Consider the following 72,089-nt stretch of genomic DNA (forward strand, 5'->3'; position numbering starts at 1 on the left):
TTTCTAGCTATCTCATACACTCTATGATTGCCATCACAACTTATTAGGAGGTCATTTCCCATAATTTGCCCCCAGCCCTATCCAGCGCACTAAGGCTGTTTGTAACGCAATATACCATTTCCAACAACTTCTACATTTTATCGTTTGTATTTTTTAAGCCAATATAACTGTATTTTCACTGAAACCACTGTTTCATCTGCGGATGGTAGGATAATTTCTAATCCTTTTTTAATTTGGCATTTAAAATTTTCCTGGTAACAGCTAACCTTACTCCCCTCACGTTCGCCAAAATACCTCCAACACCGAAAGCTGGCCTAATATTTGTTGTTGTTTGCACACTCCCTTTTTCTCTTCAACTCCATTTGATATGTTTCCCAGGACGTAGTGGAGACTGCTGGCCGCAGAGGCTGGAAAATATAACTCCGAATTTCCTACAATCTCAGCGCCACTTTCTCCCGCGCTCCCGCCAGGGTCTGGAGCCCTGTTGTTGTCACGTGGACTCGGGGCGACAGGGCCCGGCCGGCCAATGGACGCGCGGCGGCTCCGCACGCCCCGCCTCCCGACTCAGCAGCGCCGGGACTTGGCGCACCACCGCGGGGAGGAGGCGAAAAAGTTTCTTTGCGGGCGAGAGGGACTTCGGTGCGCCGACGCTGTTCGGGCTGCCGAGCAGCCGCAGCCGGCAGTCCTCTCTGGTTTCCCTCTCGCTGCTCCGGGGCATGAAAGGGCTTAGCTGCTGGGCGTAAAAGAAAGGAGTTTGCCGGGCAGCGCAAGAGAAGGGCGCGCGCACGCGGCCCCGAGCGCGGACGGCCACTCTCGGCTGCAAGTTTGGGCCGGACCTCCAGCGCGCGCCGGCTGCGGAGCGCCGGGCAGAGCGAGAGGCCGCAAGAGCGCGATGGGCGCACCAAGGCTTCGCGCGCCGTCAGTGGCACTGGGACTGCTGCTGGGTGCGGTGCTGGGACGCCTGGGCCCGGCCGAGGGCAGCGGTCGCGGAGGCCCGGGGGCAGTGGGGCAGCCTTCCGGGGTCGCCGCCGAGCGCCTGTGTCCCGCTCCCTGCCGCTGCCTCGGGGACCTCCTGGACTGCAGCCGCCAGCGGCTGGTGCGCCTTCCTGAGTCGCTCCCGCCCTGGGTCGCTCGCCTGTAAGTATTCTCCTTGAGGGCGGAGGGGGAGCCGCTCGAGATTCGCGAGGGGCCGGGGCGATTGGCGCGCGGTTGCCTTTTCTGGGGCAGTTGCTCCTGACAGGCCGCAAGCGGCGCTCGGTGGAGATGGAAAAGGAGCCATCGAGGCCTCAGTCGCCCTACACTAGTGCCTAGCGGGCCGCGCGGTGGGCCCTGGGCTTACCCCACCTGACCGCAGGTGGGCGAAGGAAGGGAGCCACTGACAACTCCTAGGAGTAGAGTCAACGTCGTGAGCCCAGAGCCTGCCAAGTGGATTCAAATGCGCGCCCCTGCGAGGGCGGGACAGGAGAGGTGGCGGTCTGCGGGTTGCTAGAGTTCGCAGTTCTCCCAAGGTGTTAAGATCCTGTGGCTCAACTGCAGTTTCTAACTGGTTCAGGCCCCCTTTCCTGTTCCCAACCAGTAATTGAATGAGCTCCTTTCATTTGAGAAGCCTCCTCAACAGAGTCGGTCACTGTCCAAGCTATAGTAGACATCGTTTCGTTGTTCTCTCCCCTGTGCTTAATTTCGCTGTAGGAAATTCCATAAAGCCTCAACCAAATTGTAACACATCCTTGTTCCAGTAGGAAGTTGACGAAACTGATCAGTAGATATGGAAGGAAAGGAACTAGAGTTTTCAAAACGAAGGGTGTGATTTCTGTAGCTTCTCAGCAAACAGTTTAGGAGAGAGGACTGGGCGCTGTTATGCAAGTTTTTGGATGCTAGCTGTGAAGTCTGAAAACCTGAATTCATTGCCAACTGCGTAGAAGAACAAGGAAGAAAATGTAGTTTAGTTGGAAAGGCTGGTTCTTTCCAAATGTCATCTCTTTATTCTCTCCCAGCCCTAGTTTTGTTAAAATTGGTGGACTTGTATAAAATGTAAACAATTACAACTTGTGTTTCTTTAAAAAAATATTAATTATTATCTTGTCTAAAAGAAATTAAAGTGCAGTCCAACCTTAACCCTTCGATTTGGGCCTAGCAGAATTGCAATGGAAATTCTACATTCTTAAAACAATTCTAGACTATCCTAAAATCCTAGTAATAGTAGTATGAAGTTTGGTTCCATAGTTTAAGAAATTGTTTTTAAATCATTGTGATGATCAAAATCTTTATTTGTTAATGAATCATGGAACAGTGCATCAAAAACTGGGGATGTACTGTATGGTGACTAATATAACAAAATAAAAATTATTAAAAAAAATCTTTGTGAATTGTGAGATGGTTGGCCATCAAAAACATATTCTTTGTGTTAATAAACCTTAGTTTAATAAAAAAGTGGAATTAGAGTTTTAGATTTTCTAATCTCTTGTCATGGGATGTCTTGTTTAATAGTTTTTGGTTTTGTTTTTGTTTTATAATTGAGAAGGAGATAAGGGCTTTAACCTGAAGCAGGAAGACTTTCAATTAGTTGTGGCTAATTCTGTTCAATTGGCTCTTGTGGAGGTCATGCTGCCTTATTCATGAAATGTGAATGGCTCTATTGACAACATATGGAACTGAACATTTGAATGACTGGAGGTGAACATGTATGAATAATAGAGAGATGAGAAAAAGAAAATGAATAGCTCTTCCTGGGGTGTGTTTAGAAATGCTTCAATGAGTCACCAAATTTAGCTTATATTAGTAGTTTCTCATTGTCAAGTAGCCAGCATATAATATATATTTTGTGTGTGAATTTGGATGTCTTTAAAAAAAATAACTATTGGTCTTGATTAGAAGTTGAGTTAAACCAAAGGGGTTTTGATACCTGTTTAAACATTGTCTTAAAAGTAGCTGACCTAATTAGGATTTTGTTTTGCAGATAATTTGGTGGCACACTAAAAACAAATTACAGTTTATTTGGTTAGCACAATCTTTAATTACATTTCCGCCAGCAGTAAATTGTCTCAATACAAGTCCACATTCCTTAAATATATGTGAAAATAAGTTCCACTTGTATAAATAAGCACTAGGTCTGTTGTCAGAAGCCCCACTGTGATCACTCATTGGACAGCTCTGTCATTCTTGTACTTGTGTGACTTTTAACCAACTTTGTAGTTGTCACCAAACCATGTGGTCTAAATTCTTTATCGTAAATGTTTCTTTTGTTTGTGCCTAAAGCTCTAGAGGTGTCCTCTCTCCACCTTTGAAAGGAGCAGAAAAACACATGGAATTGGGCTTTAACTTCTCTGTTACTTGGTATTTGGAACAAGAGGCATAAGATAGCTGTTTCTTAAATTTTGCATAATTATAGAAGTGTTTAGGTAGACTGTTTCGGAGTTCAGAAATAAGTAGAAAAATACATATCATTCTTTCCCATACCTTAACTTTTTCTTGGGTAATTAAGATAGTACACATTTGCCTTAGGACTAATTTATGAGAGCACCATTCAGGAAAACTTTATCTTTCGTGTCATTTGTTGAATTTACAAGTTTAAAAAAGTCAATTTCTCTAATATATGTGTGTATGTACTTTTTTCACCTTATTTTGTTGTAATTTATTGCCTTAAGAATCTCACATGTGAAAAATTGAATAGTTTGAGCTGTAAAATAATAATATTGTAGTTCTTTCAAAAAGTGACTTGTACTTTAATGAAAGTGGCTTTAGGAACTATCTGAAGTTTTGCTTACAACTGCCTTTAAAGGCAGACTTGAGTTTACATCTAGAGTTTGTGCTTACAAAGAGTTCTGAACCCAGAGAGGAGTTGCTTGTTGGAATATGTTACTTAGCCGAAGGAGAGAAAAGTTGCTCAATTGCCAGTGAGAGCTTAATGTATTAAAATCTCACTGGAATTTCAGAATTATTTATCTTATCGCATAGAAATGTTTGCATGAGCTGGGTTGAGGGGAAAGTCCGAAAGGTACTTTCTGCTGCTGTGGCTTCTTTAGTGTTCGCCTGTTATAAATCGTCTGGTCGGTACCAGAATTGGGGCTGGGGTGGGGGTCATGGTCCTTATGGTTTTCACAGCTGTTTTTCTATATTTTCCAGACTAAAACTTGAACATAGCAGGCTGATTTATGAGTCACTTTGGATCAGTGTCTTAAAACAGCTACAGCCTGGCTTTTTGTGTTTCAGCTTTCCAGATTTCTGCTGAATTAGCAGCTCTGCAGGCCCCAGTGGGATTGATTAAGAGGCTGTGCTGGATTTGCATTTTAAAATTTGACTTGGAAGTCAGATTTCCAAATGCTAAAAGGAACAAAATGATGGCTGGAATCAAGTGTCGTAAATTAATTATTTTCGTATATATGTATCCACTTGGTAATGTGCAGGAGGAAAGACTTTTTTTCCTATCATGTAGAGTTTGATTTTCAAGCATTTGGCCAGCTGAGTTCTAGGTAAATAAATAGTTAACACCTCCCCACCTTACCACTTTTTTTTCCCCATTAATTAACCTCACTACACAAAGTTTTTTAAAAAGGTTACCTGGGGAAGATGTTCATGAATGGAGCTCTGAAAAAGAAGAATCTGCTTTTCTTACTGAATGTTCTCATGGGTTTAAGAAAATATCGACATTGTACAGCTTGTATTTGTTTTTAATGTGGTCTAGCCATAAAAACAATATAGGGAAGATTTAGGAAAATGTGACATCCTTTAACTGGAAAGTAATCATTTCTGAAACATAAACTGTATTAAATCTAAATTTAGACACATTACAAGTTTCATGGCTTTAAGTATTTAGCAGTAAAAGTCACTTAAGAGGTGATTTTTTTTTTCTCCCACATATAATGCGGTTTTAATAGTACACAAAACTCAGGAATGGAAGTGTGTTGCAATAACTAAAATATTTAAGGTTGCCAGCTCCCGCTTCTGGATGAGAAACGAGTAGTCCCCTGCATGTGCACACTCCTTGGAAGGCAGTTTCTCATTTTAAAGGTCTTTTGTTGGAGATCTCTTCCCATTACTGGTTGGGGGCGGGGGGAGTTAAACACTGTCTTTTCTCATAGGATTGCCCTACAAAATAATCCTTAAAATGAAGTGTGGTTTTCATTTTTTTCTAATTAAAAAGAAAACCACCTGTATTAAATGTAAATGCCAGATTGGTTCTCCTTTTTCCCTCTAAACGTTGGAACAATGGGGGATGCAGTTTTATGCTGGTTCAATGTTCTTTAGTTAAGTGGATCCAAATGAGACTTTCTGTTGATTCAGGCTACCTCCCAGGTGAAGGACTCTTTTCACTGGTTGTTTTTGAAACCCTGTGGGAAATCTGTGACTGTCTGTGGTGCTAAAAGCACACAGGTTTTGTTTGAATCCTAACATGAGTTGTTGGGCTCACGGGTTCCTTGATGAACTCCAGACGGACGTGAGCTGGGCTGTGAGGGAAAGTGCCTGGCTCCAGCGTGGTGAGCGTGCACAGCAGTGGTTGTAATTGCAGGATTTTTATAGTTTAAAGACTGTGCCAGATTTTTTTTCATGTTATAACTCTACCAGAACAAATCTACTCATGTCTGTTACTGTCTGGTAGGTCTTTAAGCAAACATGTTTCAAATAAAACCTTTGCAGATTTTTTTTTAGGTGAAATAGAGAAATCCGGTTTATTCTCAAAATGAACATGCAAAGACAAAGGATTCCTGATTTCTAATTATTAACTTCGTAGACGAGACGTGCACGAAGTTACACTGTATTTCTCTGGGTGTGATTTTTCTGCCTTTCTTTTTTGGTTCATGCTTTGCGCCAATCCAGTTTGGTTATCTAAAATGCTGGTTAGTTAAAAGCTGAAAGAATTCATTTGGTAAGGGTTGGTACACCTCTTTGGGAGGGAGCGTTTTCAGCCGTACTGCTTGTAAGTCTGGTGTTCAGTAGCTGTTCCAGCCATTTCACTTTCAATTCACCACATGGCAGGCACACACTCAGTGTGTCAGCACATAAAGGAATGCAAGCGAATATTTACTGGGCTTTCTTTAATATCGTGGAGTCTTAAATGCCGAAATGATTTCCTAGTCTAGAATGTTGTATATGTAGGAGTTTTGTTTTGCCTTTTTTTTTTTTTAAGTGAAGATGTCTTATGGTAATTGTTACTAAGTTAGGTGAAGTTTCTAAGAAGCACATTTATTTAATGATTGCAAAGAAATCTGATCATAGGTTCCAACATAGCCTACTTTATGGTGGTTTGTGTGGTTTAAATTATACATCATGGATACTGAGATTTGGGGAACTCAGGAAAGCAGAATTGTTGTTTTTGACTGTCTCAACACATACACACACGGTGATACCTTAAATAATTTGGTGCCTAAACCCAGAGAAACAAATATGTGTGAAAAGCAATTTCTATTTTGTTTGCCTGTAATAAGAACACTGATGCTTAATTTTATGATAATAATAAAAAGGTTTCTTTAGAGCGTTGAGTTTCAGCATCCTGCCTAATTAGCCACTTTTCATAGGCCATGACTTCATCATATCAGGCTGGGAGTGAGGAGATGGTAGGGGATGGGGAGGGTGAAGCAAAACAGTTCACAGAAGATCTGTTCACCCTGTGCCAAAAAACATCTCCTAAAACTCTGTGGGCTTAAAACACTTAAACCTGCCAGGCTCCTAAACTAATTTTGTCCTCAGAATTTGTATTTTTGATTTTGGCAATTTGGTTGCCATCCAGTTTGGGGATAGGATGAACCAATTATTTCTGATATTGTCACTTGTGTCGATAGAGGTATTTCATAAATCCATTCTGTCTTGTACATCATTAAGCACTGTTAGTGATTTTTGGAAACTACTCACAACTTGACTTTTGTTTTCTCGTAGGGACTTGAGTCACAACAGATTGTCTTTCATCAAGGCAAATTCCATGAGCCACCTGCACAACCTTCGAGAAGTGTGAGTCTTACTTTCTATTTGACGTTTGAATAAAATATGCTACTTAACCGTAAAGAACATTTGGATTACAATAAATTATTAAAAACTTTTAACTTGGGAGGTATTTTTAAATAACTTTATAAAGTTTTCACCTCTGTGACTTACAGATGATCTAATCAGCCTTTTTTTTTTTTGGCACTTGAAGGAAACTGAACAACAATGAATTGGAGACCATTCCACATCTAGGACCAGTCTCAGCAAATATTACACTTCTGTCCTTGTAAGTGAATGTTAGCAGGATTTTGCATGTCTGTTTGCAGGGACCGTGGATAGCAGTTCCATATGGTCTGGAGTAAAGGTCTTACAAGCAAAATATGAATACTTCCTTCTGTAGATAATGGAGAAGTGTTTTTTAAATTGGTTGACTTGCTTTCCAACCTCTTTTCTTTCCTAGATTTTAAGTAACATTGTAACAACACACTTTCCATGTTGCCCTCATTGCTGAACTGGTATCCCAGATTCAGAGAAGCTGCCTTCACCTCATAGGGACATGTGTTTGATTATGTCCTGCAGACGAGGACTAATTCAGGTTATTACTCAGTGGTTGACATGGTATCTGTGGATGAGGTATTACATAGTTCCTAGTGGAGGTGATCGGAGTTGTTTTGTGAGAGGAAGCGGGAGTTGGTAATAAGGCACTGGAGTGTTCTCTTTTAAGTATGGCACCTGTAGTAGAAAAAAGGTTCAGAAACATCAAATCAAAATATCAGCTTTATACAGTTAAAATCAAATATGTGATTGAAGTTATAAATACCATTGCATGTTGTTTTGCAAAGATGAGTTTTCAAATAAAATTAAAATTGTGCTAAATTTTCTGTTCTTTTAGTAACATGTTTGTAGTCACACTTTGGAGATATTTTGGAATAATTTTGACTTTTGGCACTTAAAGCTAGCATTTAGAATGTTCAGTATTTGATTTCTAAAATTTAAGTAGCTTGCCACCTTAATCTTGAATAATTTAAAAATATATCCTAGCCGTTGAGGTTAAAATGTTTTCCTTCCTTAAACAAGTTAAGAAAAGCCCACCGTTGTTGGTTGCTTCTGGGAAAGGTGTCGTGAGGGTTAAAATTATACAGTAAATTTCAGGAAAGCTGTTCAATTAATTAAAGTGATCACTACCCAATTGCTTACATCTGGTGATTTATAGAGGTTGGTTTTTACTGAGGGCCCAGGTCACCTAAGTCACGAGGGCAGCCGCTGTGTCTGCTTTCCTCTGTTTGAATAAGAACTAAGTGACATTTGATACTGACGTGGTTTTTCCAAAGATCAGAAACAGAAAGGAATGAAAGAAAAAGGAGTTGGTATTTGACAAATAAACACTAAGTTTAAAAAACATTTTTATGCTAGCATTAATACCTGTTTGTCTTTCACATTTGCTTAAGAATTTAGAGTCTAAGTGGAGTACCAGTTTTGGTATCTTAAACAGCTTTAGCTAATTCTCATCTGACCAACGGGGCCTTTCTAAATCCCAGGGAATGCTGCTCCCCCCTGCTGTTCTTGCCCTGTGTACTGGCAGGTTCTGTCAGCATGTTACAGAGAGTCTTGAGTTGAGGGTCATCACGTGCTTCATGGCTGAGAGGGTCCACAGTGGAGCTTTGGAATCTGGGTAGGGTGGAGAAAACAATCTTCTCATTTGGCTTGGTATAGAGTTGAAATCCTAAGAACTTGTAAGGAAATTAGAAACTTCTATTGGAAATAAATAACCTAGTGATTATACACTTCCAAGCTTTCATTTATAATTAGAAAACTGAAATGCAGTCTGGAAAGATGGAAACCTTCACAATTTGAACCGTTCTCCTTATTTTCATTTGTTTCACTTTAGTGAGTGCTAAATAATCTTTACTGACCTTGAATAATCACACTTTTCTTTCTCCTTAATCTGTCGCTTTGCATCTGACCAGGGGTTATTTTGTTCATTTTATGTAATAGGAGCTCCAATTTATTACCTAGATTACGTAGCATCTGCAAAGGGTATTTATGTGATGGGACTGCTAATTCAATATGGGTAGTGAAAAATTGTCTTCATACCTATGAAATATGTTGAAAAATGTATTTCTCTGTCTGTTTTCTTCTGCAAATGTGTTGTTTTCTCCTGTAGGCCTCTTTGGATATTGCAATACACAGTCATTGTTTCTAAAGCACCATTAATTTCTGTCTTGTGTTATATAGGGTGGAGCATTTTTTTGAATATAGAAGCACTTGAACATCAGAGCTAAAAACTGGTACTTATATTTCTGAAATTTCAAAAGAAATTCTTAAACTACATACCATGGCTTAGATTAGAACCTTGCTGTGGCACCACAGTTAAACACCAGGTCTTTCCAAGCAGCTCTCAGGACTATTTGACTTTTATTTGATCAAGGTTTTTTGTTGTTGTTTTTTAACATTTTGTGGAGAAAAACAGATTTTTAGGGTCATTTGCACAAGTTAAATCATTTGAAAATATGTGAAAGGAAAGGAAAATCAGTTGGAGTCTTGAGCAAAAGCTCTGATGTTGGTGTTCTGTCCTGTTGCTGCTCTGCGCAGTGGGGACCCTTCCCAGCTGGAAGCAGAGAAGTCCACTGGTGAGACCTTCCTCTTTTCTCATCCTCAGGAGCAAATGGCACCTCGTGTCCAGAGATGAACATCTGATAATGTCCAGACCCTTTCTGATGATGTCAGGGAAGGCTGGTAAAATACCAGGGTCTTGGAATGGTGGTTGGATGAGCATTGAACTCCCCCATTAACAAAGTTCATCTCTAACCTTTTCAGGGGTCTGTCAGAATGCAAAAGACCTGAATAGATATGTCTTCCTTTGAATCCCACCCAACATGAGCTCAGAAGTCAACTGACACGCTAGAGGCAGGACGTGGTTTGTGGGTTCTGTTTTGTTGTTTTTTTTCCTCTATCTTGTAGCCTTGGCAGGATGCTATATGTTAAGGTAAGAAATGCAATAATGCTTGAAATGAACATATAATAAAACTGTTGACCCGGCATAAGTAAGCTGATTTTACCAGATGTGGTAGTTCCAGCTTCTGTGAGGTGGCATGAGCCACTCAAACATTGGACATTTTTGAAAACTGTGACTTGAGTTAGGACAGGTTTGAATCCACAGGTCGTATAACATTATTGTTGAACAAGAGAGTTCTCATTGGTCGTTTAAGAAAGCTAGTTAGGTCTTAGCCTTGACATTGATGGTTTATATAATATTGCCCGACATGTAAGTACTTGCCTATATGTTAGAATTGAAAAGATTTAGGTCCCTGAATGTCCAAGGAGTACCCAGATTACTTGTTAAAACATGCAGATTTCCTGACCCTATCCCTAGAGATTCTGAATTAATGGGATGGGGTGGGGCCCAGGAATATCCATTTTAACACATCTACCTTACCGGTTCTAATTAGATATTACATAAATATTTCTGGAACTACTGATAGACTCCAGTTTATTATAATCACACAAGCCTTTTCTCATTCCTTATCTGAAAGGTAGAGCGTTTCTCCCACATCCATCATGTTCTTCATAGTCTCTAATTTTTCTGGAAACGGCAACATCATTTTTGCAGAGTGGTTATTATAAATATTGATCACTTTGCTAGTGGAACTCCAAAATGTGTGCTCTCCCAATGGACAGCCAGTGAAGAGATTTAAAGCAGAGTGAGGTGATCGGTTTTGCTGTTTGAAAATATCATTCTGGCTTTAGTGTGGAGGATGTCCTAGCGGTGGCCAAGGGTGGTGTAGAGAGGGCAGATGACCCTGGTGGGGAGGGAACGGCCGCAGTAGCCCAGAAGTGATGAGAGCATTGTGTCGCAGCAGAACAGTGATTAAAGCAAAGCTCAAGTTGGATGGCTTGGAGTTATTTGCTGGCTCTTCCCTTTGCTAGGTTCGAGATCTTGGGCAAGTTACTGTCTTGTTTCCTCATCTACAAAATGAGAATGCTAACAGTGCCCACCTCATGGGGTTGTTGTGAGGATTTGGAGAGAGAATGCAGATGAAACCATCTGGCGTATGCTGAGTGCTCAGTGACCATGAGCTGTGATCATGATGGTGATAATCACGCACTCAAGCGGAATTCATGGACTCAGCAGTGTCAGGCTCTGGTTTGAGGGCTGGGGACGCAGCAGTGAACAAAGCAGACAACTCACTCTTAGAAATTTCCATTCTAGTGAGGAGTTAAAAGAACAATAAGTAACAAATTTTTTTTTAAAAGATTACTTCGATTTCTTGATAAATGTTGTCAAAGAAAAGCGAGGAGGACCAGAAGAGCCCTGGCAGTTGCCCTTTACTGTGGTCCGAGAAGGCTTCTTTCTATTTACCAAATCCTACTATGTGCTGGGTACTGGTCTAAGGTTGAGATTCAGCAGTGAACAGACAAAGTTCCTGCCCTCAGAGCTGCCTTCTCATGGAAGAAGAAAGACAGAAAGTCAAATAAGAGATGTGGTCAGAAGGTGGTGAGTGCGAGGGAGGGAAAAGCAGAGAGGAGGGTTTACAGTTTTAAATGGGGATGCGGGGAGGGGCTTGCTGGGAAAGTGACACTTGAATCAGGGACAGGGGGAGGGAAGGGTTGTGTGCAGCATCCTGGTGGAGAAGGTCATCTCCTTAAGCCTCCCCTACCCTGTCCAGGCCCATCCTGCCTGTATGTCCAACTCTTACCCGGTAATGAAATGATTTTGTTTCTGTTTTTCTCCCATGCTATACTTGGGGGCTGGTGACTGGCTCCTGTTTTCCCCAGCACTTAATGCAAGTGTGTGGCATATAATTGGTGCTGGGTGTAACAATTAAGGAATATTTATGGAAGCCACATGCACTTAGCATTATTCAGGCAGATCTCCTATTAAGTTAGTCTATGCTAGTGGCTAAAAATTTACAGTGGAAACAAAGCACACCTATGTTTTACTTAGCTTATGTTCAACTCTGCGTGCTTGGTAAATAATAATAATAAATTGTTACAACAGCAACAATAATAAGTAAAAGAAAGTAGTAGTTTAAGTAGGGAAGGGATTCAGCTCACCACTCTCACCAGGGAGCACGTGCCCTGCAGTGTGTTTGAGATGGAAGTGTGTGGGGAAATAAAAGCCCCTTTGTATTTGCCTTTTTCAGTTTGAGTATCTCAACCCACCAGGGATGACTTTGGTCTTCAGAGATACAGGTTTTTCATAGACTTCTGTGTGCAGCACACATGTGAAGTACTTCATTGGGTCCTAAACTAAAAATTCAAAATAAAAAACAACAATAACAAAGCACAAAATCAATGTTGTTCCACCACTGAAGGCAAAACTGGCCCTATAGGACTCCGAGAGAGAGAGGGAAGGAGAATGTTTGCATAAGAACACTTTGCTGGTGTTATAAGGGATCTTCAAGGTGTGTTAGTGATAGATGTTTCCCCTTGTGCACTGGCTTCAGAGCCTGATGCAGTGTGGGATGTGGTCCATCACATCACGTGTCCTCCTGTACGGGGGATGCTCTGGGATGAAGGGAAGTATGGGAGTTATGTCCTTGCCTGAGGTCTAATGTGATTTATATGCTACAGAGAACAGTCCTGGGCAGCAGGGAATGTTAGCAGCTTGCGTGGCTTGAACAACATTGTAGAATTCTGAGAAGAGTGGTGACTTTTTTCCCTTCAGTTTTGAAACTCCTGCAAGTTGTCCAATGGCATCTGTCACATGTCTTATTCCAGGGTAGAACTCAGGTCTTACTGAGCTATCAGTCCCCTCAGCGGCCCAGGCCAGAATTTGGCACATGGGAGGTTCTCATTAAATACCTGAGTGGATGAGAGAGAGACCCAAGCTGGAAACAGGGCGTACACATTGTTGTCTTATCTCTCACTAGCGACTTGTCTGCCCTTAGGTAGACTTAATTACCTCTTCTTTGTTTATCTATAAACACAATGTTAGATGTCTGCCCCTCTATCTCGGGTAGTTCCGGTACAGAATCGAAGGGTATAATGCACAGGTGAGGACTCTGCGAAGTGTGAGCTGCAACAGTGGGGTCACAGGAGGAAGGCAGGATTTAGAAAGCTTGTCCTGGCAGCAGTAGATGGGGGAGGGAGAAAGAACTTTGTATTTGGAGCGGGTTATCTGGAAAACTTCTGCTCTCTTCAAATAGTTCAAAGAATTGGTGAACACTCAGTTATAATTAATAACTGAGCAACATTTTTAGCCCAAGGGCTTGTGCACCTATAGGGTGGATTGTAAGCTATTCCGGGCACCCAACAACACCACCTACTATGTGCTAAGTGCTAGGGAAAAAGGAAAAATAGAACTTGGCCTCTGCCCTCAAGGGGCTTTGAATAATGGGTAACGGGAAGATAGACAATAAAGACATGCTCCAAGTGGGGTGATGCCCTGGATGATGGGGAGATGCCTGGGGCTGTGCCAGCGCAGAAGACAGCTGCAGGTTCAGTGTGAGCAGAGGGCGCGGGTGCGTGAGATCCAGAGAAGGAAGGGGCATGACGGTAAGTTGGTAGCCATGCACTTAGGTGTGTTAAAGGTTTGTGGGACAAAATGATGATTTTGTTAAGCAGGGGAATGAAAGGACTACATTTCATTGAAGCACAGAATCGTCTTCCATCCTCGTTTTCAAGTAGTCATTAAACCATGTTCATTTTCAAGATCAAATGCCATGAAGACAAATAAATAATGTGCTTTTTTTAATTAACAATTATGACTTGCCAAATACCTGCTATCCGTCCATCCTTAGAACTATCCCGAGCTCTGAGCCTTGGTTTATATGAGGGCCACATCTTTCTTTTTCCCCACAAAAGGAAATTGACCATAGGGTTGGTGTCATATAAGCGTTGGCTTATGTATGAGGAAAAGGGTGGAGTTGAGCAAGTGATTAGAAATCAGATCTGCAGTATTCTGTTATCTATGTATTGACCCCAGCACCATACTCGGTGGGAACTTCGTCCATAAGCAAGCATTTTTCATTGAGCATCTAAAAAATCAGCCTAATAAAAAAAATCATCTTGGGAGACAGTGATTTAAGAGACTTGCTTGGTTGTATGGCACAGAGTTTATTTAAATAATTCATCAAATGCACTTAGTGATTTTTAAAGCATATCGATATTTTAATAGTTCACAGCTCAGAGATAGAGCTTCACGTAGGGAAGGCAAGTGTTACATAGGTTTTCAAGTGATGATGTAGCTAAGTAATTTTGTAACTATGTGGTAGAGTTCAAATAGTTGTTTATTTGTTTTAAACCAAACCTATGTAAGTCAGCATTTGAAAGGAGGTTACCAGTATGTCATATTAATTAGGGAAGTGGGGAGAAGCTTCAATCCAAATTAGAATTTAAGTTTCTGGGGAATCAGGGAGCTTTGTTCTGACTAAGTGGACATACAGCCCCTCCCCATCTTTACCCATTTGTGGGTGTAGATGAGCCCATAGAATTGGACCCCCTTAACTGAAAATTCATCCCCAAATGTATGCTCTGCTGATGTGGATGAATGGACTAGTGTCTTTGTATTTAGAGGACATTGCATCAGAGGGCTGCAGCCTTCACCCGTATAAACAAACCAGACGTTATTGTGTTTAACGGAAATAAGCTCATAAAGCTCAAGTCTTAGAAAATAAACACATTACATCGTAATATGATAAGTTGTGTTCTTTTATTGGATTTTAAAGTGTTTATATGTGATTTGCGCATAAAAGAGTTTACACAAAGATGTATTCTTTACCCTCTACGTTTATCTTCACAATTAATCATAAACTAGTCCCCACAATACAAATTTGCTAGGTGTTCAAATTCTCAATTTAGATTTGAAACATAAATTTGTGATCCTGTCATGGTTCTTTAAACCCTTGAGGAATTTCCCACTGCTCTTAGGTCAAGAGCAGAATCCGTCACAAGACCTACAATGCTCTGACTGATCTGAATCCTCTTTTCCCATTGGGCCTCCTCTAGACTCATTTCTCACTTGTAGCAATGTGCCAGCTTGTTCTGTCGGGTCCTGTTCCAGACTTTTCTCTCTGCCTGCAGTACCCACCCTTACCCAGCGTTTGCTAGCCAGACTTAGATTCACCTGACACATTTTCCTATCGCCCTTACTTACAGTGTCCACATTATTATCATATACGCGGTGACATTGGTCAGTTGTATATTTGGGATTCTTTAATGCCCATTTCCCCCACCAGAATGAAACTTCCTAAAAGCTGACAGCATGTGTGTTTTCATCCCCATTGTAACCCTGGCATGTAGCTCAGTGTCTGGCACCTGGAGGCAGTGCGTGATGAATGACTAAATGGATGACTAAATGGATAGCTCAGACCCAATTAATATTGTATATAGTTAATTGTAGAAAAAACTATTCAGTTAACCTTTCTGTTCATGCCTCTCTGTATACACTTAAAATCGTTTTCATTACTAAAACTTGCTTTTTCCAAGGTAACAACATTCTTAGAGGTGACATGGTGAACCAGCAGACAACTTTGTTCAGGGGTGGTTCTCGGAGCCCATAAAATTGACCCCCAGTCCCTTGAACTGGACCTTCCAGCACAGCTTGCCACAAAATCTCCGTATTACCAGTGTTTGTTCTGAACCTGCACCATTTTCTCATCTCTCCCCTCGACGTCATGCTAGCCATTTTGATTGCCCCTTTGAAGTCTCGAGTGCAACTTCTGCCAGGGACGTTTCTGTGCTGAGCAGGGCTCGTGCTGCCAAAACAATAAAGTTACAGCCAGTTGCTTTTCATGATAGGGGTGGCAAGAGTCAACATGTCTCTCTCCTGGCCTAGTTCCTTTTCCTCCTTCTCATCCTCATTTGAGTATCTCTGCCATCTTCCTCAGATGAGAGGCTCGGGGCTCTGGTTGGGTAGAGAGACCAAAACAATGAAACAGGCTGCTATCTAACCAGTACCACCACTTCTCTCCTTGGCTGAAAGTTGCTTAAGTACTAAAGTCAAAACATGAAAGAAAAGGCAATTATAAGTATAAGCACTTCCTTTCTCAAATCACCTGCTTGACGGTCTCCCTTCCTCCCTGTGAAGCTGGCAGATAGAGCAGTCTCTAGAACAAGGTTGAAGGCAAAACGAAATACCAAGGTCCTCCTCCTGCTGCCAGTACCCTACAGCACAGGATCAACGTGGTGTACATTCTTGGACTGTCAGTTATACTGTGCGTGAGCAATTTTAAATGTTTTTATTCCAAAACAAATGCTGGAATAGAATCAAAACGAACATTTCTTTTTTAGAAGTAAAAAATAAAATGCTTTTTGAAGTTAATCACTAATTGCCATGTAATCCTGCACAAGGCACTGGCCTAGGAATAGAGGCAGTACTCTTTGGAGATGAATGGATGTTTACAGAATCAGGAAATGTTCTCAATTGTATAAATCCCTCTTTCTCTTATTCTCCTCCTTCTGTCTTTTTTGCCTTCACTTCCTCACCATCATCCCCATTTAAGTATCAACTAAAGGATGAGAGGAATTAGAAATGGTTTGGTCAAAATTGGTCAAAACCAATTTTTTTGTTGTTGGTTTTGAGTGTCTGCATGCAATTCTGGTAACTTAGAATGGGAAGAGACATTTCTCCCTATGGAGAGATCTCTGGAAAGAAGAGGTTATCCAGCCTCCCTTTGAGCACTTGCAGGGACAAAAGCTTGCTTCTTGGTGACAAACCATTCCACTGTGAATAGTTCTAATTACTAGGACTTTTTGTCAAGCCATACTCGTCTGTTACCTTTACCTGTTGTCTTAGTTCTGTGTGTTGGGGAGAACAACTTTGTTCTATTTTCTGCAAATTAATACCTATAAGTCTTAAAATACGAGGTTTTCTTAAAGCTTTCGCTTTTTCCTGGCTCAAATCCCAAATTGCCCTTTCCTGTGTGATACATGGTCTAGGCCAGTGCTATGCAGGGGCACTTTCCGCGGTGGTGGAAAGGTTCTGTATCTGTGCTGTTCTCTGTGGTAGCTGCTAGACACGTGGATATTGAACACTTGAAATGTGGCTAGTGTACTGAAGAATTCTGTTTTTAATTTTATTTCATTTAATTTAAGTAGCTACACATGGCCAGTGGCTATTGTCCTGAGCAGTGCAGGTCTAGACTCTTAAAAGTCCTCCCATATACACTTCATCCAGCATGACACTGGGAAATACGGTACCCAAACAAGATTTGCTAAGTGAAATAAGTCAGAGAAAGACAAAGCCCTTATGATTTCACTCATATGTGGAATTTAAGAAACAGAACAGATGAACGGGGCAAAGGGAAGGAAAAATAAGATAAAAACAGAGGGAGGCAAGCCATAAAAGACTTAATGATAAAGAACAAACCTGGGGGTTGCTGGAGGGAAGGTGGGTGGGGGGATGGGGTAACTGGGTGATGGGTATTAAGGAGGGTACGTGATGTGATGAGCACTGGGTGTTCACCTGACGAATCACTAAATTCTACTTCTGAAACTAATAGTTGGCTTACGTATGATGGATTAGTTAACTAAATTGAATTTAAATTTAAAAAAATATGGTGGGACCATGCCTGTTCACCAGAATTCTGGACATTAATGAAGCTTATAATTATGTTAACCTTTAAGGACCGTGTTGTATTAGAGGCTCCTACTGAATTGTGGTCACCCAAGCTCCCCAGGTCTGTTGTCATTTTCATAAAAATTGCTTTCACATAAGCCTTTTGAAAATGATTGTTAAATGATTAAAATACTGCCTTATCCCAACTTAATTTCTCTGGTTGCTTCTAGACCATCATTTTAGTACATTGAGAGGTTTGGGATCCTGATTCATCTAATAGGTGAGCTCGCTAGACATGTAGATCTGCGACATTTGTCCTCGATTATTCCCACCTCTCTCCTTGCTCATACAAATGCTGACATCACAAGGGCCACAGTCAGACCCAGTCGCAGCCACTAGGAGCTTCCTTTTTTTTTTTTTTTTTAATTTTAATTCCAGCATAGTTAACACAATGTTATATTAGTTTCAGGTGTACAGTTTAGTGATTCAGCAGTTCCATATTACCCAATGCACATGAAGATAAGTGTGATCTTCATCCCCATCACCTATTTACCCACCTTCCATCCCCTCCCCTCTGGTAACCATCAGTTTGTTCTCTGTATTTAAGAGTCTGTTTCTTGGTTTGTCTTTCTTTTTTTCCTTTGCTCATTTGTTGTTTCTTAAATTCCACATGTGAGTGAAATCATATGGTATTTGTCTTTCTCTTATTTCCCTTAGCATTATACACTCTAGCTCCATCCACGTCATTGCAAATGGCAAAATTTCATTCTTTTTTATGGCTGAGTAATCTTCCACTGTGTGTGTGTGTGTGTGTGTGTGTGTGTGTGTGTGTGTGTGTGTGTGTGTGTATGGCCATAGCCATCTCTTTATCCATCTATCGATGGACACTTGGGCTGCTTCCATAATTTGGCTATTGTAAATAATGGTGCAATAAACATAAGGGTGCATATATCCCTTTGAATTAGTGTTTTCATATTCTTTAGGTAAATGTCCAGTAGTACAATTAATTACTGGATTGTAGGGTAGTTCTATTTTTAACTTTTTGAGGTTCCTCAAAAAGAGTATGGAGGTTCCATACTCTTTCCCACAGTGGTTGCACCAGTCTGCATTCCCACCTACAGTGCCAAAGGGTTCCTTTTTCTCCGTGTCCTTGCCAGCACTTGTTTCTTATGTTTCTGGTTTTAGCCATTCTGACTGGTGTGAGAAGATACCTTTTTGTAGTTTTGATTTGCATTTCCCTGATGATGAGTGATGGTGAGCATCTTTTCATATATCTGTTGGCCATCTGGGTGTCTTCTTTGGAGAAATATCTGTTTGTGCCTTCTGCCCATTTTTTAGTTGGATCATTGGTTTTTGGATGTTGAGTTATATAAGTTGTTAGTATATTTTGGATACGAACCCTTTATCAGATATATTGTTTGCAAATACCTTCTCCCATTCGGTAGGTTGTCTTTTAGTTGTGCTGATTGTTTCCTCCCCTATGCAGAAGCCTTTTATTTTTGATGTAGTCCCAATAGTTTATTTTTGCTGCTGCTTCCCTTGCCTCAGGAGACATCTAGAAGATGTTGCTATGGTCGGTGTCAGAGAAATTACTGCCTGTGTTCTCTTTCAGGATTTTTATGGTTTCAGGTCTCACATTTACATCTTTAATCCATTTTGAATTTATTTTTGTGTGTGGTATAAGAAAGTGGTCTGGTTTCATTTTTTTTTTTTTTTAAGATTTTTATTTATTTGACAGAGAGAGACAGCCAGCGAGAGAGGGAACACAGCAGGGGGAGTGGGAGAGGAAGAAGCAGGCTCCCAGTGGAGGAGCCTGATGTGGGGCTCGATCCCAGAACGCCAGGATCACGCCCTCAGCCAAAGGCAGACGCTTAACGACTGCGCCACCCAGGCGCCCCCGGTTTCATTCTTTTACATGTTATCTGTCCAGTTTTCCCAGCACCACTTGTTGAAGAGACTGTCTTTTTCCTGTTGCTTATACTTACTTCCTTTGTTGAAGATTAATTGACTATATAATTGGGGTTTATTTCTGGGCTTTCTGTTCTTTTTTGGTTTGGGGCCAGTACCATACTGTTTTGATGACTATAGCTTTGTAGTGTATCTTGAACTCTGGGATTGTGATACCTCTAGTTTTGTTTTCCTTTTTTAATACTGCTTTGGCTATTCAGGGTCTTTGTGGTTCCATACAAATTTTAGGATTGTTTGCTCTAGTTCTGTGAAAAATGCCGTTGGTATTTTGATAGAGATAATATTAAACCTGTAGATTATTTTCAGTAGTATAGATATTTTAGCAATATTTGTTTTTCCAATCCATGAGCACAGAATGTCTTTCCCTGTCTTTGTGTTGTCTTCAGTTTCTTTCATCAGTGTTTTATAGTTTTCAGAGTATAGTTCTTTTACCTCTTCGGTTAATTTATTCCTAGGCATTTTATTATTTCTGGTGCAATTGTAAATGGGATTGTCTTCTTAATTTCTCTTTTTGCTGCTTCATTATTAGTGTATAGTGATGCATCAGATTTCTGTACATTGATTTTGTATCCTAGCAAGTTCCTTTAAAGGTTCGTGTCAGTCTGCCGATAAAGATAAGGGACGAGCTCGCTTGCCTGGACGATCATCATCACCACGTTATCTATGTCTTACTCACAAGAACAATTTAAATACTTGGTTAAATGTGATGTTCTTAGTCCATTCGTCTGTGAACCATATCAGAAAACAAAATAACATTAATTTAACCTGATGTGTTCATACAGAATTAATCTTCTGTATGAGAACTGTTTATTAATTTGAGGTTCAGAATAATGATGTTGTGTTTTCTGGCTTGTACTATCATCTTAAATGAAAATCCTTTATCTAGACTAATTTTTCATTAAAATATACAGAGCTAAGTTGGGTGAATTTTTGGGTAAAAAATTACAGTAGCTCTTTTGAGAGGAGGTTTTGTGGTTTATTTTGCTTTTTATAGAGAAAAGCCATTTTTATTCATTGATTGGATTTCTGTTGAAGACTTCCTATTAAGCATAGTGGACTGAAAGTATTCATTTCACTCTGCTCTTTCTTAAAACCCCCTTAAAATGAAAGTAAGGTCTAAAAAGCACACAGACAGGAACAAAGATAAAATAGGAAAGAAGACAGTCCAAATAAGAGATGTCATAAAAATTTTGCAAGCAAATGGACAAATTGTAACTGACTTAAAAGAAAGAAAATGGAGTGGTTCCCAAAAGCAGTAGATTGTTTTTTATGCAGAACCATTCTGAGTTCAGAAATTCAAAGCTTATATAAGGGTAGGGGTGCAGAGTAGGACTGAAAATGGGGGAAAGGTTAAAACTCTTTTATAAGAAGCATGAGACCTCCAAGTTTCTCCTCCATACTTATCCTCCAAAACTCAAAGCCTAATAACTGACATCGACAGAAGACTAGAAGTTACCCTCTGAAGAGTTGAAACAGTAAGTCTCTAGAATTTGGGACACAACCCCAGATGGCTGGGCAAGGAAGGGCTGGGGATTGAAGGTAGCATATTCTGCAATCAGGGAAATTAAATCTTATCTGAACACTGAGGATGACACTCCCTTGCCCCAGCTTATTTACCTATGAGCCCTCCCAGATATTAGCAATCATGTTTATACCCACCAGACTAGTGATTGGAAGATTGGAACCATAAAACATGTGGAGATCCCATCATGAAATAGGTCCCCTCTCTGCCACCTGTGGTGGAATTCACCAGTCAACAACTCTCTTCACACAGCCCTCAGTAAGCTTTTGAGTGCTTTTTATTGAACATGAATGGTTAGCCCAGTGATCGCCAGACTTTTGTAGGTTTCAAATAAGATCAGTGTCTACGGGGTGCTTGGGTGGTTCAATCTGTTAAGTGTCTGACTCTTGATTTCAGCTCAGGTCATGATCTCAGGGTGGTGAGATCAAGCCCCACATCGGGTTCCACCCTGGGTGTGGAGCCTGCTTAAGATTTTCTCTCTCCCTCTGCCCCCCTCCCCGCCCCTCTTCTCCCTCTCCCTAAAATTAAATAAATAAATAAATAAATAATATCAGTCTCTGAAATAAATAGGAAAAGAGAACCAGAGACAGTGGAAGGAAAAGGGAACCTCAGAACAACCTGATATATGCAGAAAGAAAAGAGATGTGATATCCAAAAACAAGTAAAGAATGGTAAATCATTAGTAATAATGATAAGGAATATTGAGAAAATAAGGACTAACTCTTAGAAGTTAAAAATGTAACAGACGCTTTAAAAGGTAATAGAAGTGTTGGAAGAAAGTTGAAAACTTTCTCCAAAAGAAGAACCAAAAGACAAAGGGATGGAAAATGGGAGAGGAAAAAATGAGAAAGTACAAAGATCAGGCAGAAGACTAACACCTATCTAATGGGAATTCCGCAGAGGCATCTGTGGAAATAGAAGGGAGGAAATGATCAGACATCTAAAAAAGTATCCCAGAACTGAGAAACACACGTTTCTAGGTCGAAAGACCCTACTGAGTGCCAGCAATTGAAATAAGACCTACACTGGAGACATTACGGGGCAGTTTCAGAATACCAGGAATAAAGAGAAGCTCTGAGAGGAGGAAAAAAAGCTAAAACATGACACAGGCCACCTGTAGGGGTTGACAGTGGTTCTCCTTGTGTGCTGCCAGCAACATCTGCATCACCTGGGAACTTGGTAGGAATGCAGATTCTCAGGTTCCATCTAACCTGCTGGAAGAGAAGCCCCCGCCCCCCCAGCTCCGATGCCTGCCCACCTTTGAGAAACATGGGGATAGAGAATCAGAATGGCCTCTGGCTCCTCAGTCAGTACTTCCATGAGTGCTGTGGATAGAGTAAAACACTGTCTTCAAAATCCCAAGGGAGAATGACTTCTAAATTCTGTACACGCTCAAACTGTCAACACTATAAAGACATTTCCAAACATGGGGGCTGAAGGAAGCACTTCTGCTCATGGTTTCTTGGAAAGCTAGCAGAGGATATGCTCCAGGAAAATGAGGGAGGAAACCAAGGATGAAGATGGGCAGCCAGGCAGTGGGACTCCCAACAGAGGTGAAGTCCCCCCAGAGTGAGGCCGGGTTCTGCAAGAGGCTCTGTTTTCTACATAATGGTTGCCTAAAGCCTTTGTAGTGAATCTGGTCTTCTGCAGGGCTTGTCATCCAAATCCAGAATCACCGCTCCTTAGGCATGCCTAAGATCATTCCATTCCACGTCCTCCTGCTTCACAGGTGAGAAAATCAAGGTCCAAAAAGTCTAGTAAATCAAAATACAACCAAGAAGAGAATCAAAATCCCCTTGCTAGGGAACTGTGATTGGAATTGCTACTTCAACAAAATCCTACTTTTAACAGGTTGGTTCATGTCTGGAGTGGCAGCGTTACTGTTTTCAGCTGGTAGCTGTAGTGGCCATACCATTTGCTGGCGCACATATGCATCTTGAACCATACTTCAGATAAATCCTTACCAGCCAGTCTAAAGCTTAATCTAGAATTTCTGGATCAGGCACTGGTTACTTATGGTCTCAGGCCCACTCACTGAATCCCGAGTTCTGGGAGACCAAAGAGGAATTACTGACAAGCAAATCACAAGCTGGGGGGAAATGCAAACTCACAGCTGAACTGTTAAAATGGTTTGGCATATGAAGACCCGTATAGAAAGCCTCTGCCTCAAAGAGAGGCAGGGAAGACTTCTAAAGTTTACCAAATTAGTGTTAATTTTTATTGTACATGATTAAATTATTTCAGATTAAAATACTTGTTCAGTAAGTATCTTTGGCATCTTAAATTTTAAGGGATTCACCCTTAAATTTCTGTTTACATAAAAAACTAAATTGAATTCACACTTGGGGATCCAAAAGGGTTGTTTTCTATGTGGTGAAAATGGGTTTTTGACCCTATCTCTTTTTTTCATTTTTAGCATGTATTATAATTGGCACATAAATAAGGCCCTGATCGTTGTAGGATGTCTGTATTAAAATATTATGGCTATCTTTATTCATGTTCTTGATCCAAAAGGCAACTATATTTTATGTTGACCTGGCTTTTAGAAAAGTTTTAAGAACGGACTCTTTCCTCCTTACAGTGGCCCATCTGCCGCTTAGTATCATTAGTTCTTAATCAAGAATATTTCTCCTTGAAAAAGTTCCCTCAGTTGGCTTTATTCTTTGATGCCACAGTGCCAGTGGACCAGTCTGAACATGTGTTCTTTTAATGAAACTTCTTAATTATCTTTTTAGAAAAAAGATGAGCAGAGACAGTTTATTTTTATCTGCATGGGAGAGGTTCTTTTGCTTGCCAAGTCTCTCTGTTAAAAGAAGTCTAATATTATGGGGTGTTAGTTATTCCAACCAAGGTGGTTTTCAAGGAGCATTTTGTTGGGGGACGAGGGTTATTGTTGGAAATGTAAGTGATCTTTAATGTATTTGCAAAATGTAGTGTTTTCTTTAACAACTTGTAATTCTTTTATAAATGGGTGCTAAAGTGGTTGCTTGCAAGTTATGTAGAGAAATCAGTATTTCCTTGGGGCCAGGCCAACTGTCCCAGTCAATACAGTTAATAATGCTCTCTCTGTGGTTGTGCAGAATGACCACAGCTTCAGCTGTTTGTTAGCTACACTAACTGAATTGGGCTCAAGGGGTGTGGTTAGAGTGATGCATTCTAAGACGAGTGGGCATTGCAACATAAAAAAGGAAGCATCACTGTGCACACCTTCTCTAAAAGGTCAATGCCACACGCACATAACCTTCTCTTACATAGCCAAGATTGCGCATCTTTCTTCACACATCACAGTGGCAAAGCCACAAGCTGCCTGTTATCATCTGTAATAGGTAGGAGACAGTTGAAACTATTGACAGATATTTCTTATTCATGAAGAAGCTGCGGTTTAATTGGTCAGGAATTCCAGGGTGAAAAAAACCTGATATTCTAGTTCCTCACAAAGAATATTCCACTCTCCTTTTAGACGCTGGATATAAACTGACACCATTCATATCCACTTAAACGTCCATGAAATTCTTTTGAGACTCTTACGCTTTGTGGAGACAGTGGTGAGTCAGAGAGTGAAACCAATCATCAGGCTACCAAGTGATCATGTCACTAACCTCATAACTTTTATTTCACTGTTAAAATTTAGTCTGGGTTTACATTCAGTGCAGGTGTTCAGAGGATCAGAACAAATGAGCACAGTCTTAAAAATGGAAATAACGTCTTTGTCCGTTTTCCTAGTAACGACAGACATTAAAATGGTCAGTAGCATCTCACACGTGAGCCAGCTGGGATCCCAGTCTGCAGCCCATGCTCTAGACGGCCTTCCATGTCAGCAGCACACACAGAGTGGTAATGGAGAGTGGATAGGAACTCTACCAGTGCTGAACTAGGTTCCAGTGTCCAGAGGCTGCAGAGCTGGAACCAGAGCCTGTATGTCAGGCGAGGAGAACAGCACAGCCTGTGCTCTGGGGAGCCCGATGCAGAGTAGTGCTTCACCCCCAAAGTGGATCGCTAGGCAGAGGTCATTGTTATCCCGACATACTGTCATTGGTCCTCTGCACCTCCTGGTGCCCCTGCACCTGGTCGTGCCTGTCTCCCACCGGTGTTTCTACCCAGTGTTGCCAGAGCAAGCTTTCTAAAATGCGTGTCTGATGTCATCACCCCATATCTGAAATCCTCTGCCCTCCTCCCCCAGCTGATCTTGAGATAAAGGCCCAATGCCTGCGTGGTTTACAGGGTCCCACTTGACCTACACTCTTCTCCTCCCAGCTACCTCACTCTTGGACTTCATCTCTCCCCAGTCTTCACCCATGGACTCTCTACTCCACCCTTCAAGGCTTTCTTTCATTTCCTCAAAGGGAAGCCTTGCCTTACTCACACTTGCTTCTGCTTGGAACACTAGCCTGTCTCCCTGCCGTGGGAAGTTTTGCTGACCCCTCCCACCATTTTTAGGGGGCTGTCCTTCTGCTGCCATCTCATCACAGCGGTTATCACTCTGGTGACCACTTCCATCTGTCTGCCTCTTCTCCCTGCTAGAATGGACGTTCTGGGAGGTCATGGACCGTATCCGTCTTGTTGCTTATTAGGTCTTCAGCACTCTCGGAGCAAATATCACCATAAGAAAAGGGTAGGCTATGTTTGGCTCTGCATTTTAAAGGTATTTGGCAAAGTGGGTTGAAAGGGGAAATTAGCAAAAAAGTGAAACAGATATGGTTGGGCCTGAGAAGCCAAGGCTGAATGAACCACCTGGGATTCCTGTTTTACCTGTGGCCTCTTGGATGCCTAAGGGAACCATCTGTGCTCCGACAGACCAAGCCCCCAGGTCTCTGTGTGTCCTCAAGGGACTAATTATACTTGACCTCAGCAATGATTTGACCATGGAACACCTCGTACTGTCAAACACAGATGACCAAAATGTTCACTGTCCTTTTGAGGTGGATTTGCACAAGGTTGCAATGCCTTCCAATACTACACTACTTACATATTTTGATTTTTGAACAATGGAAAGTTGGGACTTCCATCTTTTCCATGGAAAAAGGTATTCACACTGTTTGTTTGTTGTTTGTTTTGTTAAAGCATTGCACATCCTGCCAAAAATATTAACTAACTGCAGTGCTTTCAGTGTGTTCATCAGTTTTGGCATTCATCCATATTTGGAGAAAAATTAAAGCTGGAGTTGAATTGAGTCTTTGTCTTTTAGAAGTGGCTATTTGTGACCAGCTCTATTAGAATTATGTTTATTTTGAGGGTTTTAGGTGATTAAAAAGATTTTTCAATCTAGTTTTTAATGGAGTTGTCTCCTTTTTTAAAAACTCTCGCATGATATAGAGCAAGTTTGTTTTGTTTAAACTGGTACCTATCAGGTGGTTATTTGTCAGTTGGTCTGAGGGCTAATATGAAACTGGTATTTGGATTTAATTCGGTTCCATTAGAACAGAGGTAAAATTCTGTGATACAGGGGCTATTATCCTGGCAGTTGTAAGGGATTTTTGTGCGAGGAAGCAGGGCTGACAAAGAGGGCACTGTGCGTGCTCCGTCTGTAACTGAGCACTTTCACACTGCAATTTAGGAAGTGTGCAGTTCAGGAAATTGCTGGCTTTGGCTGGAGCGTACTTTAACTGCAAGGAAAATTTTATTCGTCACTCAAGTAATTGGCAGTTTTAATACCTTGTTCATAATTACTTAATAAACAAACGAACATATAAACCAAAGATTGTATGGCCTGTTATCTAACTCGTAGCCTTATTTGACCAATGTGATAGACACCTGTGGGTCTCCCTCTCCCTCCCACAAAAAAACAGTTTGTTCCATTTATTGCAAAAATCTATAGCTGAGCATTTTCTTTGTCTTGTGAAATGTTAAGTGTAGCTCTACTACCCTCAGACAGCCTGGGGGCCAAAACCAGATGCGGAGTTGATGGGAGGTAGTGACTAGGGACAGGGGAGGGCGATGGAGAGAGGGAAGCATTTCAGGGTTACTCTGCTGTTTGTGGGAGGACATCCTGGTAATGCAAACATTTGGGTTATGTGTTTAAGAGTACATTTTTGTCCCCTAAAGTGTGGTTTTGTTTAACCCACACACCCTGACCCTAAGGCCCTGTGGCTTGTCTCTTGGACTAAATCCATCTCCGGGATCTAGAAATTGACTAATTGTCTCGCTTGCATTACCCTGTACCTCACAACTAGATCAAGGAGTTTATACACTGGCAAATCCAGATGTGGGAAATGGTCAAAATCAGAGGTCATGGCTGACTTGACTCTAAACAAAATCTGTAAGACTTTATGGGAGACCAAGGGCTTGATATTTGTTACTTGTAAATAGGACTGTTAACCCTTTTTTTTTTTTTTTAACCTTACTGTAATCACAGACAAATTCAGCTCTTAACATATACATCACCTATGCCTGTTACCTTATATAGGATTACTTCAGAACGTAGAGTTAGATTCCCGGATGACCTGGATCAAAACACATGACAGTCCTTAAAAGTAACATATGGAGGATTTTAACAATATTTTGAGAAGTTTTGTTAGTTCGTTGTTATTTTAATAGAAAAGGTCCAACCTGTTTTCTCCCCTTATTGTTCCCTCTTGTGGGGAAATCGCACCTGACACGGGCACGTATTTGGGAAGTTGGTCTTCTAGTCTGGTGGATGGCAAACACATGCACACCCCTGGGTTGTCTTTCTGGGTGCAGGCAAGACTGGGGAGACCCTGTTTCCAGGGCCTCTTAGTGTTAGCATGGTGATGGCTCCGTGAGGCAGTGTTGATTCCCACATCAGTTTGAACCCAGAAGTTCAGTATTTCTGCAAGGGTGAGAAGTTGTGGCCCTTTCTGGGGGTGCATCTCCACATAAGAACTTAATTGCCAAAATATATTTGACACTGTGTTCTATGAAACTAGCCTTTGGTGATTGCTTTGAGACCAATATGGCCTCGTAGGTTAAAAGCTCTAGTTTCCTAATTTTACAATTATCTATAATATCTATACTAGAGAAACATTACTATGATTAAGTGGCAAAATATATGAACAATGCTTAGCCTCAGCTTGATGTTTGAGATGTTCTCAATGTTCTTAGGTTTCATACACAGTCCAGGACAGAGGGGTAGAGACCTATCCCCCTACTTCAGAGGAGCTCAGAGTATGGCAGAGAAGACCAGCAGTGTGAAAGTGCTGTGTCAGAATGCAGCATAGGATTTTGGGAAAAATACACATGAGGTACTGTTAACTCAGGGACCTTCTGACATGGTGAGAGGCCTGTGTGTTACAATATTGCAAAAGAGCTTAATAAACTCTCAGAGCACTATAGGAATATATTATTGGTAGAAAGATACACACACGAGATGTGTTTCCCACGTTTTCTCAGTAGATGAGGCTTCCCGATAGACTATGTATAAAAGCAGCAGCATGTGACAAAGCACATATAGAGCTCTGCCTGCAGCCTTCAGATTGTGTCATTGTTCCGTGGATTATAAAGAGATCTTTTTTGTAAGTGGACTCTCTTTCCGCCCTGGCCTTCCTACCTGGACATGTTTCCCCGCCAAATGATGGTCTAGAAAGTCCAGGCTCCCTGATCTACTGTGACAAATAAGATGGCTTGCCGTCAGTTTGATTCCTGTTTTCTAGCAAGATTGTCATTTAATGTGGAGTTTCCCCTTGAAAGCTGTTGTACTGATGACCTTTTAAGAGATTTGACTTGGCCTCTATTTTGTTTTGTTTTTCATTTGTGGTCTAGTGTCGGGCTCATCAATGGAACTTTCAATGATGAAATGTTCTGTATGTGCACTGACCCATGTGACAGCCACCTGGCACGTGTGGGTATTGAGGATCTGAAATGTGGTTACTGCGATTAAGGAACTGAATTTTTAACAGTTAATTTTAATTTAAAGTGCTAAATATGCTACCATATTGGTCATCGTGGTCTGGTGTTTAAGACCGTTAATGTCAAACTTTATTAACCTAATTAACTAGAGATTACTTAGACTGGTGTGCTTTTATGTAATATCTTTATAATATTCAAAGCCCTGGAGCACATTTATTCATTTCAAAGACTATGGCAATACCTTGAAACTTGCTATTTCTTAAAGAGAAAGAGAGCTCTCTAGCTTGGCTTAAAAAAAAAAAATCCCAATCTGATGAGTATTTTAAGTTCATTAGTACCTGTCGTGTGGGTATCTAGAAATAGATTAGGAGTTAAGAAAAGGAATAGGGAACGAACACAGTTGCCTGGAATGCCAACTCAGCGTTAGTCATTTTATATACCATTTAATAAAATGATAAGGAAGAAGGACTGGTAACAACAACAACAACAAATCAGACAGTTTTTAAGTGCTTAACACTTGGATAACCACAGCTATTTAACACACCCACATTTATATAGGAATGTTTTCCATACATTCTAATATTATGATTTACTATTTAAGGTGAAATTAAAGTGACATAAGAATTGCTGTTTAACTTTTAGAAGTACAGCTTAGAGCAACCATTTGTCCGTATTTCTGAAGAACAATTTAGGAATAGAAGATACTTCTCGCCTTTCAGATTGTTGTACTATTAACCCTGCCTTCTTTGCTCTCCTTAAATTCTAGAGCTGGAAACAGAATTGTTGAAATACTGCCTGAATATCTGAAACTATTTCAGTCCCTCGAAACTTTGGACCTGAGCAGCAATAATATATCAGAGCTTAAAACTCCCCTTCCACCCCTACAACTCAAATATCTGTAAGTCAATCTTCTTTAACAAAAATATTCACCGATGATGAAAATACCATGTCATAATAATAAAAAAATCAACTTTAAGGTGTAACAAAATCTGCCTTTTTTTTTTTTAACTGCTGGTGTATCCGCAGTATAACTTTCTTATTGATGTGTAATTTGCTATAAACCCAAATAACCAGTCTTTATTTTGTTGTTGCACTTTTGGATTACAAAGAATTAGACGTCCTTTGTTGGAAAAACTGTGTGGAGTTGAAAGTACTTCTTTAAAAAATTAAATCACTCTTTGTTTCATCAATAAATGAATTTTATAAAAAGCGGACAAGCATCTGTAACAAATTTTTATACCCTTCAAATATTCTGATCACTCTTTCCTTAGCAGTATGTGTGAATCGTAGTCAGTGTTGGTCCACAAGACCTAAAGACTTAATTTTTAGGTGTCTGTTGATAGAAATGATGGTTATAGGTTCTCTGGAGATTATAATAGAGAGAATGTATGTGCTTTAACTTTCCAAAGAGCCAAAAAGAGGAGCTCATCTTCAAACTTTTAACAGGTATCTCAACAGCAACCGAGTCACTTCAGTGGAACCTGGGTATTTTGACAATCTGGCCAACACACTCCTGGTGTTGAAGCTGAACAGGAACCGAATCTCAGCTGTCCCACCCAAGATGTTTAAACTGCCCCAGCTGCAACACCTGTAAGAAAGATGTTCTTTTAGTGCTTCTTTACCTCTAAACCCTTGGTGTCTGTTGCCTAAAATCCACAACGTGACCGAAGGAGTTTTGAAGCAAGGATGTGGCTCTCTTCCCACTGAGAACTGGAGTGGCCAAATTTCTGAATCGGAAAGAGCCTTCACAGTCCCCTAGTGCAAACTCCCGCCTGACAGGGCAGGTCGGACTGTTACTGAAGGAATGAACAGTGTCATCATGAACAGTCTCCACACAAAGGCATCATTGTGGCACTGGCGAAATCATGGTGACGCCCAGCAGCTGTGGTTTATGAAAATAATACCGACAACTCCAGGAGGTTCTGATGGCTGAAGTGGCTGCAGAGAGCTGTCTCGTTAATAGTGCTGGAATGACCTGTGAACAGGCTCCTCCAGTACAGTGGTTTTCAACCTTGGCTGTACATTATAGGCACTGGGGAGCTTTTAAAAATCCCAGTATCCAGGCCACACCCTAGACCAATTATATTGGAACCTCTGGGGGTAAGATCCAGGCTTCGGTAATTTTTAAAACTCTCCAGGTGATTGCAGTGTGCAACCAAGGTTGAAAATGACTGCCTTAAAGAGAAAGCATTGAACAGAAGAATAATCATGAGAGAGTAACCAGCTTTTGTAAGCAGAATAAGCTTGGCAGCCCTGCCCCTGAATAGACTCATGTTTTAACATAATATTCAGTATACTCACTCTGGGTAATTTAAAAACAAATGCACTGAGTAGGGGCGCCTGGGTGGCACAGCGGTTAAGCGTCTGCTTTCGGCTCAGGGCGTGATCCCGGCGTTCTGGGATCGAGCCCCACATCAGGCTCCTCTGCTATGAGCCTGCTTCTTCCTCTCCCACTCCCCCTGCTTGTGTTCCCTTTCTCGCTGGCTGTCTCTATCTCTGTCGAATAAATAAATAAAATCTTTAAAAAATAAAAATAAAAAAATAAAAACAAATACACTGAGTAGATAAGCATTTTAGAAATGAAAGTGTAGTCTAGTTTCAGTATTTCATTTTTCCAAAAATACATCACACATTTCAGGAAAATCCACTCCCTGCTAATAAATCAGAATTCTTCTCAATAAAAATGTTTAGAAATTTAAGACATTCTATGTAATTTAACACTGGTTGGTTTAACTATATTGTGGTAATGTCACATTTTATTACTACCTCCAGAATTTTGTCATATAAGCTGTTTAACTGTTATGTCCAATGCAGTGAACTGAACCGAAACAAGATTAAAAACGTAGATGGGCTCACGTTCCAAGGGCTCGGTGCTCTGAAGTCTCTGAAAATGCAAAGAAATGGAGTAACAAAACTTATGGATGGAGCATTTTGGGGGCTGAGCAACATGGAAATCTTGTAAGTGTGTCTTACCACAATTCCTGCTTAGGTAGTATGATCATGGAGTGCTCAGTGAGCACACAGTAGCTTTATTTGAAATCCTGTGTTAAAATCTCATAATTTACAGTCGTATAATTTAATACTACATTTTGTTTCAGGTAACATGACTGAGAATTTATAAACCCATGGTATTTTTTGCTGATGTCTTTATATAACAAAAGCTAAACATCTTGTAACAATAGGAATATGTAATAGGTTGTAATCATGTGTCTCCTTTGAAGAGACTAGATAATGAACTTTTGATCCTGCTTTTGATTCTTACTGTAAATGTAGGCAGCTGGACCATAACAACCTAACAGAGATTACCAAAGGCTGGCTTTATGGCTTGCTGATGCTGCAGGAACTTCATCTCAGCCAAAATGCCATCAACAGGATCAGCCCTGATGCCTGGGAGTTCTGCCAGAAACTCAGTGAGCTGTGAGTTGCCTTTTATTCTCCTCAGGTTTGAGAGCAGGGATCATGCCAGAGCATGAGCTTCTTACCACTGATCTGTGAAATTTTCATAACAAAGTTTCCAAGGTGACAGCTTTTTTCACATGCAACCTAGTCATATTTTTGTTGTGATAAGTTGAAGCCAACTGTGCTGTTTGAGTTCTAGGGCACACGGGCTAAATCAGTGATGGTTATTTTCAAATAAAGAGAATTTTTTTTAATTGCTAGGATTAGCAATAATGTTTACCTGAGTATTATTAAAAAGGCAGAGTGTTAAAATAAGGATTATTGTGGTTACATATATTGCTTGTTGTTTGAAAACAAATCATTGTGTTGAATTGGAAAATAAAGGCTATTATTTGTTTGGTTTTGTTTGGTTTGGTTTTGTTTTTACAGGGACCTAACTTTCAATCACTTATCGAGGTTGGATGATTCGAGCTTCCTGGGCCTAAGCTTACTAAATACACTGCACATTGGGAATAACAAAGTCAGCTACATTGCTGATTGTGCCTTCCGGGGGCTTTCCAGTTTAAAGACTTTGTAAGTTACACACTCTGCTCTCTGTGCATGAACCTAATTGGTTCCTAAATGTGCCCACTTTTCTCCAAACAGATTTCCTTTCTTGTGAAGGAACTATGTACAGCCTCAGAAGTAGTGTCTTAATCTTTCCCAGATCAGTTTGATTAAAATCAGTCCATTTCATCCATATGTGTTTCTTGGAGGGATTAAAAAGGACAATGATCAGATAGGTTTGGTGATTACACTTAGCCTTCTCAGGATCTCCAGGAAGTTGGTAACTGCTCAAAAGGGAAACGTTTTAAATCCATTGATTTTTCTTTATAAAAATGCAGGTTGGCAATTACCCAGAACAAAAAGATATACAAAGGACAGCAAAGGAAGATGCCTGTTTATCACGACAGTTATATCCAGACTTGATCTCTATCCTAAGAGGAAGAAGAGAGAGTTGAATTAGTTGACCTTTGAAAAAATCTTTGAAATGTTCATTTTAATGTCGTGCAATGGGCTTTTGGGTTTTGCACTGTCAGAGACTTTTGCTCTGTTCGCTCTTTGAAGCATTACATAATTGCAAGACATGCTGTGTGCTTTGGCCAACTCCTACTTGTGTGCTTGGAGCAGTGGTGTTAAAGTTTAATGTATTTTTCAGACTGTCCAGGTCTTTCAGAATTTAGTCATCTCGATAGAGGAATTAATAGGACAGAATCAACCATCCTGATTTTGGGCAAAAACTTAGTGTTGGGAGACAGAAAGAGTTTTCTATTGTTTTGAAAGGGGTGGAGATGATGTGGGGGATTATGAGGAATTTATTACTAATTACATGCCACCTGGGTGGTGATCTCAGCTTTCTGAGTATCTCTCTAAGGAGAACGCTTGTATCTTTTGTTAAGTACCTGGTACTAGTTTCAGTAACGTTTCTTCTTATAATTAGGGATCTGAAGAACAATGAGATTTCCTGGACTATTGAAGACATGAACGGTGCTTTCTCTGGGCTTGACAAACTGAGACGGCTGTGAGTAGGATTTTCTTCATGGTTGCCTCCCTGTCTGACCCATACCCCTTGAAGTCCATTCTGCAGGTTGAGATTTGAGAGAATTTAGAACTAGAGGCTGAATCTGGTTGCTTCCCTTGGTCATCTCCCCAAATGAGTGTTGTGATACAAGATGGGTATTAATTAGTTTTTCTTCCTTGGTATGGTGGTTTTATTCAACACTTTGGTGAGTTGTGACTTATTTTAATATCTAGACAAGAATTATAAATTCTTTTGAGTGCTTAGAATCTTGGGATTATCATAGTGTAAAAGGACACTTCCTAATTTCACCATTTTGAAACTTTCAGTGTTGCATTCAGCTTGCAGGAACCTTTAAGTGACGTGATCCAGTGTCCACTGATAAGACTGCAGTGGGTTCCAAGCAGTACAGGCGAAAAACATGCTTCTTTTCAGCCTTCAAGTGGCCTTGTAGATGGCCAGATCCTGTCTTTTTAGTTTTCAAGTTGAGTTCCATATAGCCCTAAATTTCCGTGGATGATGAAAGTATCCATGGGGAGGGAGGGTAAGAAGATCTCCACTATTATCTGTTTCGCTAATTATAGTTCTGAGACCATTTACCTGGAAGGAAGTTTCTACCTCTTCCTAAGAAGACTTTGAAAATCACAGCTTTAATTTAACTGCCAGAGTAACTTACTGAATACCTATATTTGCCAGGTTCTCTGTTGAATGCTTTGAGACCGTGCTGAACTATATTACTGAAATAGATGGCATGAGTACATTTGTACAGGATATATCGTTTAATTGAAGAAAATAGAATTATTCACAATGATTTTTTTCTACAATGATTTTTAAAGCTTTTTTTTTTTTTTTTTTAAGATTTTATTTATTTATTTGACAGAGACAGCGAGAGAGGGAACACAGGCAGGGGGAGTGGGAGAGGGAGAAGCAGGCTCTCCTCTGAGCAGGGAGCCCAATGTGGGGCTCAATCCCAGGACCTTGGGATCATGACCCGAGCCGAAGGCAGATGCTTAACGACTGAGCCACCCAGGCACCCCTAAAAGAGATTCTTTTCATGAGAATTCCACCCCCAAATGGCTTTATTCCAATGTAACTTTTTTTTTTTCTCCCCTCAGAATACTCCAGGGAAACCGGATTCGATCTATTACCAAAAAAGCCTTTACCGGTTTGGACGCATTAGAACATCTGTGAGTGACTGGAATTTAGTTACCCTAAAGGAGTCTAAGATGCTTGTCTATTTATGTGTCATGAAAGATAAACTAGAATGTAATTTTGTTGGCATTCTTTCTGTATCATAAAGTATATGTACATATTTACATATCTGCTTATCCTGTTTATCTACGTATCTATATATGGAAGTATATAGTTATACATTTTCCTTTGCATTTGAGGACATCACTATACATTATTGGGTTTTCTTTGAGTTATTTTTCTTAAGTAGTGATATATTTAATTTTCAAAAACCTACCATTTATTGTGCACTTACTATACATCAGGCATTATGCCAGGTATTTATATATAGTCTCATTTAATCCTCACAAGAAAATTATTCAGTAGCTCCTGTTACCTTTATTTTTAAGTAAAGAAGTAGAGGTTCTGAGTATCCATTGATTCCATTGAACAGTTAATGCAACAGTTATGGTGATTTGCATTTTAAAGATTAAAAAAGCAGTTCCCTGTGGTCCTTAGGAGTGACGTTAGGAGGGTAGTGACACTACTTTGAGACTTTTATTAGTTTGTCATTGCTGTTGTTTAATTATAAAACATACAACCTGTTTTTCCACCATTGTTCTTTCTCTTCTTCGGTTTTGCTACCAGTCCATCAGCTCACAGTTGCCCAAGGCAGGACTCACCCAGGGCTGCCTCTACTGTCCTCGTCCCTGTGTCTCACTAGCTCTTATCTTCACAGTCTCTGCGCCAACCCCTCTTAGTAACTGCTGGCACACATTTTTAAAATGACGTTTAGGGGTGCAGATATTTCCAGCCACTAGGAGGGCAAGCTAGCTAGTCTTGATAGCAGTCAAAACCTGCATGAGCACTGACTCAACTAGCTTCTTAGAACCATGGGAATATTTGCACTTGTACAGCAAAAGTACCAAGTGACCTAAAATATCTCTACTCTATTAGGGAATGTTTTTAGCCAAAAGTTTTAATATCTATCAACTTGGACAAAAGAAGTTCAGAACACATTTGGGCAAACCCCTGTTTGCACTGTGTGTTGAGAGAGACGATTTCGCCGTTATCTGTAGCCACCTTGTTGTCTTGTGACTCACTTATTAGTTTGAGGGAGGTTTGGATTGCTAGCCACACTGACAGAAGCAGTTCAGGCTGGAGCAGGATGATTCCGCAAAGCAGAATTTGGAAGGGCGGACCAGTGTTGCTGGACTTCTTGAAACAAATTATTTTCAAAGGGAAACTAGCCAAAGGGTTTGTCATCTGACCCATTCCATTTCTGGGAAAGTGGAATTAGTGGATCAGTGGAGTATTAACCTCTGCTTCAGTTTTCGAAAGCTTCTTGACTCTCCCAGCCTCTCTCTCTGCCCATGTTTGGTACCTTCACTCTGTCCTCTGTTGCCCCTCATCTCATTCAAAATCGTTTTTGTATACTCTGACCCCATAAAGAAAAACAGTAGTAGTCATTGTGGAGAGTGCTTTAATTCAAACTGCTTGTAAGCACTAGTTAAAAATAAAGCCAGCCTAGAATATTCTCTGGTTTTATAAATGTCCCATCCAAAGTGTGTTTTAGCAAGTACGTCTTGTCTGAACGCCTTATTGTCTCTACGAGTGAGTTGTGTGTGGCAGAATGGCTACTGACCAAGAGCATAGGTTCTGAAATGGAAAATAATTGAGTTCACATCTTATCTGCCCCCTCTCATGCTGAACAAGGTAGTAAAACCATCTTCTTTTGGGTTGCTGTGAGGAATAAATGTAATACTAAGTAAATGTAAATCATTTAACCCAGTGCATGTCATAGAAAGTATTTTATACATGACGGGTTTTTTAAAAAACATAACTATGAGAAATTTTCTTGTGTGTTTAAAAGTTACTATTGGTGGGGCACCTGGGTAGCACAGTCGTTAAGCGTCTGCCTTCGGCTCAGGGCGTGATCCCGGCGTTCCAGGATCGAGTCCCACATCGGGCTCCTCCGCTGGGAGCCTGCTTCTTCCTCTCCCGCTCCCCCTGCTTGTGTTCCCTCTCTCGCTGGCTGTCTCTCTGTTGAATAAATAAATAAAATCTTTAAAAAAAAAAAAAAGTTACTATTGGTTACGAATTTGAATATTGAGAAACACAATAAAATAATACAGCAGAATAAACCATAAGACTACAATAAAAAAAAAATACAGCAGAGCAGCTTAGGTCCTCATGAGCCAAATAACCTGGACATGATGATATGAAGCAATCTTTTCTACTATAACAGACTCTGCCTCTGATACAAATATTCATGTTCTTTGATCCAAGCTTCCTAATGGGTTTTCTGGAGTTGCCCGGTTGGTGCGTTTCAGCACATGGAGTAGTTTTGTGCATGGGGTAGGCAGTTTGGGCCCAGCTTTTGCCTGAGGCATGTAGTGACCATAATTCGCTCTAATGTATTTGATTTTGTTTTTTTCAGAGACCTGAGTGACAACGCAATCATGTCATTACAAGGCAATGCATTTTCACAAATGAAGAAACTTCAGCAATTGTAAGCTTTCTTTTTCTTTCCAAGAGTTTCAAATGAAACATGGTATCAGGGGAGCTGTCAGGGGCATGTCAGCCTAGATCACGTGTCTATAAAAAGTAGCTAGTGCGTTCTTAGCATTCCTTAATTTTTATACCAGAAAGCAAAGGGAGTTGGCAGTTTGTTCCCTTTGTTGAGAAGAGGAGTTTCTTTTGTTTCTGTTATGAATTTGCGATTTAAAATTGTGGGACCTAATGTAGTGCACGTCCTGATCGGTTCATGGTAGCAGGTCTTCAGGAGTGAGGTGTTTGCGATGTATCAGCACTTCTCCCTCAGGTCAATAAGAACAACATGGTGCTAATACATTTCATACATTTTAAGATGAACCAGAGAATATTTATTGCATGGGGGGTGTGTATTTGGTTTCCACATTCACTGCTTTGTTAATATTTACTTGAGTTACTTTACTTGTAGAATCTGCATTTCATATAAAACAAATTGAACGTAATTACTCTCCTCAGGCATTTAAATACATCAAGCCTTTTGTGCGATTGCCAACTAAAATGGCTCCCACAGTGGGTGGCGGAAAACAACTTTCAGAGCTTTGTAAATGCCAGTTGCGCCCATCCTCAGCTGCTAAAAGGACGAAGTATTTTTGCTGTTAGCCCAGATGGCTTTGTGTGTGGTGAGTGTGACTGTTGCCTCTGCCTTCATTCTTCTTTTTTTTCCTCCAACGAATGGTCTTAAATAAGCTTATGTTGTCTTAATGAAGCTTTTATTTCTGTTGAGGTAAAGGAAAATGGATCTATAGTGTGCTGATGATTTTAATGGTACAGATGAGAAAGAGTTTCCTTAAATGTCTTTGTTTGGACATCAGGGGGGTTTGGTGGAACGAAGATGTTGGATCTTGGGAGAACTGATGGGCAGTCACAGCGCTCCCTCTTCCCTCAATCTCAGTGTCTGCGTCTGCGAAGTGGGAAGTCTGCTGACTGCCCTTCCCAGTTCCGGGCTTGTGGAAAGGCAGAGCTAACCCCGCTATCAGTGCTGCGGTTTGGGGTACAAAGGGAAAATTATCAGCTCGTGATTTACAGGCTGCTAAAAATTTTGCTCCTGCTGGTTAAAGCATTACAAGTAATAGAAACTGAATTTATTATCAGTCAGCATAAGTTCCATTGTTTTAGTGTCTGAGAATCTCAGTGCTAGAAATCTCACACCTCACATAGCTAGTCAGCAGATGTGGATCAAAACCCCAGGTTCTCCTCTCCCTGGTGCAGGCTGCTGTCTACTACACTACAGTGCTGTTTACTATTCACTGCCGCGGAGACCTTTGTAAAAATAAATGCGCATATAGAACACAAAATCAAAGTTTGCTTAAATTTTAGCATGTGTGTTAAGATATTACAGAACCTAATTTTACATTGGCCTTTAAAAATTTATTTGAAACTGCTTTGCCTACGATTGTTTAGTCAAGTACAAGAAAAATATATTTTTTTAGGTTGCAGCATTAAACTGTGCCAATGGTTTCTGGAAATAAAACGTCTGATGTAGCTTTTGGGTCTAAATAAGCTTTTGGCATTCATCTGCAAGGGCCTGAGCCATGCCTTTCCCATGGTGCTTATTTCGCAGTTCTCTAGTCCCAAGATAAGAACTCTCTATTATTTGGAGAGGATACCATATATATATGGCATCCTTAAACTTTTCTTTCAGTCCCTCCATTGCAAATCTGAACATTGGTTTATCAGACGAGAATTTTAGAATAATCATACAGAAGAAGAAACCATTTTAATGACAACATGGTATTGGAAGTGAGAAGCATTGGAGTTCCCAGAGCATTCCCAAAGCCTATTGGTTCACGTGCATACACACACACACACACACACACACACACACACACACACGCATACGCTTGCAGACATGCAGGTGTCCTTTTTCCAGAGCACCCAGACAATACATTTTGGTAGATATAAGCTGTTTCCTTCTGGGTTTAGACCATTTCCAAGAAACTGCAGTTCGAAAAAGGTAACTTTTCCAAAAAGTAACAGAGAGCTAAAAATAACTGTTAGGAATGAAAGAGTTGCCCAGCTCCAGTTATCATGTAGCTCTGACGGTGGAGCACAGTGTCCTGACTGATTGTCCACCCTCAACCCCAGGCTGAAACCAGGGTCTCACAGGGAGTTGGAGAGATGGTTTTTCTTTTGCTACAGGATTATTTATTTCAACTCTGTTTAAAAATTACTGCTCTTTAATACGGGTTCTGTTTTTGGTAAATGGGGTGTTAATTGTTGTCTTTAGTGATATTGATTTCTTAATTTTGCTGCTGCTTGTTTGTGGATAACATGGGAAAAATTGCAGTTCCTACTAGTAGCATTTAAAGATGATCCATGAGCCTAGAAGTTTCTTACCTGATTTCTTCTTGTATTTATATTAAAAAAAAAAAAAGCATAAAGGGCCTAGGATAAACTATATTCCAAAATTATAGTCTCCCCTCAGTTAATGATTAATAAATAGGTGTCAGTCTCTATTTGAAGTGAACACATTAGTTTATAAACACTCTCCCAGGCCATCATTTCAACATGAGGACTGTTAGTTCATCTGTGAAACATACACAAAGGGTAAAACCCAAGCCCTCACTTGTTTTGAGTTTCTTGCTATTAAAAACTGAGTAGCGTTTGGACTCTCAAGCCTTAAAATTGTTCTGTTTCCTCCTCTCCATCTTGAACAGATGATTTTCCTAAACCCCAGATCACTGTTCAGCCAGAAACGCAGTCGGCAATAAAAGGTTCCAATTTGAGTTTTATCTGCTCGGCTGCCAGCAGCAGTGACTCCCCAATGACTTTTGCTTGGAAAAAAGACAATGAGCTACTGCACGATGCCGAAATGGAAAACTACGCGCACCTGCGGGCCCAAGGTGGCGAGGTGATGGAGTACACAACCATCCTCCGGCTCCGCAATGTGGAGTTCAGCAGCGAAGGGAAATACCAGTGTGTCATCTCCAATCACTTCGGCTCCTCCTACTCTGTCAAAGCCAAGCTTACAGTAAACAGTATGTGATCTAACTTTTCCATTTGCATTTAAAGACACCTTTTAGATTGGGTTTGCTCTCTTTCTCTTATTCCTAACCCTGTGTTCTGTTCATAGTCCCCACCTCACCCTTCCTTTCTCTACCTCTCATTCCACAAAACTAAGATTCATGGTATCTACGTGAGCAGTGAGCAATTATTGCATTGAGGACCCTATCATGGTGGGTAGCACAGAGAGGAACCATACAAGGGCTGTGCTCTTTGGGAGTTCACAATAAATTAGTCTGATGTGAGAGGCCATGAACTATAGCTTTACAGCACCCCACCTTTCATTCAGAGAGCTGGGTTTGAATCCTGCCTCCTGCTTACAGCTGTGTGACTCTTATTAAGTTACTTAACCTTCCTGTGCCTCCATTTCCACATCTTTCTATTAGGAACAATAGTACCTACCTTACAGAGATATGATAATTAGATAAAATAATTGGTGTAAAAGACTTAGTCTGGAATACAATGAATGCTCACCAAATGCAGTAAGTATTAGCTGCTTTTAATAAAAATATATAATTGTTTGTTTTGTGTGACCCGAATGTATTTTTTTACGACAGGAACCTTACCACTGTATTATTTAATCATTTGTACCTTCCATGGCAGAAGATTTTTGTACATGATTCATTAATGCATTCATTCTACAAAAGCTTGCTAAGGCCTGACGCATAGAACAATTTTGAGTTTAAAACTGTAGGACAAAACACATATCTAAAGTCATAGAATGTCAGAGCCAGGAGGGACTTAAAAAAAAAAAAAGATAATGATGAAGTGAGTGGTCAGGGTACAAAGAGATTAATTGATTTGCCCAAGATCTCACAGATAATTACTGAGGAAACTAAAAAGTAACTGGAAAATAGGAGAAAGACCTTCAGTCTGTGCAGGAGGTGACCTGTGTCTCGGCCTGACTTCATCATTTCTGTACCTGTGTGTAACCTTGAGGGGATCTCTTCGTCTCAACTTCAGATTCCTTGTCTTACAATCAGAAATAACCCCAGCCTGACTATGGCAGGGGCATTTGTAAGTATATATTTAAAAAAAAAAAAAAACTCAGAATGAAAACGAGCCTCTAAAACTCCATAGCGCTAAAGCCCGCATGCTTTATCTGATTTCAGTGCTTCCTTCCTTCACCAAGACCCCCATGGACCTTACCATCCGCGCCGGGGCCATGGCACGCTTGGAGTGCGCTGCCCTGGGACATCCAGCCCCGCAGATAGCCTGGCAGAAGGATGGGGGCACAGACTTCCCTGCCGCGAGGGAGAGACGCATGCATGTTATGCCTGAGGACGACGTGTTCTTTATCGTGGATGTGAAGATAGAGGACATCGGCGTTTACAGCTGCACGGCTCAGAACAGCGCAGGAAGCATTTCTGCAAATGCAACTCTGACTGTCCTAGGTAACTGGCTGTTGTCAGATTCTGTGATAGAAAGTAAAGGTACTAGCTCACCCAAAGGCCCTAAGTGTCAGAAGTTGTAGGGGTGACGCTGCCCTTCCCTGGAGAGAGAGAACGGATGGCTTCTCAGCAGCTTTGAAGCCGGGAGTGCATTACATCTTAAGGTCTGCGGCCAGTGAGATGAATCTGCTTCGTCTGTTCTGAGAGGCAGGGAAAAGTAAATGCTTTGTCACCTCCCTTTTTGCATAGGGATCACCTTCCTCTGCTCTGCTCTTCCCATCGCACAGGCTCTATCAGGAGTCTTCACACTATAAAGCACATACAAGAAAACAAAACATGTGAGCAGATTGGGAAAAATCTACTCTCTTTTCTCGGCCTACCCTACCATTCTGGAAATCAGAGTTTGTCTTTTATCTTTTGCCTGAATAGGACCTTTAAAAGAAAAAAATAGTGAACCTGTTAATCATACATGTATCTTTGAAAGAGTTGAGCAGAGTAACCTATGAACACCAAATAATAAAAGTACTTTCAGAATTTATGTACAGGTTTGGACATCTAGCACTAGAAAGTTTCCCTTTAAAAATTTAAACATTCTTTTTTCATCCATCAGCATACCCCCATGCTTGAAATTACTTTTATACATATTCAATTTCTAAAAAACGTCTGGAATGTTTTGCATTGCCCCTCTTCCACCACTCCCAATCTTGTCAAGAGTGAGAGAGATTGAGGTTTAAAAATTAGTAAACATAATCCTTAACAGGTGTTCTAATAAATGACAGGCAACTAATGAAATGAAATTCTGAATGTTGTATACGTGTTTAGGCTCTTAAAGAAGTTGTGGAAGAATATGATGGTAGGTTCCAATTTTAGTAGATTCAAGTGGTAGGTCTTACAGTATGCAAAACCTAATTTCATTTAGGAGATTCAAAACATAACTTGTCATTTCAGAAACACCATCATTTTTGCGGCCCCTGTTGGACCGAACCGTAACCAAGGGAGAAACCGCGGTCCTGCAGTGCATTGCTGGAGGCAGCCCTCCTCCCAGATTGAACTGGACCAAGGATGACAGCCCCTTGGTGGTCACCGAAAGGCACTTTTTTGCAGCAGGCAATCAGCTGCTGATCATTGTGGACTCTGATGTCAATGATGCCGGGAAATACACGTGTGAAATGTCCAACACCCTCGGCACTGAGAGAGGCAACGTGCGCCTCAGCGTGATCCCCACTCCCACCTGTGACTCCCCTCAGATGACCGCCTCGTCATTAGATGATGACGGATGGGCCACCGTGGGTGTCGTGATCATAGCAGTGGTTTGCTGTGTGGTGGGCACGTCGCTCGTGTGGGTGGTCATCATATACCACACAAGGCGGAGGAACGAAGATTGCAGCATTACCAACACAGGTGTGTAAACAGAAGCTTGGCACGGAGTGCCGTCGTCCTGTGTGTTTGTGGTCCTGTGGTGATTTTCCTCCAGAATACGTGTCTCATAGCCCGAGGCCAAGTCAGAAGGGTGACTCATTTGTTTCAAGCTGCAGGAATATATGGTTAGCTAGAAATAACACCCCAGCCCAAAATAAAGCTGATGGTTAAAGATTAACCCTTTTTGTTAAAACCTCATCAGAATATGCTGTTGGCTGTGAGATACAGTCTCGCTCCTTCACACAGAGGTGATGGAGAACAGGAGCAGTCCTTCACTTACGCGGTTTACGCTCTGACGTAGTTCTCTCTCTCGTCACGTGTGTGCCCGTGTGCATATGCGTGTGCAGGCGTCTGGGGGGATTCTGTTACTAGTGGGAGCAGGCTGTGACTTGCCTACTAGGTGCAAACTCCTATATTGATACATGTTAAGTGGGAAATATGGCAGAATTCAAGTTTAATTCAAAAGCTTAGATACTGCCCCACGAAAATTCCCAAGGCTTTATCTTTTGAAACATCTGTTTTTGAGATTGGGGAGGGGCATCCTATAGAAGATAAAATAGAGGATTGATTTGGGCTTCCCAGAGCGGCAGAGCCCTCATCTTCCTTACCTGAAGACGAGACAGTCAACGTGGGTTTTCAGGGGTAGATGTACTTGATTTGTACGGAAACCACACAGTATATACAGTTCATCGGGGAAGGCTGTGGGGTACGTATGGTCGTTCTTGGTTAACAGAATGCTGTTGTTGGATTATAGATGAGACCAACTTGCCGGCAGATATCCCTAGTTATCTGTCATCTCAGGGAACCTTAGCCGACAGACAGGATGGGTACATCTCCTCAGAAAGTGGAAGCCACCACCAGTTCGTCACGTCTTCAGGAGGCGGGTTTTTCTTACCCCAACATGACAGCAATGGTAAGTGTTTAAAATGAACACAGGCTGTCGTTGTTTTGAAATAATCTAGTGGAAGGCTCAAATACAGGATCAATTTTCACAAGCAATCGATACATTCATATATTGAGGAACTGGCCCAAGATCACTGGCAAAGCTGAAATTAAATACTATTATGCCTTTTTCTTACATACCAGAAAAATCTTTGTTTCTGATAATAAGAGAAGACAAGTAGGAGAATTAAAGTTTAATTTCTCCATGCAATGTGATACTTTCTTTACGTTACAAATGTTCTTTGGCCCTGAATGTTCTCCTTTCTTAAATGACATTAACTGGTTTCATATATGGTCTAAAAAGTCAAACGATTTAAAATTCTATTAGAGAAATCAAATTCGAACTCGTGCTTTAAGAACTGCATGGTTTTAAGAATAATCATGGAGGCACCATAATACACGCATACAGGCTTGGTTCAAGACCCACTTCTGACACTTACTCCCTGTGTATCCTTGGGCAGTTACATAGCACTTCCTTCTTAGGTTGTTGTGAAATTAAATACAATGATGTTGGAAAACTGCATGGTGCTTGGCACATAGTAAGGGCTCCAAAAGAAGAAACTATTGGCATTCTTTTCAAACATTTTACCATCTTTTCCCACAAACATTTACTGACTATCTGCTCTTGGTGGACCCCGTAGTTGAGAGAGAACAGTATTTGTTTTCAGTCTCTTAGTGTAGGCAGTGGTGAGATGAAAATTGCAACAAATAGTCACAAAGTGCTTGGCAAGGCAGTGACGGAGGGGATAGAGAGAGAAGATTTGCACGTACAGGTGGGTGTTCTGGTTAGACTCATTTGGGTGCAACCTTGTTCAAAGGTAGCAGGGTTTACTGAAAAGACATTTAGGCAAGTTTAAAACGACAGAACTGGAACATGATAATGTTGTGCGTCTTTTATGCTGGGGCTGGCAATCATGTGCTGTGAGCAGCTCTGGGGGCTACAGCCCTAGTGATCACGTGTTGCACAGTCTTTTCTGAGACTGACCAGTTCCTGCTTCCCAAGCACATGGCCCGTCACGGCATCTCTCCGCTGCAGTACGTCTCTTGTCCTTCAACTGCGGTGGCCACTCCTAACTGGCATGTCATTTCTGGGTTGTTTGGCTCAGATACTCACAATAGCGGTTTTTGTTTTTTGGTTTGGTTTGGTTTGGTTTGTCTGAGCTCATTTTTGAGCTGAGCGTTCAGAGCTGATGTGTTAAATACCACCTCTGGTCCTGCTCATCTGACTTTCTGGAGGAAGGGGCAGTGCTGATGGCATTGTGTGTTCCGGACCATGGCTGCTTTGGCTGCAGTGTGCATCTACAGATCAGTTTCTCTTGGAAGCCACTGGGGGCCGCGCCCAGGGGAACACATCCAGTACGATGGTTCATCAAGTCCTCTCTCTGTAAGATGGCACAGATTTAGTCAGTTACTGTTCCGTAGGCCTCGGTAAATGTTTTAAAACCCTACGATAAATTTCTCCAGTTTTTTCTTTTATATGCTTTTCTATCCAAAATTTTTATTTATATGTATAGAAAATCCCCAAAGTGGAGAGAATGTTGAAGGGTACTTAAATCAAATTCATTCAGTGACTGAGGTGTCTGTTTTAAAGGGACATGCCATATTGACAATAGTAGTGAAGCCGACGTGGAAGTTGCCACGGATCCATTCCTTTGTCCCTTTTTGGGGTCCTCAGGCCCTGTGTATTTGAAGGGGAATGTGTACGGCTCAGATCCATTTGAAGCCTATCATACAGGTATGTGGTTTTCTTACCTGAGTTCTGTTCTGTTCCTTGGAGAGACCTTCGGAAGCGCTAACTCTGTCTCTTTCTGATATTATCCCCAAATTTGAAAGGTTGTGGTCCTGACCTGAGAACAGCCTTAATGGACCACTGTGAGCCCAGTTACATAAAGAAGAAGGAGTGCTACCCATGCCCTTATCCTTCAGAAGAATCTTGTGAACAGAGTGTCAGTGACATAGGATGGCCTTCACATGTGAGGAAATTAATCAACTCTACTTACTCTCAAAATGAAGGACCTGGAATGAAAAGTTTGTGTCTAAACAAGTCCTCTTTAGATTTTAGCCCAAGTCCAGAGCCAGCACCAGTTACTTCAAGTAATTCTTACATGGGTAAGTTTATTAAATTATTAGACACTTTGACTCAGGACACCTATTCCAAGTTACATATGGGAAAGCAATGAGTCTCAAATGCCAAATTTGTGAAAAATGTTTTGTTTTTGTTTTTGTTTTTAATGTTGTCAGGACATGCTGTGAGTTAGTATGTGTGTTCCTAAAGGCAAAGTCAGACATGGGGGATTTTACTTGATTATGTGTTTAATCCGTAACTAAGCCTTAGGAGCTTTCTGGTTAACTCTGTGTGTGGCATCATCTAGGAGACAAGTTTGGGGAGTGACTTAGGAGCTCCATTTGTCAGCCATGTGGAAAAAGTGGTTTTGGGCCACAGCAGCTTTTGGGGTGGAGTTGTATGCGCTGAATGATTGTGGTTTGGGATGTCTGATGGGTCACCCTTTGACCACAGTCAAAGAAAGGGTGGACAGCGTCCCCCTGGCAACAACTGCTTGTCAGCCAAGCTGGACTGCTTGGTGGAGGAGACCGCCAGAGCCTTAAGGCATAAGTTGGTGGTGGTAGACACTGGCTAGCGCCAAGACTCATTTGTGAATTTTTTTGTCTAGTGCGTGGGGACAGTGGATGGAAGAACTGAGATCATCTTTTCACTGAATGGAGATATGGGAAAATGAACCACAAATTGTCTTGTTTTAAAAAAAAAAAAAAAAAGAATTTTAAAATATTTTACCCAGCTTTTAGGAAATTTTATGTTTTATGTTTATTCCTTTTTTAAAAAAATGAAAATATCTTTTGTATGACTGTGACAAGAATTTGACTCAGTTAAATATTATTTTGCCAGTAAAGAAGAAAAGGCAAGGCATAAGGATTATTTTGAAAGAAACTTTCCATATCCAGGCATAATTTACTTGTAACCAATAATCCAGATCTGCTTCATAGAGAATTGTGGACTGTCAAGAACTGAAGCCAGGATTTGGAAGAAATTATATTAGGGAACTTCATTGCCCAATGATTAATATTACTGTAGGTGAGGAAATGTGATCAAGAATGGACATACGTATTCATTCCCCAGCGCCATTCTGTAAGTTCTCTCTCCGTAACACAGATGCACATATATCTGATACCATAAACGACTTGTAGAAAACACTTGTGCTTACGGACTAAGATGCTCCTTCATTTGAAATGTGTTTTGATTTAAATGCGAGCCAAAGGACCCATATGCTCAAGGGGTTTCTTTCTTTCAGGAACATTTGGAAAGCCTCTGAAGAGAGCTCATCTGGATGCGTTTTCAAGCTTTGGACCGCCAGTAGATTGTCAGCCAAGAGCCTTTCACCTGAAAGCTCGTTCTTCCCCAGACTTGGACTCTGAGTCAGAGGAATATGGGAAAGAAAGGACAGATTTTCAGCAAGAAAATCACACGTGTACTTATAAACAGACCTTAGAAAACCACAGGACTCCACATTTTCAGTCTTATGACTTGGACACATAGACCGAATGGGAGCAAAGAAGAGCTCGAACATACTACCTCAAGTGGACTTTTATTTAAAAGAGAGAATCCTATGTTTTTAAGTGGAGTTATGAATTTTAAAAGGATAAAATGTCTTATTTATACAGATGGACCAAAATTACAAAACGTTATAAAAAATTTTATACTGGGAGTAACTTTCATATAAGAATACCTTTTTAAACTATTTTAACTTTGTTTTATGCAAAAAAAAAATCTTATGTAAATTAATGGTATGAATCCATGACTATTTTATGTATTTTTATAATGCCAGATTTCTTTTTATTGAAAATGAGTACTAAAGCATTTTAAATAATACCTGTCTTGTACCCTTTTTGAATAGAGTTCACTTAATTTTATTTTGCACATTGCATTTAATAAAATGTGTCATTTTGATCCCAAGCCCCATCTATATGATTACAGTTTTTATTGTTTTCAACATATTTTAGGCTTAATAATTTTACATTATCATGTCTCAAATGGATGGAAATTATACTCAGCACATTAAAATATGAGCGAAAAATGACCATTCTGCCTATCACACAGGGTTGAGGTAATACGGACTCAAATCAGATTAGTGTATGTGAAAGCACATTGTAAATGAAAAAGAGCGCCAAAGATTTGGGGTATATTAATTTATCCCTAACTTTACAAATGAAAAAGATTTGTCGGTATAGTCTGGTATAATGCAGTACAGCCACCATTGCTTAAGTCTCTGTACAAGCCATGTTTCTTTAATTATAATAATGCCTTATGTGGTCTAATGCCTTTTGCTTTTCCAAATAGTTTCACATTTACCATCCCTTTAATTACAACAAGAGCGTGGTTTGTTGCACATTTCTATAGTTAAAATGGCTATAATATAGGTGGATTTTCATCCACTGTTCCAGGTGATGATGGGATGTTGATGGAATTCTTGGATATTCTTACTGATTTCCTGCTGGATGAGCAGTTCTAATAGAAAAGGTACTTTTAAACTGTTCTGCAATATTCTTTAAGAATTAAAATATGTTTCTAATTTGGTCATCCTGTTCTACGAGTTAAAAACTAAGCATCAAATCTGTTATTTAAAGTATTTGTTTTAGACAGTATTTAGATGAAAATGGCATTACTTGACTGGCAAATATACAGAAAATGAATTATAGTCATTTTTAAAATTAGGCGACATTGTTCCAAGTAATTGACATAAACTTAAGTTTAATAATTCAAATGATTTTTTTAAAGCAAATTCTTCTCAACATCTGTAGTTTAAAGAAATATCGTCTTGGCCAAGAGACATTAAACATGCGTGGGAAGAGTTAACACCACACATTAAGCTTTAAAATCTAACCTGATGAAGGTGTGTGAATATACGCCCTTGTCAGTTCTTTGAACTAAAGTGAAAGCAGATATTAGAAAAGCAGGTTCCTCTCAGAGGATATGCTGGGGGTGACGTTTTCCTGCTTTGTGAGTGTACAGCTTTGTTGTTTGTGGGCCAGAAACCTGGACCCCAGATTGCAATAAGACTTTCCTCTTTTCGTTTGGACACCAGAGTCCAGGGAGTTGATCTTCCCTGGACCACCGGGGACTAAGTGCAGAGAAGTGATTTTGTATGCTTTGGCTTTATCATCTTGCCAGATTTTCAAACTCTTACTGTTAATTTGTCTTCATTCTTGCCAGATGTGATGCAAGCATTGATAGGGTTCTAGCCAATGATTATGAACCTCTTTTAAAGGATTTAATTTTTCCAGACTTAGCCACAAAGGTTTAGATCACTAACACTTGAAATTCAAAAATTAGATTCACTCTACATTAATACAACTTTCCCCTTTCACTCTGTGTGCTGAAACCTATGGATTACATATAATTTTAGGTGTATGGAGAAACAGGAGGAGCTCAATTTTTCGTGGACATCTGCAGGAAAAGAATATATAGAGAGAGGGACTCCATATTAAAATGTATCTACTAGGTATTAAAATATCCTAAAATAATACAGACCTCAGAAAAAAGTAGTTACATATCAAATCATTTGGCTTATTTATGAGAAGAAATGCTTAAAATTTTCAGTTTAATCTTTCTTTGCTTTCCGACAAAGACCAATTCATGTACAATGTATCTTAATAGATATTCGCCCAACTTTGGCGCTGTTTTTTCTTCATTACCAATGCTAATGAAAACATCGTTACTATGCATAATCTTGTCTGTTTTTCAAGATATTGGGAGATGAATATTCCTTAACTGTGGCAGGCAACATTTTACAAAATCTCTGGAACATTTACAAACTTATTTTCACAGTCTTACGGAAAGAAAACAGAAGTTATTTCTCAGAATAAACCCAATGGTACTATTTTTAAAAACTTGATTCAAAAAAGGAAAGTGATTTGATATTTGTACACACCTGAGGGGTTTTGATCCTTTTGATTGAATGTGATAGGAAGTAATTCATAACCAGTATTACAATAGGTGTGCTACGGTGGTATTTTTCAAAGAGAATGAGAACCAAATGTTACCGCAGAGCGGCCGTTCTGTGCCTCCCACTTTTGGAATCTGCAGTGGTTGGACTCGTGTAGTAGGATAATTTAGAACTCACTATTTTTTTAAGACAGCATTCTATTAACACATTGAATAACTCAGTGTCCTGCCAAAAAAACTATTAGAGTCTTCAAAGAGGGGTACAGTTTCTTCGTGAATTGAATAATTTCAATATTCTAGAAATATCCAGTTACCAGAACTTATCTTTTCCATGAGGCATTTCTTAAACTAATGTATTAAAGAAAGGCCTGAAGAATCTCAGATTTGTCCAAAAATGGCACAGAGGTACTTCACTTGGGATTTTCTTTTAAGAGAGAAGAGGGTTTACCAACATATATTTACTGAGTTATCCCAATATTTGGGACCATTTGTTTTTGGGTTTGTTTTTGGTTTTTTTTGAGAAATCTGATAGTGATAGGTGTCTTTTAATAAAGATGTTTGATTTTACTTGAGATGTTATCAAGATAAAAAAATATTAAGTCTACATTATTGATTGAAATGTGTACAATTTCTCAGATTCTCACTACCGTAAAAATTGCAAGTTAATTTCTTATTCCTACTGTATTTAGTGTCAAGGGTCTGAATTCTATATCCTCCCATATGATGATTGATATCCATGAACACAGAAATTATAACCAGTATTCACATGTAGCTTTTTATTAGAATTAGATTTTTTTAATTAAAGAATTTTTGAGAATGCCTTTAAAGGAATAAGGCAAAGCAATTCACAACTGTTACAATTTCACTCTTGGATTGCTATAATTTTCTCATATTATTGGGTTTCATGGTTGATTTTGGCTTTTAACAAGTTTAACTTTTTTTTTTTAAGATTTTATTTATTTATGTGACAGAGAGCCAGCGAGAGAGGGAACACAGCAGGGAGTGGGAGAGGAAGAAGCAGGCTCCCACCGGAGGAGCCCGATGTGGGACTCGATCCCGGAACGCCGGGATCACGCCCTGAGCCGAAGGCAGACGCTTAATGACCGCACTACCCAGGCGCCCCAACAAGTTTAACTTTTTTTAAGTCCTGTTTGAACATAACACCTAATGCTTTCATGAGATTGTTGCCGTTGTTTTGGTAGTTTGGTACTTTGATGCTTCTGCATATGGTTTTGTTTTGATCTATCTACAGCTCAGAGTTGAAATTTGATAGCACACTATCAGTTGTCAAACATTTCATACATACTTAGTTGTATGTTTTGAATAGGTGACGTAGAAACGAGTAAAATGATCCTTGTCCTAATTATCAGTGGGACAGGAAGCAGGTTCATAAATATTTATACTACACTGTGTTAAGTGCAACAGCTTAGTAGGGCCCCTGAAACGGACACTAATTTTGTCTCTAATTCTGATTGAACTACCTGAAAGTTTTACATGCATTTCACTCTGCATGTCCTAGAACACGTTGATTATCTGGGTTTTTCCATCTGTATCCTAGAACAATTGCAGTTCTGGTACTCCCTTCCATCTTTAATTATCAGTAATCACCACTCCTGTGGATTTGGCACCTGAATGTCCTCAAGATTGTTTATGCCCCCCTTCTTAGCTGATTGCCACTGCCAAGTTCAGACCCTTATCTGTCTCTTGCATCAGTGTCTTCTTGTCCTTTGCCTCTCTTACCCAGTTCATTGTTTCACAGAATTATTTTTCTAAAATAGATATGAATGTGTCACTTTCCTGTCTAAAAACTATTGATGGCTTAACTTTAAATCCCAGTTATGGTGTATAAGACCTTTCACTCATTGATCCAGCCCACCCTTCAAGCCATACCCCCCCAACTTTTCACAGTACAGTACAGTACAGTACTCCTGACCAACCCCTATGCACCTTTGTGGCTTTGTGTTGATCTTTGTGCAGCTCAAAGTTGAAATTTGGCAACAGCACACTTGTGCGTATTTTCTCATTTTTGTTTCAGCAAACATTTCTTTGAGTATGTACTGTAGTAGGTCCTATCTTAGATGTTTGGGCTATTAACAAATATTAAAATAAATATTCTTCCCCAAAGAAACTCCTAGATACATGATGAAATTATCGCCCTGAACTGTTTTTCATTGTTAGAATCGAGAACCTCTTTCAAAAGCAAACCTTCCTTTTTGCCCCACACATAGCAATGATTTCCCATAGAACTTTATATGAACTGTCATGAGAAAATCAGAGAGAAGCTGTTAGTTACAAAGCTAGCTGTGATGTCATTTATGAGAAATACTAAGAACAGTTAACCGGTATGTCAATAGGACATCTAGGAAGAACTAGAGGAAATCAAAAGATCTGTATTTTTTTTAAACAATCACCAGATGATGTGGTCTAACATTCAGTAGGATTATGAATTCCTGTTCAGTTTACTAAAAGTAAACAGATGGCCAGGTGCGTCAACAAATCTTTTTTTTTTTTTTTTTTTTTTGGTTGAAACTGCATGTATGGCCGCCCAGCTACTACGTATTACTCAGTCACCTTGCATTTAGGTGTGTCTGTAGCCATGTGACTTCTTCCCTCAGTGGAATGTGAACAGAGGTGTAAAGTGCCACTTTCAAGCCGGGTCCACAAAACCTTTACACACACCCTTCCATGGCCTTTTCCTGCAGCCATGATTGGAAAGCCATAGCCCAGAACTATTCTTGCTTGACCTCACCTGTAGAAGAGACTGGGTCTCTGAATGGCTATATGGAATCTGGTCTCCCCACCAACCCAGAGTATTTGCTTTGAAGGCTAACTTAATGTAAGTGAGGAAAAAGTGTTTATTGCACTCGAACATTGTATTTTGAGTGTACTTACAACAGTTTGTCCTGCCCCATTTTGAAGTAGTAATTTGAATGTGAAGAACTTCCCAATGTTCTTATTGACTTTGTTCTTCATTAATTTATAAAGCTCCCTTTTAAAAATGAACAGCTTGGCTTCAATGAGCAGCCCTAACACAGTTGCCAGAACATTGGTTCCGCTGTTATGGCAGGTCACTAAGCCTTTGACCCCACCAGCGTTTACTGATACCTTCTTGCAGTTGTACATCCTGCAGCTGTTATAATGTCCTAGTTCCATCTCAACTGTGGATACAGTTTTAAAGGAGGCTTATTGGGTATACTTGGTCATCTGGATTTTTGCAACTGTGTTTCAAGTTGTCTTAGCTCCTAACAATACATGAGAACCAGCAATGTGATAGGCTCTTGGGATATCAAAAATGAATAAGACATGGCCTGGATCAGTGAAAAATTCTTCTCTTGAGGAAGTCATACCCTGATAAAACGATGATTTTCTTAGGGTAAAATTCACAATGAAAGTAGATATTCACATAATCAATTAGTCGATGTGATTTGCCTTTCTCAGGACACAACTGGTTATAAGCTGATCACTACCAGAAAATAAAGGCTATTGCCCACATAGCATAGTTCCTTTGAGTGGCCTGATAGTTTACATATCATATTACATGGATGCTAATATCCAAAAAGCTCTATGCTAATAATAACAACTGTATAGAAAAAAAGCCATTAAATCTACACAAAATCTCATTGACAGTTAGAATTTAATTGATAATGTTTAAATTTTAGAGCTATGCATTTATAACTTTAAAAACTTTACTATTGACATTTTTTTAATCTGAAAACTATACTCCTAGCTTTCCCATTTTTTTTCTGGCTGAAGCATACTGATTATTGAAACAATCATTTTCAGACATTAGACATTGGGAATCACAAAAGCAACGATCCCTAAGAAAATAAAAATTGATGAGGTGAACCCTATAATACCAGACTATGGCTCAGGAAGAGGGGGCCAAATGGTGCCCAGCCATCTATCTGAGTCAAGGAGACAGAGCTGGGAGGCAAGATACTACATAAGAGAGGACTACACAGAGAATTCCAGAGATCTGCGGAGGGTCCCCTTTGAGTCTTTAGTTGAATACCCATTAGCACATACATGTGAGGCAACTACCCAAGGCCAGGAAAAGAAGAACCATTCAAAAGGATTAGAAGGAACAGTTCCTGAAGTTCCTACAGGGCCAGTAGTTGGTCCTACTAACCAGAGTGGAAAACCTCATAATTTCGTGGGCATCAGGAAGAGTCCTCAGGACATTGCCTCAGTAATGGGGCAAAATTAGCCCTAAAGACTGCTCTGGTCCCACCTAAAAGGATCAAGGCTCAAAAGGATCAAGCTACTTCCAAAACAAAACTCAAGAATATTTACAGAAATACCAAAATACCCAGCACTCAATAATTTCAAATTCATAATATTTGATATAGAATTTTAAAATTACTGGGTGTGTAAAGAAGCAGAAAAAATATGGCTTGTAACAAGGGAGGGGGGACTCCATGGTTAAAATCATACCTAGAAATGACATAGATAATAGAACTAGTGGACAAGATGCTTAAAAACTTATAACTATATTCCATATATAAAGAACATTTTATCTTATTATATTATCAATGAATACAATGGAATGAGGGTTTGGTTCTCGTAGGAGAGTCAGAGAAGATTTAACAAAGGAGGGAATATTTGAGCTAAGTTTAAAGAGATAAGAAGGGGCAAAAGAGGGAAAGGAAATTTTAGGCCCTGGAAATAGTAACCGTTATCCAAGAATGGTGAAGGCATGGGGTTGTTCAGGGACCAGTGAGTGGCCGCCGGTGAAAGAAAATGTAATTTTTGTGGGGACTAATGAGATGTAGCTGGAGAGACAAGTTGCCATCCCTCCATCTTAATCTCTTTGCCCTCAGTCTATCAATATGGTTATATGAGTCCTATAAATCAATATTTATCTTCCCTCAGCATTACCTCTAGATTATCATTCTCTCCTATTTTTCTTAAACTTCTCAAAAGCATAATTCCACTTCAATCTAAGAGAGAGGAATTTGCTCAAATTCAATTGAAATTGCTTTTGCCAAGATCACCGTCAGAGATCACCAGTACTCCAAACTTCCAAATTTCCTCATGTGTTTAGGTCCTCACTTGATGGACCTAATACACTGTTGCATAATCCCTACTTTCTGAATCTCTACATTCTCTTATTCTACTCTTGTCCTGCCAATCATTTTTTCTTGGTCTCCTCCATGGATGCTTCTTCCACGCCCCACTCCTTAAAAAGCAGTGCTGCTCAGAGATTAAGCTGATTGGAGTGTCCAATGTTTATCTATTCTACACCGATTAATTTTCTATTTGTTCTGTGTATCTTTTCCAGCCCTGTCATTTTCCAATTTTCTGTGTGATTTTAAAAGTACAATTTCACTTATCTGAGGTATCCAAAGTAATCAAATTCATAGAAACAGAAAGTCGAATGATCATTACCAGGGCTAGGGGGAAGGGGAGCTCTGCTCTAGTAAGTAGCGTTGCAGATTGACAAGATGAAAAAGTTCTGGAGATCTGTTCCTTAACAATGTGAGTACACTTAGCACTATTGAACTGTGCACTTAAAAATGGTTGAGGCTAAATTTTGTTGTCTTTTTTGCCACAATAAAAAAAAAATGTCTTTTATAATCAGAACATACTTGAAATTTTTCCCCAACATGATCTTTAGTTTCCAATAAAGGAGTTCAACTGTTACTATGTGAGGTTGCTAATATATTCGGAATTTTTTTCCCATTATCTTTTGTTCTGTTTCCTATGCTTTCTTCATTTTCCCCCTTTCCTGACTTCTATTAGATTGCTGAAATTTTTCTTGTTCACTTTTCTTTTCCCTTGCTAATTTCAACCTATCGTTTGTACTTTCATTCTTTGGGAATTTACTATTAAAATTTTAACATGCATTTCTGTCTCTCTCTTTTTTTTTTCTAACAAGAGGTAAAGCTTCTCTGTCCTTCTCTTAATGACTTTAACACATTTTTCCTACACACTGAGTTCCTACCACTTCCTACCACCTCCACTATCGTCAATGATGTTTCTAGAATTGTCTTTCACCTGGCTTATAGATTGCCCAACATAATTTTACCATTCCTTCAATCATTTTTGTTTTAATATTTGATTTCATTAATTTTGATGCATTTTTCTTATCAATGAACTCTATCCCTTAAGAGTTCTTTTAACTTGTTGAAAGGTACATTTTCATGGCCTTTATGAGTCTAGAAATGTCTTCATCTCATCCTCTCTCTTGAATGGTGGTTTCGCTTGGTATAAAGTGTTAAATTGATGGAAGTTCTCTCTTGGCATTTCAGAGATAGTACTCCATTGCCTTCCAGTATCACTTGTTGAAATCAGCTCTCAGTATAATTGTCATTCTTTTGCTGTTAATCCATCTTTTCTCTCATAACTTTCTAGACTTTTTACTTTATCTTTCATGCTTTTCAATTTCACTGTGATGGGTGTAGATGTGGGTTTGTTTTTATTTACCCTACCTGAAACTAAGGATGCACTTTTATTATGAAAACTCATATCCAAAAGTCTGGAAAATTATTTTCTAGAAAACTGCTTATCTGCCTTTCTGTTTGTTTTTGAATTCTCAAATTCTTTAAGAGGTAATTCGGAACCTCAAATTATCTTCTACATTTTTCATTTACTCTCCTGTGTTCATTCTAGGCAGACGGTCAGTAGTGTCTGAATTCTCTAATTCTTTGACTACATTCTAGAAGGTCCTCTTTTTTTAAAGTCAAAGACTCTATATATACGTGATTCCTGGTTGCGTCTGTTTTTAACCACTTCTTGAGTTATATCCACTAGTTGGCATTTTTACAATTTTTCTTCCCTGGGTCTTACTTTTTTTGTGTGTCTCTGAGAATCTTAAACAAAAGTATTTTAAAATCCCATATAGATTGGTCCATTATTTTTATTTTTTGGAAGACTGACACAGTCTCCCACTTGTCAATATTATTGACTGTCTCTTTTAGTGTTAGTTTTAGCTGTGTGCTTTAGAATTTTCGTCTACAGGTTTATAATTTTCCTTTGCTCCCTTTAGGACCACTTTTTTCTCTATAGTGTTTTTTATGATTGCCTTGGGGGCACTGATAGACCCCTAGTCTGGAAGCAGTTCTTACAGTAGAAGCTATGGGTGATATGCGGCACTTAGCAAATTCAGGCATGGGAGCTGGCAGTCAGCTTGATTCAAGCCCAGTCTATCTCCTTCAAGTGCTGCAAGTATATAGATTGAAAAACACCTTCGCCTTGGTCAGTAGTCCCTACTTTTTCCATTGTACTTACAGGTAGAGAGCCCTGCCCCAGTGTCCAATTTCATGCAGTGAGCCTGGCTTCATTCCCTTTCATACCTGAGAACCTTTTGGCTCTTAGTCAAATTTCTGGTTCAATCTGCCAGTTTTCTGACTTAGAGCTTAATAGAACAAAAACTAATGATGTACTATATATTGGCTAATCGAATTTAAATTAAAAAAAAAAACTGTGACTTTAGCCTCTGGTATTGTTGTGGGCTGTGTGTGTGTATCTTATAAACATACACCCATAGATTCATACATAGATGTTTATATTTGCTAGGTGAAGATTGAAACAAGAAATCAAAATGCCATCCTAACCAAAAAGAGGTCTCCTAATTGAAGTTAGAGGTATCATGGAGAAACTGTGGAAGACACCAAAGTTCTAACTTTTGTGAATAGATAGATTGTAGCACTATTAACTGAGCTATGGAACATGGCAATTTTGGTAGAATGCAATGAATTTTATTTTATACAATTTGAGGACCTTATTAGAAAACTACATGGAAATCACAACAGGCTGTTAGAAAGAGAGTAGAAAGGTCAGGAGAGTGAAAAGTGCTCCTGATGAAGAGATGGGAATGCTTAGCATGGACATTAGTCTAAGTCCTCAGGGTAATGAGATGAAGAGTTTGTAGCAGGAGTAAATAAAAGAGCCAAAAGTATAGGGGACAAATAGGGAACGTGGGATTAGTGCTGAAGCCTCAAAAGAGTTTTCAGAAGGGCAAAAGAAAAACAAAGAACAGAAATGAAATTTAAACTGTAGTAATTGCCTAATATTCATTCATTCGGCAAACATGCATTGAGCACTCTTTTATATGTCGAGCATTGTTCCACTAGCAGGGAATACAAGGACACACTAAATAAAAGTGGCTGCCCTCCCTGAATGTACTGTGGAGGACACCAGTAAGCAAAATAAATGAGTACAATACATGGTAGGGTACACAGTGGCAAATGCTAAAAAGAAAAATAAAGCAAGGAAATGTGCTTAGCAGTAAGACAAAATTCAGGATCATTTGAGCTAAGTGTTTGAAAATAAGTGAGGGATTCAGCACTGCTGATATCTGGGGGCAGAGCACTCTGCATGGGGTGGAAAAAGTGCAAAAGCAAAGGCGTCCAAGCAGGAGCACACAACCAGAAGGGGGTGGCCAAGGGCGAAAAGAGTAGGAGAGAACGCCAGAGAGGTCCCACATGTCAGATGTGAGGCCTTAAAAGTCATTGCAAAGACTTTGGCCTTTTCCCAGTGCAGCAGGCATAGACTTTGAAGGGTTTTCACCAGAGGAAAAACTTCTATGTTAACAGGTTCACCCAGTGTCTGTGGTGATAATAGATAAAGAGGGCAAGAGATTAATTATTTGACTGTTTTAATAATCCAAGCAAGATATCCTTTGGACTAGAGTTCCAGATATGAAGGTAGGGAGGATTATATCGTGGATGTATTTTGAATTTAGAGTCAACAGGATTTGCTGATGTGATCGATGTGGGATACGAGAAAAAGTAAAGTCAAGAATGACCATAAGTTTGGTCTGAGCACCCAAGGAATGGAGTTGTCCCATCTCAGATGGGGAAGACTGCAGGAAGGTCAGGTTAGGAGAGCATGTCAGCTCGGTTTCGGAGCTGCATCAATTCTGAATGACATAAAAGCAGTAATGTCAAGCTGGCAGATAGATATACGAGTCTGGGAAGAATTTATAAATTCAGGAGTCATTAGCATAGAGAGAGTTTTTAAAGTGCCCACTTCAGCATTCTGGGACACAGATTCTGTTACTATGTATATCAACCTGATTTTGAGTACCTATCTTACTGGTTCCATGATGTCTCTCGTACTTGGCTTCTGGAATCCCACCCGTCTCTCCTTCTCCCATGAGAACACTACGTGCTAAGACATGATTTCTAATGACCATTACTCTGTAAACAGAAGTCACATTATAACCACAATAATGCTGTGACCCAGATGAGGCATGATTCAGGCACCCAGTTACCCAGCTGTGAGTGACCATCATTAGGCTGTGACTAAGGCATGCTAGGCACTCTGTGACCCAAAACCTTAGAGGCAGAGGCCCACAATGACCAGGGCTGCTGTGAGCCATCCGCATAGACACAGGGACAAGAAAACGAGCATACCGTGCCCAAGATATACTATGACCAAAGAATATGGTACCTCAACAAAGAGGTACCATGTCAAGAGGGGTTCAGTGACTAATATGCTGGGACCAAGACATGGGGATCAAGGAGCACTGTGGCACAAGCATGGTGTGACCAAGGTGCATTCTGACTGAGGTATGTTAAGTCAAAGGAGTGTAACTGAAGCAGGTTGTGACCAAGGCACATGGTAACTTATGACTTAGGCATGCTATGATCAAAGTATACCATAACCCGGACACATGGAGATCAAGGAACACTGGGAGCTCTGGGAGCTCTGCAAGCCAAGCATGCTGAGCCCAGCCCTGTCACCAGGACCTCTGCTGACCAGCCAGTAGTTCTCTGAGGGCAGTAGAAAGAGGCAGGCCTTTCCTAAAGTTACTCTCTGCCATAGCTGCCCCATAACCAAAAGCCTAGATGAACCTAAGAACTCCTTCCTTTCATGACATAGCTTAGTGGTCTCCACACTCACATCATGCCCGTTTCCTAACATCCTCGATCCCTGCCCTATACCTCTTGCAAAAGCTTCACGATGGCAGTGTGTGAATCATTGCAAACTCATCTACCAACGGGGGCCAAGCACATAATCTAAATGTGGGATATGATACATTAAGAAGTGGCAGGGAGCGTGGTGCCCATCAAGGATGCTAACATCTAAAATCATATTGTCCAAGACACTCTGGGAGCACCACTGTTTGGGAGCCCTTGTACAAACCATTTGTACCCAAGAATAGTGTTGTAGCGAATGAGTGTCTTGGGCATTCTATGATCCCTTTTGCTGATTTCTCCAGGTTCCCTCAACTTGGACCTAACCTCAGTCCAGGTGTTTCTAAATGAGTAATATAGATTTATGTTTCTAATCCAGGAGGAGGGGAATCTAAGTGTAAAAAAGAGCCATTAGAGCTAACTACTTTATTTGTAAATGAAGGCTGACAGCGGAAAACATTTTGAAGGTGTTTCTAGGTTTCTTCATCCTCCCCTCTCCCACCCCATTCCTCGAGGGGGCCAGGTGTTCTTTACAGTTAAGTGATTGGCCTGGGAGGGAGAGACTAAGCTCCCTGAACTTTTCACAAAGTAGTAAAAGTTTATACTGGCCTTGTTAACATCTGCAATTTTAAACATGTTGCCTAAAAATAAAACAAAAGGAAAACACTGTATCTACGTTCAATTCTGTCTGCAAATCTCCCATGCCCATAGGAAACTCAGCAGTTGGGTAGTTTGAAGTGGGCCAAGGCTCACCCCCGCCCTCCCCCTCGTTCCTACAGATGCTAATATAAATCAATTAGGGGCTGACACAGCAATTGGCTGCCTGACAAATGTTCCATAATAATGCAGCTCAGGAGAATGTGGAATTTCTGAGGTGCTGGTTATAACGCTTTCAATATAGCTGTAAATTCCATGCCATGTCAGCACAGGTGGAAAGCTGAGTCGTAAATAAAATGTTTCCCCAATTCCTAAAGAGCTCCCTAGATGATTGACCAAAGCGAGTCGTGATTTAATTTAACCACTTAAACTTTCAGGGAGTAAAAACCAGACTTTCATCAAATTCAGACCAAAAAGAGGGGAGGGAGGGGAGACTATGTGTGTAGAGAATAGAGGGAAGGAAGAAAGAAAAAGAACACGGGCAGGCAACCATTAAAATGAGCAAGGGCCGCTCCAACTGAAACAATTAGAGTACTCATTATTTGGAAAATAGTAAAAGAAAAGACCATGGCTAGACATGTGCTCAGTTCCGTGGGAGTAATTAAAGGAGGCACACCACTTCTCCCCCTCTGTGGACCACAGCATGTCATGCATGCGGTGACTTAAATTTTCCACTGTATTTTAATGGCTAATGATGGAAGCACTCATGATTCATGTGGTTCTACCAGACCGTTCTTTCACTTTGAGAAGCCTCATGGACTTAAGCCAATTACCTTATTTGAGTGGGGGATGAAAGGAGAACTGTAGTTCTCATGAGTTTTCTCTGGGAATCTTCCCAAGGGTACGTACTTCTTTTAGTATTCTCTGTCGCTTTTAACATAACTCTGAGAACACTGTAGACACGTCAACGTGACAGTGAGGAATGAATAAAATCAAAGGGGTGTCCTCGATGTTGCACGATTTCAGGACACACAAGAGAAGTAGGACACTATTAGCAAGTTCAGTTGAAGACTTAAAATCTGAATATACCCCAAGTGCGACTTTTTAAAAAATGGAGTCTCATTACTTTGTCATATTTGCTCTTAATTCTCTACAGTTTAAGATGTCATTATGTCCAAGTATCTTTCCATTATTTGTGGGAAGGATAAAAGCCTCCCAGAGATATAAGTATCGGAACATATTACTATCTGAATTGATGCTAATGCGCTCTTATTTTCAGAGAGATGCTAAGCAGAGTGAAAGAACCCTTATTGCCAAGATAGGAATTGGTTTTATTTTTATGTTCTTCCATTTCACATTTTATCTAGCTTCCTTGCCAAAGTTATGAATAGCTACGTATGGGCATAGATGTGTGTTTGTGTAATTCTGAGTGTGCTCTTAGGGTACTTCTATTAGAGATATTAAGTATCATAAGTATATTATCAAATTCCTCTCTGATGTAATAGCCATAGAGATATTACAGAGGAGCTGAAAATAATGTAGTCTATTATTTGCAAAATGATTAACACTTTTCATATTTCTGAATTGCAGTTATGCTTACTTTCCTGTTCATGAGACTAGTTGTGACTTTCACTGGGGACATCAGGAATTCCCAGTGTATCTGATTTCACAAGTATGTATAAATTTCCTAACCTTTGACTTGCACTTCAATCATCCTAATTCACCAAGTATTTTTATTATCGATGTGGACGAGACCAAACCCCTATGAACTATAAGCCCTGAAAAGTGAATCTGCTACCCACCTACCTGTACAGACTCAATCCCCCTGCTTCGCTCATCGTGCACCATGATCAGCAATATGTATATGTGTTATGCTTTTTCTACTTCCTAGGTCTTATCACATACTGTATTCCCTTTTCCAGAAGCTAGGTCCCCCGCCCATTTGACTAACTCCAGCTCATTCTTCACATCTCAATTTCCAGATTCCTTTCTCCAGGTAGCTTTTGCAGACACCCTAGACAAGAGGGGCACTCCCAGGCTCCCTGGTCTTTTTATGCCTCCCACTCTCCTACCTAGATGATCATTTTAACCCCCTTTCGCCATGAACCTCCCCAACTTCATCAATCCCCTGTTCTCAGCTGGTTTTGTCGAGAAAAGAGAAGGAAACAGAAGAGAATTTTCACGAACTCCACCATGACCCACCTATAAGCATTTACGCCCAAACAATTTCCTGTCTTTCTTGTTATTTTGGAGGACCTGCCAGTTCTCCTGTCAAAAGCCGGAAACTTCTGTCCTATTTTCAGTTTATGCATCACCTCAGATCAATACAGTGACCAGTGCTCTTCTGCCAGGAGCAACGTAATCACAGTTTACACAACCAAAGAACTAGGTTCCTGCAGCCACCACCACCGCTGCTCCAGACAAGAGGCGCACTCGGAGCATTGCTCCCAGCTTCCAGAGTCATTGTGGGCACAACCCACTGGCAACTTCCTTACTCCTTTGCTATGCAAGCACATCTCTTGCTTCCTAGCCTGAGTTTTCAGAGGGGAGCTGTGAACCATTGAACAAATTCCGCACCATGTGGGGACTTCCTAACTTCTCTGATATGGCATCTCTGAAGCTGTCCTGCAAGACGGAGCAGTTTGTCACACGGCTGTGGTCAGATTGGTAATATTCCCTCATATTTGTTTTCTTTCCTTCCCCACCACCTGCCCTTTATCCTCATTTCTGCCTCCTTGTGATTTGACCCTCCCAATCAGAGGTGAACATATGAAGCTTTGTTTTTCTAGAGAACAACAGTAAGACTCACGATCTTCCCTTGCCTTCTCAATGCCCCGTGATCCAGTAATTTCTTCTCTCCTGCATCATCAATTCTTCTCTCTATTCTGGATTTTTAAAACGAGGATACAGACCGGTGTTATCTCTCTCATATTAAAAATAAAAATCTGGTTGCCATCTGGACACCATTTCCTTCTCCATATGCTTCAGTTTTCCTCCTCCCCCACCCTTTTTCTATTTTTTTAAATCACAGAATTCTTGGAACAGTTGTCCCTAACTCCTCACCTCCTGCAAATTCATGGACCCACCCCCTCCATGTTTCTCTACCCACCTCTTCTCTAAAATTGCCTTCTTATGGTTTATGGTCACCTGTGACTTCCATGTTTCCAAATCCAGGGCCACTTCTCAGTCCTACCAATACCTTACCTACCAACAGCATTTGATAGTGGATCAATCCCCCTTCCTTAAAGCATTTTCTTCTCTTGGCTTCCAGATTGTTTTCCTTCTACCCCAAGGACTGCCCCTCCTCCCTCTCCTTTGGTGGCTCCACTTCATACTCCTGGTCTCTTAACATTGGAGTCTACACCCAGTCTCTCTGCATATTGTTTCTGCATTTCTATCTCATCTCTTTACATACCATTTAAACGCTGATGATGCTCATGTCTTACCCTAGCCCTAACCTCTGCCCTGAATTAGTCCTCTGCCTCTTTGACATCTCCTTTTAGATGGCTTTCAGGCATCTCAGCCTTTACATGTCAAGCACTGAACTCCTATCTTTCACTCTCAAAAGTTGCTCCTCCTATTTGTCTTCCCCATTTTATTTGATGGCAACTCCATTCTTTCCTTGCCCATGTTAAAAAAAAAAAATAGTCACTTTTAACTTGTTTCTTTCTGTGATACCCTATTTCCAATCCATCAGCCAATTCTGTTGACTCGGCTTTCAAAATATATCCAGAATCCAGCAACTTCTCACTTTATCCCTTGCCTCCAACCTATTCCAAGCTACCTCCATCCTCACTAAATCATTGCAATATACTCATAATTGGTATCCTTGCTTTTGTAGTTGCAAGAAAATAACAGAGTAATCCTACTATAATATACAGTCATGCCCTTCCTACGCTCAAAACACTGCAGCGACTTCTCAGTAAAAGGCAAAGACTTTTGCATTTGTCTACAAGGCCATATAGGATCTGGATTATTACCTTTACCTCTCTAACACCATCACCTGCTATATTCTCTCCTCCCTCACTACCTCCAACCACATGGACCATTTACAGCCTTTGGAAAGTACCACCATGCTGTCATTTCAGAGTCTTCGCCCTTTGGGCCCTCTGCTTCTACTTGACTCCCCCCTCCTCTTCCTTTCCCTCTTCCAAAATGATCCTACCCTAAATATTCACACGGCTCACTCCTGTCACCCCAACGGGTCTTCAGTCAAATATTATTTTCTCTGGCAGGCTCCCTTTATCCCTTATCTAATTACAATTGCTCCCCTACCCTTTTTCTCGCTTTAGGTTTTCTTTACAACTTCCCACCATCTTACCTACATTGTAGTTTCTTTCTTTCTTTTATTTTTCTCTCTTCCTTCACTAGAGTGTAAGCCCCACAAAGGCAGGGATCAGTAGGTTCATGGCTATATCCTCAGCGTGGGTGGCAGCACCTTGCACATAGTAGACACTTTGTAAATATCTAGTGAGTAGCAGCTTCTGCCCTTCCCTCGTTATAACATCTGCCTTACTCTACAGCCAGTACTTGTTACATGTCTCTCTGACTCACCTGGGGGAGCAATTTGCTAGAGCAGGTCAGAGACTATTCTTTTCTGTAGCATCCCCAGGCCTAGCAAAGCACTGGCATGGAACTAGATGTTCAATACATGTTTGTCAGAAAACCAAACGCAACTTTTCTATTATCCACGCTACTAATTTATATGCACTTAGGCGGGTGGTTTGCTAAAGTTTAAATGATGTCAATGGGAAAGTCAAGAGGTTGCCTTTTGTCTTAGCTGAGGACATTCACAGCCTCTGCCTTGGTTTTAAGAAACATTCAATCTTGTTAGTTACGAATCCATGAACAAGAGTGGTGTTGGCTCTCACCACTTGGGTGAGGTGCAGCCCTAGAGATAATGCTCCCACTTACCATGTTAGACTTTGAACCATAGAGATATCTAAAACCAACTTCCCCTACATGCCTAGTGCATTCCCCAGGTCTCCTTTGTCTTTTTAAGGGAAACAACAGCAATGCACTTATTGTTGTTCTTATTACAAAAGTAATCATTGTAAAGCTTTAGAAACAATAGTTAAGAAAGAAAATTCAAATTGTCCTTCCCTTGTTCAGTGATAAGCCTGTGTGTACCACATATTGATGTATTATTTACATATAATCCGATCATATTTTTGTGTGATTTCCACATAGAACATCATATATACAAATTATATATATATAACATTAAATTTGATATACCTGTATATATATATGTACATATATATATTACATGTATATACTTATACATGTATACTTTTAAAGAATATAGTTAGATTTACTGTGGTGAGCATTTCACAATATATACAAATAACAAGTCATTATGTTGAATACCTGAAACTGGTATATTTCAATTATACCTCAATAAAAAGAATATATGTATCATAATTTATTTTTTTAAATTTTTTTATTAAGATATGTTAGTCACCATACGGTACATCATTGTTTTTGATGTAGTGTTCCATGATTCATTATTTGCCTATAACACCTAGTGCTCCATGCAATACGTGCCCTCCTTACTACCCATCACCGGTGTATCCCAATCCCCCACCCCCCTCCCCTCTGAAACCCTCAGTTTGTTTCCCAGAGTCCACAGTCTCTCATGGTTCATTCCCCCTTCTGTTTACCCCCCCCCCTTCATTCTTCCCTTCCTTCTCCTACCGATCTCCCTGCTATTCCTTATGGTCCATAATTTAACTATTTTCATATTGTTGGACATTTAAGTTACTTAATTTTTCCTAATGAAAATAACATGTTAACAAATATTACTCATTTGCTCAGAACAAATGTCTAGAAGAGGAAATATTAGATCAGAGGATTTATACATTTTAAAACTTGATATATTCTTCTGAAAGAGTTCATCAACTTATACTCAACTGGTGGTGTATATGAAGGACTAATTTTCCAGTCCTTACCAGAAGTATTATGTCTATAAATTTTTGACAATCTGAAAAGTAAAAAATGGATTCCCATTGCTATTTTAATTTACATAAAAATTCTCCAGTGTTTGCCAAAAAAAAAAAAAAAAACCTTTTAGAGCACTAAAAATGAATTACGGTATTTGATCCTCACATTAATCCTATGAAGTAGAGACTAGGAAGTATGCCCTATTAATACTGTCATAATCCAGGCAAGGAAAACGAGGCACAGAAAAGTTAAGTCCATTTCATAGATTAAAATGTCAAACTAAATAATTTATCCTTAGTCAAAAAAATGTTTAGCTTTGTAGCAATGCCTGAATTTGAACATACACAATCCAACTTTGAGCTTAGTTAATCCCTATGACAGTGAAATTGAATTTTGTGTATGTTTATTGGTTCTTTCTTTTACTTTTATGGATTTACTATTGAAGACATTTTCCCATTGTTCTTTTAAGGTGTTCATCTTTTATTGATATGTAAGAACTATTTTTATATCAACCATAAACATGTTTTGTGATACAGTTTGCAAATGTTTCTCTGGTGAGTCAGTTGTCTTAATTCTGTATATGGTAATTCAGCTTAAAGAAGTCTTATATTTTATATACTCAAATACATCATTTGCTTTTTTTTTTTTTTTTTTTTAGTTTATCTCTTTACTGTTATCAGTTGCTTCTTTCATGGCTTTTGCTCTGCTCTAATATTTAGCAAGTGCTCTTTAGGTACAGAAATAGCCACCTATTTTCTTCTAGTTCTTTCAGGGGTTCACCTTTTGCATTGAAATTGTTAGTCCATCTAGAATTTATGTTGATGTGAGGAAGGGACCTACGTTTTTTTTTTTTTTTTTTCAGATGATTTAACAGTGTTCCAAGACCATTCATACACTATCCATTCCTTTTCTATTGATATAAAATGCTTCCTTTATCATATACTAAATTCTTATGTCTACTCAGATCAGTTTCTGGATTTTTAACCCCCCCTTCATTTTGGAAAGGCATATTTCAAAGTGTCATTTTATGAGTTCCTTAGTGCTGTGATTTGGAAAGAACATGGGTTTTGGACTGTCTAGATATATAATTCTAACCAAGCAACTTCTTGGTTTTCTTTCTTCTGTTTCAGTTATTATTATTATTATTATTATTATTATTATACAACATTATTATAAGATTGTTGACTATATTCCCTACATTGTACTTTTCATGCTTTTTCTTTTGTAAAACAAGAAGGAAGCATAATATTTGCCTAACCTATAGCTAATTATCATTTGTGCAACGGAAACAAACTTTTAATGAAAAACTGTTTAATTAACCAAAACCACTATGCAGATTTTTTTCGGTTGTCATAGTATATGACAGGCATTGAATCATCATTTTAAAACACTAATGGTGGGAAAATTTTCTTTACTTAAACTAACTGAATCAAAGAGAAATTATTTTGTCAATTCACATTTAATTTGTAGTGCTACTTCTAAAACAGATCAATATTTTCATTCTTTGAAGGAATGAAGACTTTTTTGACACAACGGGGGAAATTCTTCCCTGTGTCTATTCAGTTGCCAGTTCTCCTATTCCCTCGCTTTAATAATAAATGTATTTTAGGAAAAGTCAGTGGAGTACTTTTCTTCTGAATATGAAAGCTGATGTAAACATTTTTCCTGACAGAAAGGCATTATGCCAGAAGATCACTAGCAGCCCTGAGAGGAAACTATGCAGACTCTGCCTCCTCGTGAACTGAAGACCCCATGGTCTTCTCCACGTGCATGACTCAGAGGCAGACAGATTTGCTCAAATGTGCACTCCACTATTGACAGAGAGCAGAGGTAAAGATTCCTCGTGCTCCAATGAGTCTAGTCAGCTTGGCAGTCACCCAATGAGAAAGATGTCCGATATCTGAGACAGTCCTCACTTTCAATATCTCCTCAATTTTTGGTCATAGAGCCTGAAATTGCAGCACTTCTTGAGTTTTGACAGTCTTTATTGTTATGCAGAGAACCTTTGGAAGAGTTCTCAAACTCAAGTGGTGGTGCCGTCTCAGGCACTAAGATAAAACACATGTGGGATATATGTATGCTGGTGTCTTCAGCAAGATACAGATTCTTCCTCATGTGAATCGCAGCTCACCTGAAACCTCTCTTACACAGATAAGGGTACACTGGCCTAGATTAGAGTGATTTGTGTTCCAGGTATCTATTTTCCCAGAGTAAGCTCTTGAGCATAGTTCTGTTCCCTGGTCCCGTGCCTTTCAGAGTAGTTACCCAAGATATGTGAGTTAGTTGAAATACAAGTCAGTGTTTGGGGAAGTTAGTAAAGACAATAGGAAAGCCAACTACCAAGCACAAAAAGGAAAGTAAAAAATATTTTGTCATCCTCTTGTTTTTGTCTTGCAGAATCCATTAAAGCAAAATGTGTTTATTATTACTCAGAGTACCATCATGCCACAAACCATCTTCTGGTGGTTGTCTCCTATTATTCCAGAACGATTTCTACATCCTCCCCAGCACAGTAGAGGTAGGAACCTATCACTGACTCTCAATCCACCCTCCCTCTCTCTCCTCTGTGCATCGAATGTCGCCCTTTTTTAGAGATCCACCTCAAAATTGATTCCTCCTAAGTCCGTGTATTCTTCCTTATACAGCTGTCCACATCTGTAGCCTTTATGCTCTTCATTACTCACTTAACCTAATTTACTGAATGGTATCGTCAGTTACTTTTTATATGCTTGTGTTCTGTCTGTATAGGTGGACACTCATTCTTGGAAGGAGCATACCATGTCTGGGCCTTTTTAAATCATCTTTTAAAACTATCCCAGTGCTTCAGTTAATAGTAAATAAATATTTGCTAAATTAAATTGCCTTTCTAGCACACACAGTATGTCTAAGGGTCTTGATAGGCAGCTTAAACACTCTCTCTGGAACCTGCCCTTGACTTTCTCATTCATTTCTCCTTTCTCTTCTTCCTGTTATAGCCCATTGTACCCAGGGGCTGCTCAACAAATGTTAATGACCATGATCTTTTCAATCAGCAGTTTGTAAAGTGGGTGATTATTGTCTATAAGTGACAAGGGAAACACTATTTTCTATTCATGCTAATGAAAGACTTGACTTCTGAAGACAATATCTACAAACAGCGAATGACAAAACTAAACTCCTGAGCTCTTCCAAAGCAAATAGGGGCCAGATTCAGGAGGAAGAGTGACACCTATTGTTCAAGAGATGCTCATGGGTGTTTTCTGTTGTTACCACCTGCATTGACTTGTGCCTGTGTCAACAATACGAGCTATAAATAACAGCACATCTAAGGCAAAGTGTACTTGCTAGCTCTTTGTAGCAAGGGACATCTGAACCAGGAACATTTGGTTTGTCGAGTTTATTGGCAGTTCACACATCCAGCAGCAGTGGTATTTTAATCCATGCCCATTTAAATAGCAAGTCATTAAGGATTGGAAAAGGCCTACATGAAAACACAACTAAGGCATGTTTTTAAAATACTAAAGAAAACTGTGAATTATGATGACATAGTTCCATGAAGGACTGCCTGATGAAATATGACAGCTTTGGATTAAATTATAGCTAATTCTGAAGAAAAAAATGAAAGCTTTAAGTTTTATGTTACAGATGACCTATATAAAAAATAACTTCTCCTAAAAGGTCATTGTCAACAGCCAAGAGGACACTGACTTTTATGTGGTCAATCTGTATCTTTTGAAGATGGAGAAAGGCCCAGTGGGGATGGTCTGTCATCCAGCTTTAACCTCAACACCTCCAGTGGTAGGAATTTTACTATACCTTGAGGTAGATACAATATAACATGACAATACGTGCCTTAGCCCTGCTGTCGTGCAGCTGAACATATTTAATGGTATAGTATATATGAAGGCATTTTGAAATGTGTGTAGTTCTCCTACAAGGCGTAACGAAGATGAGGAAGGCCATGTCTATCCAGAATTCTAGAGGAATTGGTTAATCTGTATGACGTAACTTCAGAATCTGACAATTGCTTTAAATATTACACAATGCATCTCGCAAACTCTGCTGGAGATCGGTATTTCTAAAGTATGTAAACCATCTTTGGAGTTATTTTTAAAAATTTTCCCCAAAGGTAATTTAATTTAATTTCTATAAATGGCTCACCATCCGCATTTTATTTTTTCCCACCAGCACTTTAAATGAAGACTCTCATTTCTGTATGTTTTATACATTACAAAACTATATTATTCATATTTAACACAAAACAGGTACTACGTTCTAGATGTAGTGACACAAATTCCATACCCTTAAAACAGCCCCAAAACGAGTTGATTTTAAAGCAATATGGAATAAGCAAATCAGAGAAGAGAAAATGCAACATTTAGGCCCAAAGGTGAAGAAGATATAAGGGAAAGATTCCAGAGGAACTGATAACATTGACTGTTTCGGTGGTGTTGATCAGATAAAAAATGGAGGGTGTAGGATGAAGGGACAAAGAAAGGAATTCCAGGCAAGGAAATAGTATGAGCCAAGACACAGAGAATAACCTGTTTTACAAGGATTGGCTGAAGAGGGAAGGAGAGAAACACAGCTGAAACTATGGCCAATGTATGTTTCTGTTTTGCTTTATTGTGTTTAAAGGCTACGAGGGAGGAGCCAGGGAAGATCCAAGGGTGTAGAAAATGAAGAGAGACAGTATACTAAAGGAGATGGAGAGAATCAGTGCAGTAGAAGGAATGAAATCAAGTCAAGATAGAGAGTTTGGTCTTAAATATGAGAAGGGACATATTATGGTCTGAGGAAAGGAGGGAAGAAGGAGAACAGATGAAGGTATGTTTGTGAGGAAAACAAAATTCACGGAAGTTCATATCTGACCAACTCTTAGAATATTTGTTATTTCTTTCTTCATTTGGTCAGCTTTAGTGAAGTATAATTCACATATAATAAAATTCACCAATTTAAGTGTATAATTTGACAAATTTTACCAATGTACACAGTAGCATAATCATCACCACAATTACGACACAGAACATATTCATCACCCCCCAAAAATCCCATCATGTTTTTTTACAGCCAAACCTTTCCCTCTATAGCCAAGCCCCCCCGAAACCACTAATCTGACTTCTGTTGCTATAAGTTTCCTTTTTCTAAAATTTCTTTTTTAAAAAAAAGATATTGTTTATTTGAGAGAGAGAGAGCATGAGCTAGGGATGGGAGGGGCAGAGGCAGAGGGAGAAGCAGCCTCCCCACTGACCAGGGAGCCCAACGTGAGTCTTGATGCCAGGACCCTGAGATCACGACCTAAGCCGAAGGCGAACACTTAACTGACTTAACTGACTTAACCGACTGAGCCACCCAGGTGCCCCTTTTTCTAAAATTTCTTATACATGGAATCATACAGCATTTTGTACCTGGCTTCTTTCACTTTAGATTCAATTGTGTTGTTGTGTTTCAGCAGTTCGTTATTGCTGAGGAGTACCCCTTGCACGAACACACCACAGCTTATCAATTTACCTCTTGATGGACATTAAGGTTCTTAATCAAATACAAGTTTTTGTTGACATAGATTTTTATGTTTCTTGTATAAATACCCAGGAGTGGATTTGC

General features: G+C 39.9%; 1 protein-coding gene across 2 annotated transcripts; it reads left to right on the forward strand.

Moving 5' to 3' along the window:
- Nucleotides 1–584: 584 nt before the first annotated feature.
- On the forward strand, nucleotides 585–48,093 carry LRIG3 (leucine rich repeats and immunoglobulin like domains 3). 2 transcript variants are annotated; one of them, XM_045789703.2, is made up of 19 exons: nucleotides 585–1,137; nucleotides 6,871–6,942; nucleotides 7,127–7,201; nucleotides 29,476–29,607; nucleotides 30,156–30,299; nucleotides 31,524–31,667; nucleotides 31,983–32,126; nucleotides 32,538–32,681; nucleotides 33,589–33,669; nucleotides 34,782–34,853; nucleotides 37,277–37,348; nucleotides 37,846–38,009; nucleotides 40,047–40,367; nucleotides 41,505–41,786; nucleotides 42,732–43,184; nucleotides 43,957–44,115; nucleotides 45,736–45,879; nucleotides 45,978–46,253; nucleotides 47,453–48,093. In XM_045789703.2, exons 1-19 carry the CDS (start codon nucleotides 893–895, stop codon nucleotides 47,695–47,697), a joined length of 3,369 nt encoding a protein of 1,122 aa, XP_045645659.2. In that variant the 5' UTR covers nucleotides 585–892; the 3' UTR covers nucleotides 47,698–48,093. The 2 variants fall into 2 exon arrangements, with proteins under 2 accessions (XP_045645659.2, XP_087725138.1); XM_087869012.1 differs by lacking the exon at nucleotides 585–1,137 and adding an exon at nucleotides 4,106–4,469 and having other exon boundaries at nucleotides 47,453–48,091.
- Nucleotides 48,094–72,089: the final 23,996 nt, after the last annotated feature.

The sequence above is a fragment of the Ursus americanus genome, chromosome 17 (genome assembly GCF_024610735.1).
Source record: "Ursus americanus isolate L20-20 chromosome 17, mUrsAme1.1.p, whole genome shotgun sequence".
In the NCBI taxonomy this organism is placed as follows: domain Eukaryota; kingdom Metazoa; phylum Chordata; class Mammalia; order Carnivora; family Ursidae; genus Ursus; species Ursus americanus.

Coding starts and splice junctions, on each gene's coding strand:
- LRIG3 (XM_045789703.2), top strand. CDS start 893: ATGGGCGCACCAAGGCTTCGCGCGCCGTCAGTGGCACTGGGACTGCTG. Junction 7,202..29,475: donor AATATTACACTTCTGTCCTT/GTAAGTGAATGT, acceptor CTTAAATTCTAG/AGCTGGAAACAGAATTGTTG. Junction 46,254..47,452: donor TTCAAGTAATTCTTACATGG/GTAAGTTTATTA, acceptor TCTTTCTTTCAG/GAACATTTGGAAAGCCTCTG.